The sequence below is a fragment of the Mytilus edulis genome, chromosome 5, assembly GCF_963676685.1.
Source record: "Mytilus edulis chromosome 5, xbMytEdul2.2, whole genome shotgun sequence".
In the NCBI taxonomy this organism is placed as follows: domain Eukaryota; kingdom Metazoa; phylum Mollusca; class Bivalvia; order Mytilida; family Mytilidae; genus Mytilus; species Mytilus edulis.
The window spans coordinates 33,803,510-33,871,453 of record NC_092348.1 but is presented as its reverse complement, the minus strand read 5'-3'; the positions used below and the strand labels follow the sequence as shown (position 1 = coordinate 33,871,453).

The following is a 67,944-nucleotide window of genomic DNA, read 5'->3' as shown; positions in this document are numbered from 1 at the left end:
TTGTAACATACATTGGATGTGGGATGTTGTAACATACATTGGATGTGGGATGTTGTAACATACATTGGATGTGGGATGTTGTAACATGGATGTTGTAACATACATTTTACGGGGATGTTGTAACATACATTGGATGTGGGATGTTGTAACATACATTGAATGTGGGATGTTGTAACATACATTGATGTGGGATGTTGTAACATACATTGGGTGTGGGATGTTGTAACATACATTGGATGTGGGATGTTGTAACATACATTGGGTGTGGGATGTTGTAACATACATTGGATGTGGGATGTTGTAACATACATTGGATGTGGGATATTGTAACATACATTGGATGTGGGATGTTGTAACATACATTTGATGTGGGATGTTGTAACATACATTGGATGTGGGATGTTGTAACATACATTGGATGTGGGATGTTGTAACATATATTGGATGTGGGATGTTGTAACATACATTGTATGTTGGATGTTGTAACATACATTGGATGTGGGATGTTGTAACATACATTGGATGTGGGATGTTGTAACATACATTTGATGTGGGATGTTGTAACATACATTGGATGTGGGATGTTGTAACATACATTGGATGTGGGATGTTGTAACATATATTGGATGTGGGATGTTGTAACATACATTGGATGTGGGATATTGTAACATACATTGGATGTGGGATGTTGTAACATACATTTGATGTGGGATGTTGTAACATACATTGGATGTGGGATGTTGTAACATACATTGGATGTGGGATGTTGTAACATATATTGGATGTGGGATGTTGTAACATACATTGTATGTGGGATGTTGTAACATACATTGGATGTGGGATATTGTAACATACATTGGATGTGGGATGTTGTAACATACATTGGATGTGGGATGTTGTAACATACATTGGATGTGGGATGTTGTAACATACATTGGATGTGGGATGTTGTAACATATATTGGATGTGGGATGTTGTAACATACATTGTATGTTGGATGTTGTAACATACATTGGATGTGGGATGTTGTAACATACATTGATGTGGGATGTTGTAACATACATTGGATGTGGGATGTTGTAACATACATTGAATGTGGGATATTGTAACATACATTGGATGTGGGATGTTGTAACATACATTGATGTGGGATGTTGTAACATACATTGGATGTGGGATGTTGTAACATACATTGGATATGGGATGTTGTAACATACATTGGATGTGGGATGTTGTAACATACATTGGATGTGGGATGTGTACTGATTGTTATTTCAGTCTTAGATACATTTTTTTCATTAGTTGTTATTGGCTTTGATCTCGCCGACAGTAACTGCGAGTACTCTTAGATCTGTACTGTGTCTTTTGGTTTTGGGATGTATAAGTACCCGTCCACGACCACGTTTTTGATAGATGGATTTCTATGTGTATCCATCTGATGAGCTACATTTTGTAAGTTATAAACAACATTTTTTTATGTGGCTGCCCCAAGCCCGGGGCCTGTAGTTCGGTGGTTGTCGTTGGTTCATGTCATATTTGTTTTCCGTAAATGTTTTTGTTTTATAAACTATGCTGTTAGTTTTCTGATTTTAATTGTTTCATTCTTTTTATGTCGGGGCCTTTTATAACCGACCATATGGTATGTTTTTCCCCACGTTGAAGGCCGATGGGTAGCCTATAACTTCTTACATCCACTTCATTTGAACTTTGGTGGATAGTCGTCTCATTGGCAAACACGCCACATCTTCATATGTTCATATTGCAATATTTTATCAAGACCATATTTTTTGCTAAATATTGAGCATTCCTGCTTTACTTTTTACAACCCGAAATTGTATAGCTTAACTACTATATATATTCAGGAAATCGAAGTATTGCTTATGCACTAGAATATGGTAAATACAATTCCTGATATAATTCTATCTTTCCAGCTTTGATTCATGCTGCTCCAAACAAAGAGACCGAATGATGCAGTGTAGTATGACAGCATGCAAAGGCGGACAAAGAAAAAATATTTTCGAAACACAAATTTCAGAAAAAAACAACTAAACCACATCTCCTTTTTATTCATCAAGATTATTGATTTGACGCTTTTGAAATTCTATTGCTTTTAATATTCCATTGTGACAGTGATTTCTGATAATGTTTTAATGAATTGATTTATGTTTGAATAATAGATCCACATGTGTTCGTGTCACTTTACCGAATTCGTATGACTTTTCTAATTCTCTTTCACTATTTTCAATTGTTATATAAAGGAATGCGATTAGCAGAAAATGCCAACATGGAATTCGATTTCAAACAGATGAAAATGTCATTATAAACATGGAACTGTTAGTTTTATAAATTCAGTGCATTCATTTTAAAGTTTGTAGGATCTTGTTATTTTCAATTCAAATTCATTTGAATAATTAAGGACTTGCGAAGTACAAGTTAAAAGGCCTAAAAAAAGTTAATGGAAAACTACGTCAAAATTGAATTAATCAAAATCATAATACTTATATATTTTAACTATCATTCCAAATTGGCAGACACAGTGTGTATTTCTTGAAAAATAAGTTAAGCAAATACTATCCGTGATCAAATTTTTAATAATTTGGTTAACGATTAAATAGCGGCAATGGGCATTTGAGTGAAATGGCAGGAAATTTGAGAGAGAGAATAGGGACGTTTGAGCGCCAAAGTATAGAACATTTGAGCACTGATATTTTAGGACATTTGAACGAAAATAAAAATAGCATAACATTATTTGCATGGACACTGATTTATAGTGGAATTGAATAGAAAATAGAGATCCACTATCCTAACATTAATAAGAAAGAACTGGGGACGAATACTAGAGTCTAAAACAAATAAAAGGTGCTAATTTAAAAAAACATCTTCCTTCTTTTTTTCTTTCTTGTTTAAATGTTTTTATATCAATATAAAAGTATCAGTAAAAGGAAATTTCGCACAGAGTACGATCTTAAAAATCCAGATAAGGTTAAAATAATGGCGCTTATATGTTCTGTGCGGTCGAAAAATTTACCAAAGTCGCCAAAACACTGACAATGTTATATAAATTCATCCTATGAACTTTGAAAATCCTCAAATGTCCGGTTAGCATTACTCAATTTCCCCTCGTTTTGGAATTTCATTGTCGAAGGCCGTTTTTACCTTTTATTGCTTACATCTGCGTCAGTTGGTCTCTGGTTGTCCCTTTCAGCAATCATACCATATTATTTTTAATTGAATCTTAATGTTTGCTACCTTTATTAGATTCAGCATCAATTTCAAGAAAAAGAGTTCTCTGTATGGCAATTTCATATACACAATAGGATTTAAAATCTAAATTTTAAATCAGTTATCGGTAGTGCTCATACCACTGTCCGTCGTTATACTACTTCGTCAAGTAATAGTATTTGGTTTCTAGTTGGATTATCGATCTTTGCAAGTGATTGATTTACCCATAATCCTCCTTTTGACGTCGACATTTAGGAAAAACAGACGCATTTTTAGCCATAGATTTATCTTCTAAAAAATCGACACCAATCTGACACATAAGTTGTTAAAAACCTTAATTTTTTAAAAACTGTTTCAAATAATATTTATCAAGGATTTAATTGTCGTTTATTTTGACTCGATGGATACAATTGTTGAAGGGTCATGGCAAAATTATGATTCTTAGCAGACGGCATGGTCAGGTTTTGTCGTCATTCCGAGAAGAAAATAGATTACTTTTCATCGAATTATTTCTAAATTCTATTTCCGATATGCAATTTTGACAATTTGAATTTAGTTTAAATTTAGAGCAAACTTCTAAATCTAAATTTAGCAATATTTTTGGTTGATTAGAGACGCACGTTAAAATATTAAGATGGCTGGATTATTGAATACTAAATAAAAAATAGGGTTTGTTTTACGATGGATAGGCCATTTGCAAATCTTATATTCATTTTTTCCTCGTGCTTTGAGACTCGATCGGCCACAGCAGAATCAGCAGATGTAATGGGTTTTTTTAACGTTTTTTCGTTGTTTTTGTTTGTTTCTTTTGCATTGTTTTAATTCTTACATAATTTATCATAGCATGTCTTTTTCAGTTTAAACTGCTTAGGGTATCTGGTAGGAAGAGGCGACAATGTGGTCTACATCGGCTAGGAAAACTTTTTTGCGTTCAAACATTGATTGAGATTCCGGTGTCAACAGATCTATAGAGGGTCTAGTAGCAACAACTTTACACAGTTCAGAGGTTATGTCTATGACTATGGCTCCGGTATTCACGACCGCTAATTCTACTTCAGCTGATGATAATCAGGTAATTTTCCAGTTTTTCAAAACTCATCTCCGTGTAGTATTAAGGACAATGATGAGCTTTAAAAAGAATTGTCGATAATTTAAATCAATTCAGGAGAATATGTTGATCTGACCTTACCACTAGTTTATTCACAGGCCTCTTGTGGGGATAATTAGAAAGTAGTTATTTCACATGAACTTTTGATACCCCAGAAAGGAGGGGGGGGGGGGGGGGGGGGGGTTCTCCCTATATTTTTGTATGTACGATTGTGACGCAAAAACAGGGTCCCTTATTTTCATGTCTTGCTGATAAGAACAGGGTTGTTTTTTCATGCCCTGCTGTCGGGAACAGGTTTATTTTTAAACAATCGATTTAAAAAGGACAGATTGGATACTGGATATTGACACAAGTATGTTTTTGCTTACTTAATAAACTGTTTGGTGACAGGTTTTATATTTCTGAACTAGTCTAGAAAATATAGGTCTCTGTCCAGAACAAGGTATACAGTTTCCGAGTGTGTCTAGAACAGGGTATACATTTTCGAATTCTAAGCATGTCTAGATCGAACAAGTGATTTTTGTTCAATTTTTTTTTTCTGGTTAGATCAGGGTATGATTTAGAAAGTGCTGTCGGCACAGTTATACCCGAAAAGATAGACAGTTACTTCCCCCTCCCCCGGAATATACACTTGTGTAACTGGACAGATGCGTTTTTTAGTCTATATTAGTATATTTTGTACTACTGCTCACTCGACTGTTTTTCAAGATTTACTCAAGTACATGCATAGTATACGGCTAGGCGCTAAGCGGTGCGCACTAGGATGGAAGTCGTACGATGAACAATATTGTCTCAGAATGTCACAGGATCCAGCTGGTTCCTGGGCTTTCGTTGACCCTGACTTATGGCTGCTCAATATGTATCCTCCGTCTAGTATTGGTATTGGCAATAAGTATGGGGTGCTTAAAATGTCACGCATTCAATTAACAAAGTTCATGCGTGAATCAATCAGGTGCTTATACTCATTCTTGTTTAAGATGCTTTGATCAGCACCCACTTATGATTCAGTGCCCCAGACAAGACTGTTGTCCTGAAGGCAGGCAAATATAAGATTGAAGCAAATTAGACCTCAGTTTAGACCGAGATTTAAGGCTCGTGTATGAAACTCGTTGCAGTATCCCATCAATACGAACTCGTATACTGGGCAAAATATGAAGTGAATTTTTAGCAAACGCAATTACAATTGATCTTAAAGAGATATCAAATTGAGAATGTTTGTGACACTTATCTTATGTTTAATTTTGTATAGAATTTGGATTGTATTGATTTCGAATCCAAACTGATGTATCATCTATTGGATAAAGGGTGGACTCCATTAAACACAACTGAATTAAAAGAATGCAACTTGGGGGTTATACAAAAGTGTAGATTCCTAGCTCCGGCTGAGGGGTTTACTTTTGGCTTAAGGTTATCATATGAACTACCGCAAATAAATTTAATGTCTTAAGCACGGAAATTCGTATTATTATGTGAAAATCAATCAAGAGCTGGGATCGGATACTTTTAATCGTATTAAATTGTTAAATGTTAATTTGATCCTCTCAATTTAGCAACATTTTTTTTTTTATTATTTATTAAGAATATATTAAAATCAAGCACTATATTTGATAATTAACAGCAAATATCAAAACAAAGTTAGTAAGGATGTTGATTCGTCCTCTAGTATTGTTATTAAAGAGTAAATATATTCAGATTCGAGCGTTATATATTCCAGGCTCAAGTAATGCAGGTGCAGATTCTCTGTCTCCTTTTCGGGTGATCCGTTCCCGTTCATTGGGACCGGAAGCATTTATTATACCAGACATTCCTAATATGAACTTTCATATGGTCATTTCGAAACTGGAATAGGCTTTCAAATAAACAATTCGGTAGTGATAGTACAGAAAAGTTTACCCGGTCTTTAAATTTGTTAAACAGTTTCAGGAAAGATTTCGGTCTTGCCAAAGTATGGCTCCTTGCTGGACATTGTTGCTCTTACTGCATATATGTTAAATTAGGTTTGCTTATTCAACAATACGTACACATCGATCAGGCTTGTTCGGGCTTAGCACTTACAATAAGCTAAATGATCATGAAGACTTTAGTAAAAATTAATAGTAAGCAATGGTTTTTAGCGTTCAAGGTTGCTTCAGAGGGACACTAGGCTGACTTTTTAAGAGAAATATTGCATCGTATTTTGTCAATATTAACAGGTATACGAAGTTCTGCATACAAAGCTAGGCTATTCCAGGCGGTTTTTTCCTGGCTTGACGTGGTATTTTTATCATGGTTCGGGAGTTAACAGTTCAAAATATGAGCAATGCATGTTCTACATATCATGCTTTAAACAAGAATGATGTCAAAATTTACAAGAAATATGTAGAAATTCATTTGGTTTCATCTAAGACCGATCAGTTTGGTAGAAGGTTAACTATACACATTCCTGCGCACTTAGACAATTTGTCCAGTGGCTTTTCTTGCTTTACTATTTGCCAGATAGACTTGTAGTAGGTGGACCGCTATTTTGTCTTTTGATGGTTAGCTAGTTTGACTAAATACCAATTTTCTGCAATACTCAAAATATCTATACATGCTTTAGGTATTAAATATTCTCGTTGTTCGTCGAACTCATTCAACATAGGTATGGACCTATAATGGTTTTCTTCTATAAATTGTGACTTGGATGGAGATTTGTCTCTTGGCACTCATACCACATCTTCCTATATATATATATGGAGATAGCATGTGTCGTTGATGGATTATCCAATAAAAATATTTAGGTCGTTTGAAAGCGGGTGCATATTTGCGTTACATAATTATACGAATTCCCATTTAATTGTGTGTATGTTGCTGTTTCTCCTATAAGGGTTTGGATTGTTTGGTCGTCAATTATTAAGAATGTGTTTTTGGAAGCAAGACAACGACCGGGAAGAGCGAACATTTGATGGTAGGTTTGTTTTTACTGATGGATTAACTATCTCTAAGGTGAAGAATCGCATTGATATAATGCGAAGATTTGAAGATCCTCTCAGCTATATTATAGTGCACAGTGGGAAATGATATATATAAAATATCAAACTAGGTTACTTTCATTATCAGTTTGTTCAATTTATGTCAAGGTTATATATTGATTTGCCTGATACAACTTGATTTGGTCTCAAGTTTTATTGCCCAGACTGCAATGACGGTCTTCAAACAATGGGAATTGTAATGTATGGACAAGTGCAGGCGTCGGTTAAACAGCTCCATTGTTGTCCACATGACAAAGCATGGATTTTACATTCGATATCCCTACATAAAAGCTAAACACGAGTCTCTAGCAGAAGATGTGGTGTATTTTATAAAGAGAAGAACATTTTTTTCTGAACTTAATACAGGGAGCCCTAGAAACAATAATTTCTAGTAAGACGGGTAGCATTACTTTTCCAGACGACTATTCCATGCTTTGACTCGTTGTCAGTAACAAATGCCTATATATGATCTTAGTGAACAGTTAAACGAAACATCGGCGTTATTGGGCTGTTTTATAAATAATACAAATAGTTGCTTGTTAATTTACAATTTATTTTAATTTACAATTTATTCCATGGCATATTCATTTATCAGAAATTATTTTAATCAAATTTTGCTGGAAATGGCACAGCTATGCGCAGCTCCCCCCAATTTTATTGGCGGTTGACGGTTCTGTGTAAATTTTAACTGTAGGCTAAAATTGTCGCAGCACCGCCAATTTGGCAGATTTCGCTGCGCTTAGATAACATATTTGCAGTTTACAGACTTATTGTAATCGTATGATAGCATTAGCCTCTGATTTCCAGGGTTAATAGCTTATCTTGAACTTCCCCTTTTCATATATGGTCTGCCACCTCAAACATATTCGGCGATCATCATATAACATTTTCAAAGACACATATGCATTTTTATCAGTTAATTTTAGTTCAAAGATCTACATGTATCACAAATTGCATTTCATATAATAGTACATATATCATATCACAAATTGCATTTCATATAATAGTGCATATATCATATCACAAATTGTATTTCATATAATAGTACATATCATATCTGTTAATAAATGCTGTGGCCATTTCCTGCCAATAACAATCTTGTTATTTTTTATGATAAAATTGAGAAAGGAAATGGTGAATATGTCAAAGCGACAACCATCTAAGATAATTACACTTATTCTTACTTATATAAGGTAATTAAATGCTCCATGTTGAAGGCTGTACTTTGACCTGTAGGCCCAATTGATAACTTTTTATGTATTGTGCCCTTGATTGGCAGTTATCTCTTTGGCACTCGTACCTCATCTTCTTATTTATATACAGGCCATGGCATGATAGAAATGAATTCGATTCTGATATCATAGGAATATATACTACGTTTGTACTATAAAGCGGACTAGTAAGACACGTGTAAAGGTAACCAGTTCGATATGATGAAACACAAACGTTATATACTCTTCATAAGTGTTGTCTCAATGATGTACACTCTCAATTCAATGTATTCATACTTTCAAATAAAACTTTGCGGAGATATAATTCTTGAAAGTTTTATTTGACCCGATAAAAAAGTTTTAAAAAACTTTCATTAAATCAAATTCTGGTATCTTAAAAAATCTTGTTAAATAATCACCTTAATTTTACAGTTGTATAAACCTTTCGTGAATATTTTCGTGCAACAGAAGTGTTCTTATAATTACCGCGGAATTTTTTACAAATCAATTTACGTTGCCGTTGATGAAAATTGTTTTTGAATAGAAAGATGATGAAAAAGCCGTTCGCTATTTACAAAACTGTAATAGAAATTGACAAAACTATGGCTTGAAACCGTTACTCTGTATTTCTTCAATTATGGATAGACGAAACAATTATGGAAATCACTGACTATTTACATAATTGTCTGAAGCACTATATCCTAATTTAATTACATCTGTAAAATACATTAAGTCACAGAAAGCTCCTTGTGGTTGATATGATGGCAAATCTATTCATTATATTTCTCTTATTTCTCTTAACCATACATCTCCATTTCTTACTTACTTAATATTAGTTTAGGGAGAGTTTCCGTCACATGGGACGCTTAACATTTTGATTGCATGGTTAAATAAAATGACTTCCAGTGCTTGAATATGTACATTGTATGTAATTAGGCTTAGACTTGAAATCTATCTTAAGAAGAAGTTTTTATAAAGTGAAACAAACCACCAGAACACGGACTGTAATATTGTATAATATAACTGCCAGGATCTCTTTCAGGGTTGTACTGTCTAAATGAGTTTTAGTTTTGAACTGTTTAAAGCAAGTTTTAGAGAAAAACCATTAAAATTCGTTCTTTTATATAAATGTTCAATTTTGTTCTACGGTAAAACTTTAACCTTGTAATAATCGTAATCACTATAAAACAAACAAATATATCAACAAAGAAAAACAAAAAGGCATATAATAGACAAAGTACATTGGTTATTAAAACGAAAGATAAGAATATAAAAATTAACCTTGGCATAACCACGTCTACTTGTATTTTTGTCCATCTGATGAGTTAAGCCTATTTCAACTGATTTTTATAGTTCGTTCTTATGTTGTACTGTTATACCACTGTCCCAGGTTAGACGGAGGGTTGGGATTCCGCCAACATGTTTAACCCCGCCACATTATTTATGTATGTGCCTGTTCCAAGTCAGGAGCCTGTAATTCAGTGGTTGTCGTTTGTTTATGTGTGACATATTTGTTTTTCGTTCATTCTTTTATATAAATAAGACCGTTAGTTTTCTCGTTTGAATTTTTTTACATTGTCATATCGGGGCCTTTTATAGCTGACTATGCGGTGTGGGCTTTGCTCATTGTTGAAGGCCGTGAGGTGACCTATAGTTGTTAATGTCTGTGTCATTTTGGTCTCTTGTGGACAGTTGTCTCATTGGCAATCATACCACATCTTCTTTTTTATATAATAACTCAATGACGGGATGTATAAGTACCGATCCACGTCAAATGGATATTACCAAAATTAGACCGACTAGTAAAAGTAATAATTTACAAAGACAAACAAAAGAACACTATTACACGTTACTTAGATGAACATCAACGTCAGAACATATAACTTGAATCTATACCGCAAGACCATCGTGTATTATTTGATACGGAATATTTATCAACAACAACTTGGTGTCTTTCGATGAACCCTTTTAATTAATCTGAACTTATTGTTCAGGAACGACTGTCAGAAAGGTAAGGGTTGAAACAAAGAGTTCAACATTGTTCATAAAATTCTGTTATCGAAGAATGTGATATAGTGTCTCAGTATCCGTTGCACTTAAACATCCTCCAATCTAATCTTCCATAACTATTGCATGACTCAAGCTTGAACATTTAATTAAACTGATTGTACTGCATCATTACAGAACTTCGTTCTTTTATTGTTATATGTTTTCATTTTTCTTTGATCTTTTCTATATAATGGAGAAATAATTCTTGTTCGAATACATGTTATAACTATGATCATAAGTATCTTGGAAAAAATTATGTGTTTATTTCAATTAAGAACTTTTATTTATGTTGTTGTAATTATCTTTTCATATAAATATTTTTTTATCGCTGTTATTGACTATAAAGAAATATCATAAACAAAGCGATTGTTGAACATGCCAACATATCGATGATTTTTATTTTCTCAAAATGAAATAATTGGAAATTTAAAGGTATGTATTCTAAAAGAAAGTTTTAGGAAACATTGCATATCTTTATGATTTGAAATATCAAGAATTTGAATACTAGCGATTAAAGTACACTAACCTTTTGATTTGATTGAAATTGTTAATTTGTTACATGTATTTCATTTCAGCGTAAAAAGCGTTATCCAAAACATAATTTGCATTCTGAGCTTCCTTAAAAAATGTGTTCGTACGACGACTTTTCAACCCAATAAATTACATGAAGTCTTCCATTCGCATAACTATATCGTAATGGAAGAAAGCACGAAGTCATTGATGTTGATTTTTTGTGGAAAATAAAATCTCTTGGTTGAACAAAATCTACTATGTAATGTAACTTGTATACATACATGCATATATATATGTCACAATATATATTGTATCTATTCGATATCCAAGTTTTACGTGAACATTTGTAATACATTAGACAGACATTTACTATTGAAAATACTGTACTGGGAACATAGACGAAGAACACATCTTTAAATTACGAATACAAGGTTTTTGTCTTACTATGTTCGCTGTTCGGGGCGACGTGTTTCGGTATTTATATGTCTGGCATTCGTGCATTTGGTTGTTACTTTCTTATCGCTTTGTCTATACTTGTTGTTTCTTATTGCATTATGGTTCGTCATCTTTGTAATAAGAATTTATACAAAATGTTTGCCTCGGGCATCACTGAAAAGACATGTATTGTCGAAATGCGCATCTGGTACGGAAAAAGGGTTACCGTTAAAGTGATTATACACGTGGGTTCGGTGGGTCATTGTGTGCAGAGTTGTGACGCGAGTCCATTCATGTAAAGCTCAGTTAACATTTCGTTTGTGGTGTCCTAGTGTGCTGTCATTACTTCTTATGAGGTGTCCGTTGTTTCATTTGCGGATTACATGTTGTACTGTACAGTCTGTAATAATATTATATTATTTATTCAATATGTAATCCTCTGTGCTGAGTGGTCTTGCATTAATTTGTTTTAATCGTATTCTTCTCACGAAGTGTTGTCCTTTTAGCCGGTATCTTTAACAAAAAAAAACTAGATTTGGCTAGACATGAGGACAGGTTCAAGCAACCATCTTTTCTTAAAATGTCCTGTACCAAGTCAGGCATGTGAATGTTGTTATAAACAGTCCGTTTCTGTGTATGTTGGAGATAGCAGTTTTTGTAGGTCAGTGTTAATTTCTGCTGATTCGTTGTTTTCCTCTTTTAATTGATGTTTTCCCTCGGTTTTAGTTTGTTATACGGATTTGTTGTTGCTTTATCGATTTATGACTGTTTTAACAGTGGTATACTACAGTTGTCTTTATTTAAAATGCATTCTATTTTTTATATACTGTACTTAGTATAATATGATAAGTTCTAGCCTCACTACTTTTATATCGGGAGTGGAAAGCACGATTTACTCCCCCCCCCCCCCTTTTTTTGTCATCATTGGTTCTTCATAACAAATATCAGTACTACCAGTTGAATAGCAGTTAATCCTACTTTTTTCCTGAAAAGAACAACAAAACTTCACAAGAAAAACACGTTCCTCGTATGGATAGTCATAAAATCTAAATAATTTCACAGATTTTAGTTATGAAAAATACAATGAAGGAAAATTGGAAACGTTCCACCCAGAATAAAGAATAGCTATCACCTATACATACAATCCATAAATGATGCTGCTACAATCGTTTATTGGCAGTTTCGTTGACATTCGTTGCTCCCCTAGAGAGGTCAGGCCTGTTTCTCAATTTATTCCAAAATTAAATTTTATATCATCTGAATTGTTTTATGTAATTTAGTTTTGATCATTTTGATACATTTTGAATTAATGAAGGCATTGCTACATGTACGAGTTTGCGCTCATTCTGATAGAAAATAAATTTTTAGTTTACCAAACGTCATATTACATGTAAGAAAGTGAATTTAGGACGTTTACATCTAGCCATAATAAGTATCAGGAATTTTAGTATCACGTCACTTTCATACTAAATATTGATTCTACAGACTTGTAATTTCGTCACTTAAGTAATGAATATGTTGTCTGGTGGAATAAGAAATACCCCGCAGGTTTGTTTTAAGTGATAGCTTAAATAATAGGATGACATTTAATACTTGAATAGCCATTCAATATGTTACTGGCTAATTGAATGAAGGAATAAGTAAGTGGTAAAAGTGCTTCCAATTAAAATTTTGAAATATTGTTTTAACAGTCTTGATAATATTAGAAATTTGCAGTCATTTTGATCATTCCTGTTCTGTTCTGACAACTTTATATTAATAATAATTAGTTGATTTTCACACAACGCCTTTTCCCGATAGTTTTTGCATTCTTGTCTTTCATTTTGCTATTGTGCTTTGTCCATATGCCTTTTTGTGTTTCTTTGATACATATGACGTGGCTCTGTACTTATACATCCCGTCATTGTGTTATTGTACTATAATAATTGTAAATTTGTTTTTTTGTCTTTCATTTTTACTAAATTAACTGTACTTTGTCTATATGCCTCTTTGTGCTTCTTTGTAGACATATTGGTTTGTTGTTATAGTGATTAATAAAATTGAGAATGGAAATGGGGAATGTGCTAAAGAGACAACAACCCGACCATAGAAAAAACAACAGCAGAAGGTCACCAACAGGTCTTCAATGTAGCGGGAAGTGTATAACACAATGTTGACTGTTGAATCCCTATTTATGACATTTTTGCCTACTATACCTTCTATGTTTAATTCGCCATTTTTTACATAAGAAAATGCCTGTATCAAGTCAGGAATATGACAGTTGTTATTCATTCGTTTGATGTGTTTGAACTTTTGATTTTGCTCTTTGAATTTTGAATTTTTCTCGGTATTCAGTTCAGTATTTTTGTGATTTTATTTTGTTCTTAAATGTACAGAATGATGTAGAGTGATCTTATTTTAACAGAGTATTTCGTTCAGACTTGCAGTGAATCGGCAGCGTTTGAAAAAGACTACATGCAACACATGTATCTTTCATATGTGTGGCATCAGTGTAAATACAGCTGCTATCGTTTTTCAATATAGAGCTGACAGTATCCCAGAATTCCTATTACCACTTTGCCCAATAGTTTGTATTCCTGTTACGCTATGTAAATTTAGATGTGAAGTATTCGAAAGCACCACCAGATGACAAAAACAAACCCAAGATATAACAGAGGGGCGAAAGATACCAGAGGAACAGTCAAACTCATAAATCGAAAATAAACTGACAACTCCATTGCTAAAAAAAACCACAAACAGTAACACTATAATTGAGAGGTGATCTCAGGTGCTTCGGAATTTTATTAAAGGGTTCAAGAAAGGTCGTAAACAAATGACAAGCGCTTGTACAATATACGTGTATGTATATCTTTAAATTGCCTCAGATCTAAAAAAAAATAAAAAAAAATAAAGAAATGAAATAAAATAAGATTACCAGCGACTATTCAAGACCTACCATCAACATCAAATTTCTGTAAATGACACAAACATATTTAGATATGACGAAATACACACATTTAGTTTTTTTTACTAGTAGGAGGATTCACAAGAACACCGGTACCTGTACATATACCTGTATAAGGGGATAATCTCGCTTAAATCTCAACCAACTAATTTTCATCATAAACTAAGAACAGAAAAGAAAACATCCTTTCTTTTTCTCAGATTACTTGAACTTTAATGTTATAGTGTACATATTAATGTTTGCATTGCAATGTCGCATTTAAATCAGAATGTGATAAAATCTTTTTCAAAGGACTTTGGGACCAAACTGCGAACCGATATGAGACATATTAATCCTTTGTGTTTGTCAGATTATTTTCTAAAATTGATATTTCTATCAAGTTTGAGTATTTTAGATGAATTGAATTATCTGTTTGGTAAATTATTCCCGCTTATTTGCAGAAAATTAAATACTGAAAATGATTTAATCCCAATCAAGTTATCTCTTCTCTTGAGATTCCGTTTCAAAATGAAATTAATTTACATAAGGTTTCAGAACGATACTGCTGATTGTTTGTTTTTTTGTAATGTTTCACATCATAATTTAATAAATAATTTGACTGAGATAAGCGTCCACAGCAAATCATATTTTATTATTTATAGATCCTTTTAGTGATCATATAATTCTTTATCTTTTCAAACACCACAAAACTTCAATAACACACCGTTTGTTGATTCAGTTTGTGGACATTTGTGCGAAAAGTGTCTATTTGAAAAAAAGGGTATTTTTCTGTGAATACCTTAAAGAATAGAAAATTTTTAAAAGAGATGGGTTGTTATAAAAAAGAAAAATAACAAAAATACAGAACTCCAAGGAAAATTAAAAACGGAAATTCCCTTATCAAATGGCAAAATCAAAAGCTCTTACACATCAAACGAATGGAAATATATGAGTTTTTACGATTTTAAATTTCGATAGATCCGAAATTATTCTCGTCCGTATAATAGTTTTATCCTACTTATTTTTCGTTAAAAAAAATTGAGTTGTCATAAATAAAAAGGGTCTAATCATTTATCTCGGATGAAAAACGTTTGTCTTTTTCAAACTTTTCACATTAATAATAAAAAGGGTAGGAGAATGTTTTGATGTATGAAGTTGACTCATGAAATAAAAATATGTGACTGTCCGAAAGAAGTACAAAGGTCTTTCCTGACAGACTAATTGAAATCGACGTAAAAAGCCAACAATTAAGAAAATAGATTCGTCAATCTTAGAAAATTAATAGTTCATATAGAAAGGGGAAAACGCTCCAAGGAAGTCTAATGTGTCGTTTTCCAATTAATATCCAATAAAGAAACTATTTTGTATTACAACCAAAGATTTAAGATGATTTAAGGACAAGCAAACCTGTTACGCTTGAAGGGAAGACCTCTGAAATACTTAAATACTTAATATCGTACTAAAGAGGATTATTTATATATTTTTTCTCAAGTTGCATTGTTCTTGAAACAAATAACCTAATATTGTCACATTTCATTTCATAACGTTCTAATATAAAGGTACATGTAAATGACTGTATGTATTGCGGCATGCATTCATTACAGCATTTAAGTTGCGATTGATATAAATGCATTTTGTTTGCTGCACTTTCTATTGAGTTACGAAGTGTCTAGTAGTGTCAATTAGTGGTTACAAGTATAAATTATATATACAAGTAAAATGTACATGTGATACTAGTACATATAATCCATGAAAGAATTTTCATTATTTCTTAAAAGACAGTTGTTTGTGTGTTAGGTTGTTTGCTACTCTATTTCAACAAGCTTTTTATAAGACTGTTATACGTTGATAGTATATTCAAACCAGAACTGAAAAATATGGAAGCGCATATGGTACACCCATTGTAAAGTTATTTTGTTGCTAATAAGTCGGAATTATAAGTTATTCTGTGTGTTATATGTGTCATTTTCAAAAAATGTCGAATTTTGAAATTGAAAAATATTACAAGTTACTTATTCAAACAACCCTCTACATAAGCAAATCAAAACAAACAGTACTTTAAGAACAACATATTAAAAGATGCAATCTTAATGATGTCATACAAGAATGTCTTGAAACATTTATTGTTCGGTGGTACAATATTTTGTCTATCCTGTTACCATTTTCAAAAGAAATTTTAGGTTATAAAGAAAAGGTTTAGATAAAATATTAAGCTTGTTTTACGTTACCAACTAGATGGTTTTCAAGATAACAAACGTCTATATATATTCATTCTGTAAAATAATAGATTATTTGCCAATTTTCTAGGTTGTACTGAAAAATGGCTCTAAAAATTGGTTTTCAAAGGTTGTAAAAATTACCACCAGTAATGCAAGTCTAAGATAGCAATTTATATTGTTCGGCCTTTTTTCACCCTTTCAAATAAGCCCAACATCAAGTAAATCCCTCATAAGTTAATTTACTTTTCTCTTTATTTCGTTGGTAACAGGAACGTACGTTTCTGATATATCACTATATAAAAGTCTATCCTGTTACCTTTTTGTCTATCCTGTTACCGATATCAGTATTGCACCTGCAAATGCTTAATTGGGAAGATTAAGACGTTTTAACTTTAAGATGAGTTCAAACAATGAAATATTTCATTCGTTTTCCACCTACATGTTAAGATAAAAAAAATTAACGACGTTTTTGTCTATAATTGTCTATCCTGTTACTGTAACCATAGCAACCATAGTAACAGGATAGACATAACAGGATAGACAAATTTCTTCGTTTTTGATTGCTGTTGTGAAATAACTACTCCCTTTGGTGAAGTGATTATGGTTTTCTATTGTGAATTTGGTTTCCAACACGTTATTGCACTTTTTACAACCATACTGTTAGTGTAATTAATCAAAATGGTTGGTAACAGCATAGACATGAAAAAAAGTACGCTCTATTTTTTTCACTAAATGTCTTTCAAGAAACGAGGCGTTTTAAATGTAAAGATTACTTTGCATTTTTGAAATCAACACCGACTGATTCGATATTCATAGGGAGAATAATTTAACGACTGATTGAAGAAGCGGTAACAGGATAGACATGAACCTCCTGTACGCTGATTGAATTTAGTTTTTAGATAATCTGTTACATACAATGATAAAGAAGCTACCTTTTTTTCGTTAGAATTATAGTTAACGTTCTTAAAAAGTCCCTTTTGCAGATATCAAGACGATCAGAAAATCGGAAAAAAATCATTTGAAATGTGTTTTTCTGACAATGTACGCACACAAATACCCCCAAAATTTTTTGAGACAGAATTTTTTTATAATTTGCCAAAATGAAGATTTTACTATGCTCTTTTCAAAATTTTAACAAAAAGTATGGGTCACCGTGCTATTTTTCAAGCTATGAGTCGTTGAAAATTGCCAAAATTTGGTTAGTTTGCTCATGAAAAAACACATTAGTGTGCATAAAAAAATTTCTATGAGATAGAATTTTGAAATAAATTGTGAATAGAAAGGTTTCATAATATGTTTTAAGAAAATGAAAAGAAAACATGGTGTCACCAAACTTGTTTTCTTGCTACAAGTAAAGATAAAAAATTTCCCTATTAGCCCAGTATAAATTTTGTACTAAAAGAATTATCTCCCCTTAAATGGCTAATTTGAAAAAAAATGATTTTAAAACAAAAAAAAAAATATATTTGTTCAAATATTTGTATAATACGATTAAATAACAAGTTTTCTTCAAATAGAAAAAACCGTCGAACCATTGAATTGCAAATCTGTCTCCAAATATGCAGATTTAAGCAAATAACTAGACCGATTTTGTACTGTGATTGTACAATTCAAGATGGCGGTATACCATGAATCTACCTTAATCTTATCAAAATAGATGTAAGGTGTGTTTATTATTAATGTTCTGAATCACAAATCTGACAAGCTTTCATTTAAACCATTACAACTGAAATTTCCATTAGAAATAAAAAATTTAGCATGGGTGTACTGAAAATTCGACATTTTTTGAAAATGACCAATATATGGAAGCGCATATGGTACACCCCTTGTAAAGTTATTTTGTTGCTTATAAGTCGGAATTATTAGTTATGTTGTGTGTTATAAGCTGGAATCTAATCAACATGTGGAGTCAAATTGTCGGAATGATGAAGAAATAATTGTATACATATTACAATGTCGACTTGCTAATATAAATGTAATGACATAGTAATAAGAAGTCGACATGATAGTTCAACTTGTTAATTGATTAAGTCGACAACTTGTTTTTTTAAAGATGAGGTAAAAACACGTGACTATTTTGGAAAAACATAGGTCTATTTTTACATTGATTTCCATATTTCGTTTGTTTAATGTGCTTCGGTTGTGTGAGTTATTTTGTATGAAAAGGGGGAACGGTAGTCAAATATCAGAAAAAAGTACAAAAAAATAACAATATTTCGGACATAAGGGAGATATACCCCCACCATTTAGTCAGGCCGTTTATTTTCCATAGTTCTCAAATGGAATCAGTACTATACTAAATTCGTGAAAGATTCCCAGGAACCCTCTCTCTTTGCCTGAGATTGCTGTTGACTCTAAAAAATTCAAGATTTAAAATAAAGATTTTTTCTGTGGATGCTTTATCTTGGTCTTGAGTCTATATGTATGTGCCTGCCCAATGTCAGGAGCCTGTTATTTAGTGGTTGTCGTTTGTTCATGTGTTACATATTTGTTTTTCGTTCACTTTTTGAATTGTTTTACATTTATCATTTCGGGGTCTTTTACAGTGGACTAGCTAGTATAGGCTTTGCTCATTATTGAAGGCCGTACGGTAACCTATAATTGTAAATTTCTGTGTCATTTGGTCTCTTATGGAGAGTTGTCTCATTGGCAATTATACCACGTCTTCTTTCTTTTTACTTATATGAAAATAAGAAGATGTGGTATGATAGCCAATAAGACATCTCTCCAAAACATACCAAATCACTGAGAAGTATGCAGCTATATGTCACTATATGGTCTTTAACAATGAGCAAAACCCCTACCGCATAGTAAGATCCCGAAATGATAAATTTGAACCAAAAAAATGAGAAACATAACAATCTAAAAGACGAAGACGCCGACGCCATTAATACCGACGACTGAATAAAGATTTGCTTGTCTCACTTCCGCGACATTAATGTCGCAGGCTCGACACAAATCAAATGACTAGTACTTTATTGTCAACAAATGGAACACTTTTAATCATCTCACACTCAATTTCAGGGAAACAACAGATACTATATGTTCCAATTGTCGTAACCATAATTCCTTTCGCTTTTCCTCAAGGATGACCTATCGCGTTCGACTAAATCACTGGGTTTGTAATTTCACGAATAACAAGTCAGGTGACTCACTTTGAGCAGGATCAGCTCACTCTTCGAGATCTTCGCCGGATTTTGCTGAATTTATATTGGCCAGTAATACCGATCTATTGAGTTATCTAGCTACAGCTTATTTTTTTATGGTTTTTGTTGTGCTGTGACACGGCGGTCCCAGGTTTGGGTTAGGGTGAGCGCTCACATAAATGTTTAACTCCGCCACATTCTTCATATGCCTGTCACAAGTCAAGAGCCTGTACTTCAATGGTTGCCGTTGGTTCACGTGTTTCATATTTTGTTTTTTGTAAATTGTTTTGTTATAAATAAGGCCGATACATTTTTAGTTTGAATTGTTTCACATTTCCACGTGGTGATCTTTTATAGCCGACTATACGATTTGTTAAAGGCCGTACGACTGCCTGTGATTGCTAACATCCTCTTCATTTAAACTCTGGTAGCTAGTTGTCACATCACATCTCACAACTTTATCGAGTAGTGGCGTCGGCGTCTTCGTCATTTAGATTGTTAGGTTTCCCGCCGATGTAGTTTTACATGTCATTTCGGATTCTTTCATATCTTACTATACGGTAAAGGTTTTGCTGATCTCCTTATTTTTTTTAGCTAGCGGATCCCTCACCGTGCTCTTCCTTCGATATAATTTACTGCGATGTGGAGTCAACTTGTCGGAATGATGAAGAAATAATTGCATTACAATGTAGACTTTCTAATATAAATGTAATGACATAGTAATAAGAAGTCGACATGATTAATTCAACTTGTTTAAGAAATAATTCATGGAAGCCATATATTGTTGGAAATTTACACATGGCCTGGGCCGTGATATTCGAATTTTATCCTGAGCGTTAGCGAGGGATAAAATTAACGAATATCACGGCCCAGGCCATGTGTAAATTTCCAACAATATATATATTGTTGGAAATTTACACATGGCCTGGGCCGTGATATTCGAATTTTATCCTGAGCGTTAGCGAGGGATAAAATTAACGAATATCACGGCCCAGGCCATGTGTAAATTTCCAACAATATATGGCTTCCATGAATTATTTCGATTCTAATAGGACAAATACGGTCATTAAAAAACTGAAGCGAGGGTGGGTATGCTGTGTATGTGGCTGTTCTTTTTTTACTCCCTGCTAGATAAAGCTCAGATATCTTTATACATATGTAGCTTGCGTAGGTTAGTTCGTGAATAACTGCTAGAAAAAAAACTTTTTAATTTTTTAAATTCTCAAATCCAACATATGCCAGTTTAATTTACATGTTTTTCTCGTAAGCTTCCGTTAAATCCAAAGTTGACATTTTGTAACTAAGGAGCCGCCATGTTGACTTGCTGAAACGAGTAAATATGCGAATAATGCAATTGAATAGAAAATAAAACAAAACCTACCTCAAAAATCAGTTTTAATACAATATCATACGAATTCCGATGGTTCACGCAACAGAAAACTTTCAACTTTAGCGGTTTCATTTGTATGACGTCATGTTTTGAAATGACTTAAATGCGCCAAAAAGATTAATAGACTTTCGCGGAATTTTAATTAATTTTTATTTTGTTGATTTCTCCGAGCTCTTGTGCATTACTTCTTTTTATTATGCATAAGAATAAGAAAAAAAGTTATTTTGTCTTTTTTCAATTGCCCTTTTTTAAACAATAAAATCGGCAGAGGGTCTGAAAATAGGTTCCAGTACATGTAGATTTACGTGGGAAGTATATTGTAACAGCCATTATTATGTATATCTCTGAGTCTGCGCTAAGTATATTTTATCGAGAATTTTATCACAGTGTTGTTTACAAGGCTAAAGAAGCACGTCATATTAGAATAATTGATAAAGTCGACAACTTGTTTATTTGAAAATGAGGTAAACCACGTGACTACTTTGGAAATACATAGGTCTATTTTTAAATCGATTTCCATATTTCGTTTGTTTAATGTGCTTCGGTTGTGCGAGTTATTTTGTATGAAAAGAGGGTATGACAGTCAAATATCAGAAAAAACTAAATAAAGGCAACAGTAGTATACTGCTATTCAAAACACATAAATCCATGAACAAAAAACAATTAAAATCGGGGTAACAAACTAAAACTGATGGAAACATATATTAAATATAAAAAGAGAATACCGACATAACATTAAAATGTAACACATACAGAAACGGACTAAGCATTAGACAAAATCCTATGAGAATAACAAATATAACATTAAAACCAAATACATGAATTTATGATAGATAAGTACCGTGACACGTCTTATATTAATGTGAATTCACACTCAAAAATAAGAGAACACAAACGACTCAACGGAACACAACGTTAAAATGTAACACACACAGAAACGAACTATAATATAACAATGGCCATATTCCTTACTTGGTACAGGACTTTTTAAAGGAAAAAATGGTGGGTTCAACCTGGTTTTGTGGCATACCAAACCCTCTCTTTTATGGCCATGTGAAATATAACATTAAAATGACAACACAACATTAAAGGACTACGTATACAATATAAATAAATAGGAGAACACAATTGACAAAGAAACACACGAATAATAGCTAACAAAAGGCAACAAGTTTAAAACTTTAATACGCCAAAAGTGCATTTTGTCCACACAAGACTTACTAGTGAGGCCCAGATACAAAAGTTTGAAAGCCGAAACAAGTACAGAGTTGAACAGCATCGAGGACCAGAAGTTCAAAAAAGTTGTGCCAAAAACGGCCAGCGTTTTCTGTTAGGTACCAAAACATCCCTAATATTTAGAATAATTTATACTTTTGCAAACAGTAAATTTTATAAAATGACTATACAAAAGATATACATGATAAAACTGAAGTATCAACTAATTACAGGAAACAACCGAAATACATTACATAACCCGACAAAATTCAACACCAAAAATAGACACATCCGAATAAGTTAAAACCTCAACGCCGTGTGACGTCATATTTGAAATTGTAAAAAAATGACAAAAAAATGACGTCACATTTGAATTTGTAAAACAGATCATAAAAAAATGAAAAATGACGTCACATTTGAATGAATAAGATAGAATTAAGATTGATTTAAAATTATATAAATAATATGTAATGTTGACTATAAAAAGTGAAATTTTCTTTTTTAAAAATTAATATTTTAGATCATACAAGATTTAAAAAACAGGTTTTTTTTCTGTAGATGCTATATTTTGATCTTTTAGATCAAAGCATCTACAAAAAACAACATTTTTTAAAATCTTGTATGATCTAAAATATTAACTCCTATAACAATTCATGGAGATTTACAAAACGGTATTACTTACTGTCCTTTTCCCTAGTATCTATGTCGAATCGCAGTGAATTATATCGAAGGAAGCGCAAGGGTAGGGATCCGCTAGCTAAATAAAAATAAGAAGATCAGCAAAACCTTTACCGCATACTAAGCTACATTGTATGAAAGCATTCGAAATGACATGTAAAACTACACAGGCGGGAAACCTAACAATCTATATGACGAAGACGCCGACACATAAGTTGAGAGATGTGTTGTGATTGCCAATGAGGCAACTAGCGACCAGAATTTAAATAAAGAGGATGTAAGCAATCATAGGCAGTCGTACGACCTTTAAAAAATCGTATTGTCGGCTATAAAAGACCACCACATGGAAATATGAAACAATTCAAACGAAAAATGTATTGGCCTTATTTATAACAAAACAATTTACAAAAAACAAATATGAGCCAACGGCAACTTTTGAACTACAGGCTCTTGATTTGTGACAGGCATATGAAGATTGTGGCGGAGTTAAACATGTCTGTGAGCGCTCAACCCTAAACAAAACCTGGGACCGTCGTGTCACAGCACAACAAAATCCATAAAACATCAGTTGTAGCTAGATAACTCAATATATCGGTATTACTGGCCAATATAAATTCATCAAAAGATCTCGAAAAGTTTGCTGATCCTGCACAACGTAAGTCACCTGTCGTCATGATATTAGTGAAATTACAAACCCAGTGATTTTGTCGAATATGGTAGGTTATCCTCGAGGAAAAGCGGAAGAAATTATGGTTTCGACAATTGGAACATATATTATCCTTTGTTTCCATGTAATTGAGTGTGAGATGATTAAAAGTGCCCCATTTGTTGACAATAAAGTACTAGTCATTTGATTTGTGTCGAGCCTGCGACATTAACATCGCGGAAGTGAGACAAAGCATATAGTTATGCAGTCGTCAATATAATCGCGTTGGCGTCTTCGTCTTTTAGATTGTAATGTTTCTCAATTTTTTTCACATTTATCATTTCGGGACCTTTCATAGCTTACTATGCAGTAGCTTTTTTTTCTCATTGTTAAAGACCATATCATATAGTGACATATAGCTGTTTACTTCTCATTGATTTGGTATGTTTTGGAGATATATCTTATTGGCTATCATACCACATCTTCTTAGTTTTATATAAGTATAAAGAAAGAAGACGTGGTATAATTGCCAATCAGATAAACAGTTCAAACGAGAAAACTAACGAACTTATTAATGAACAAAAAATCAACAAACGACAACCACTGAATAATAGGCTCCTGACAGTGGGCAGGCACATACATACAGAATGCGGCGGAGTTAAACATGTTAGCGGAATCCTGACCTAACCCTCCCCTTATCTGGGACAGTGGTGTAAAATTACAACATAAAAGTGAACTATAAAAATCAATTGAAAAAGGCTTAACTTGTCAGATGGATACAAATAAAAATGATACACAGAGTGCACATGGCCGGGAACTTGTATATCCCAACAACAATCAGACACGAAGTCTGAGCGTTTTGTTTTGCAGTTCATAAAACTGTTTAATCCTGATAAAGTAAATCTCCATTTATGTTATAAACCGTGTATCGTTGTATATGAGTTAATCTTTTAGATCAAGATAAAGCATCTACAGAAAAAATATTTGTTAAATCTTGTATGTTACAGAAACAAAATGGACTTTTTAGAGTCAATATCAATTTCAGGCGAGATAGAGGGTTGTATGGAATCCTTCACGAATTTTGTATAGTACTAATTCTATTTGAGAACTATGGAAAATAAACGGCCTGACTAAATGGTGGGGGTATATCCCACTTACGTCCGAAACATTGTAATTTTTTAGTACTTTTTTCTGATATTTGACTGCCGTTCCCCCTTTCATTCAAAATAACTCACACAACCGAAGCACATTAAACACATAAAATATGGAAATCGATTTAAAAATAGACCTATGTTTTTCTTAAATAGTCACTGGTTTTACCTCATTTTCTTTCAACATGTCGACATCTTATTATTTTGGCATTACATTATTCTATCAAGTCGTCTATTGTAATGCAACTTTTTCATTATTATTCCGACAAGTTGACTCCTCATATTGATTTGATTCCAGTTTGTTACACACAACTTAACTAATAATTCTGACTTATTTGCGACAAAATAACTTTACAAGGGGTGTACCATATGCGCTTCCATAGAAAAAGAAAAAAAATGCGAGGTCCATGTTCTTGTTTATGACATATGTGCCGGATTGAAATGCGGGAAATGCTTGTAGGACGACATTATAATTGAATGATCGATTGGTGCTTGTAGGACGACATTGATATTGAATGATTGGTTGGTGCTTGTTGGACGACATTTATATTGAATGATTGATTGGTGCCTGTTGGACGACATTGATATTGAATGATTGATTGGTGCTTGTAGGATGACATTAATATTGAATGATTGACTGGTGCTTGTTGGACGACATTGATATTGAATTATTGGTTGGTGCTTGTTGGACGACATTTATATTGAATGATTGATTGGTGCTTATTGGACGACATTGATATTGAATGATTGATTGGTGCTTGTAGGACGACATTGATATTGAATGATTGATTGGTACTTGTAGGACGACATTGATATTAAGATATTAAATGATTGCTCGGTGATTGTAGGATGACATTGATATTGAAGGATTGATTGGTGCTTGTAGGACGACATTGATATTGAATGATTGGTTGGTGCTTGTTGGACGACATTGATATTGAATGATTGATTTGTGGTTGTAGGACGACATTAATATTGATTGATTGGTTGGTGCTTGTTGGACGACATTGATATTGAATTATTGGTTGGTGCTTGTTGGACGACATTGATATTGAATGATTGATTGGTGATTGTTGGACGACATTGATATTGTATGATTGATTGGTGCTTGTTGGACGTCATTGATATTGAATGATTAGTTGGTGCTTGTTGGACAACATTGATATTGAATTATTGATTGGTGCTTGTTGGACGACATTAATATTGTATGATTGTTTGGTGCTATTTGGACGACATTGATATTGAATGATTGGTTGGTGCTTGTTGGACGACATAAATATTGAATGATTGGTTGTTGCTTCTTGGACGACATAAATATTGAATGATTGGTTGGTGCTTGTTGGACGACATTGATATTGAATTATTGATTGGTGCTTGTTACATTGATATTGAAAATTATTGATTGGTGCTTGTAGGACGACATTGATATTGAATAATGGGTTGGTGCTTGTTGGACGACATAAATATTGAATGATTGGTTGTTGCTTGTTGGACGACATCACTATTGAATGATTGGTTGGTGCTTGTTGGACCACATTGATATTGAATGATTGGTTGGTGCTTGTTGGACCACATTGATATTGTATGATTGGTTGATGCTTGTTGGACGACATTGATATTGAATGATTGATTGGTGCTTGTTGGACCACATTGATATTGAATGATTGATTGGTGCTTGTTGGACCACATTGATATTGTATGATTGGTTGGTGCTTGTAGGACGACATTTATATTGAATGATTTGTTGTTGCTTGTAGGACGACATTAATATTGAATGATTGGTTGGTGCTTGTTGGACGACATTGATATTGTATGATTAATTAATGCTTGTAGGACGACATTGATATTGAAATATTGATTGGTGCTTGTTGGACGACATTGATATTGAATGATTGGTTGGTCGACATTGATATTGAATTATTGATTGGTGCTTGTAGAACGACATTAATATTGAATGATTTGTTGGTGCTTGTTGGACGACATTGATATTGAATGATTGATTGGTGCTTATTGGACGACATTGATATTGAATGATTGATTGGTGCTTGTAGGACGACATTGATATTGAATGATTGGTTGGTGCTTGTTGGACGACATTTATATTGAATGATTGGTTGGTCCTTGTTATACTGATATTGAATGACTGATTAGTTGGTGTTGGACGACATTAATATTGAATAATTGGTTGGTGCTTGCTGGACGACATTGATATTGAATGATTGATTTGGGCTTGTTTGACGACATTGATATTGAATGATTAATTGGTGCTTGTTGGACCACATTGATATTAAATTATTGGATGGTCCTTTTTGGACCACATTTATATTAAATCATTGGTTGGTGCCTGTAGGACGACATTTATATGGAATGATTGGTCGGTGCTTGTTGGAAGACATTGATATTGAATGATTGGTTGGTGCCTGTTGTACGACATTTATATTGAATGATTGATTGGTGATTGTTGGACGACATTGATATTGAATGATTGATTGGTACTTGTAGGACGACATTGATATTGAATTATTGGTTGGTGTTTGTAGGACGACATTGATATCGATTGATTGATTGGTGCTTGTTGGACGACATTTATATTGAATGATTAGTTGGTGCTTGTAGGACGACATTGATATTGAATGATTGGTTGGTGCTTGTTGGACATCATTGATATTGAATGATTGGTTGGAGCTTGTAGGACGACATTGATATTGAATGATTGGTTGGTGGTTGTTGGACGACATTGATATTGAATGATTGATTGGTGCTTGTAGGACGACATTGATATTGAATTATTGGTTGGTGCTTGTAGGACGACATTTATATTGAATGATTGGTTGGTGCTTGTAGGACGACATTTATATTGAATGATTGGTTGGTGCTTGTTGGACGACATTGATATTGAATGATTGTTTGGAGCTTGTAGGACGACATTGATATTAAATGATTGGTTGGTGGTTGTTGGACGACATTGATATTGAATGATTGGTTGGTACTTGTTGGATGACATTAATATTGAATGATTGATTGGTGCATGTTTGATGACATTAATATTGAATGATTGGTTGGTGCTTGTTGGACGACATTGATATTGAATGATTAGTTGGTGCTTGTTGGACGACATTGATATTGAATGATTGGTTTGTGCATGTTGGATGACATTAATATTTAATGCTTAGTTGGTGCTTGTTGGACGACATTGATATAGAATGATTGGTTGGTGCTTGTTGGACGACATTGATATTGAATGATTGGTTTGAGCATGTTGGATGACATTAATATTGAATGATTGGTTGGTGCCTGTTGGACCACATTTTTATTGAATGATTGGTTGATGCTTGTTGGACCACATTTATATTGAATGATTGGTTGGTGCTTGTTGGATCACATTAATATTGAATGATTGGTTGATACTTGTTACATTGATATTGAATAACTGATTGGTGCTTGTAGGACGACATTGATATTGTATGATTGATAAGTGCTAGTAGGACCACATTTATATTGAATGATTGGTTGGTGCTTGATTGACGACATTGATATTGAATGATTGATTGGTGCTTGTTGGACGACATTGATATTGAATGATTGGTTGGTGCTTGTAGGACCACATTTATATTGAATGATTGGTTGGTGCTTGTAGGACGACATTTATATTGAATGATTGGTTGGTGCTTGTTGGACCACATTTATGTTGCATTATTGATTGGTGCTGGTATGACGACATTAAAATTTAATGATTGTTTGGTGCTTGTTGGACGACATTGATATTGAATGATTGGTTTGGGCTCGTTGGACGACATTGATATTGAATAATTGGTTGGTGCTTGCTGGACGACATTAATATTGAATGATTGGTTTGGGCTCGTTGGACGACATTGATATTGAATAATTGGTTGGTGCTTGCTGGACGACATTGATATTGAATGATTGATTTTGACTTGTTTGACGACATTCATATTGAATGGACCACATATTGAATGATTGATTAGTGCTTGTAGGACCACATTTATATTGAATGATTGGTTGATGCTTGTAGGACGACATTTATATTGAATGATTGGTTGGTGCTTGTTGGACCACATTAATATTAAATGATTGGTTGGTCCTTGTAGGACCACATTTATATTGAATGATTGGTTGGTGCTTGTAGGACGACATTTATATGGAATGATTGGTCGGTGCTTGTTGGACGACATTGATATTGAATGATTGGTTGGTGCTTGTTGGACGACATATATATTGAATTATTGGTTGGTGCCTGTTGTACGACATTTATATTGAATGATTGATTGGTGATTGTTGGACGACATTGATATTGAATGATTGATTGATTGGTACTTGTAGGACAACATTGATATTGAATTAGTGGTTGGTGCTTGTAGGACGACATTGATATTGATTGATTGGTTGGTGCTTGTTGGACGACATTGATATTGAATGATTGGTTGGTGCTTGTAGGACGACATTGATATTGAATGATTGGTTGGTGTTTGTTGGACGACATTGATAATGAATGATTGATTGGTGCTTGTAGGACGACATTGATACTGAATTATTGGTTGGTGCTAGTAGGACGACATTTATATTGAATGATTGATTGGTGCTTGTAGGACGACATTTATATTGAATGATTGGTTGGTGCTTGTTGGACGACATTAATATTGAATGATTGTTTGGAGCTTGTAGGACGACATTGATATTGAATGATTGGTTGGTGCTTGTTGGACGACATTGATACTGAATGATTGGTTTGTGCATGTTGGATGATATTAATATTTAATGATTAGTTGGTGCTTGTTGGACGACATTGATATAGAATGATTGGTTGGTGCTTGTTGGACGACATTGATATTGAATGATTGGTTTGAGCATGTTGGATGACATTAGTATTGAATGATTGGTCGGTGCTTGTTGGACCACATTTTTATTGAATGATTGGTTGGTGCTTGTTGGACCACATTTATATTGAATGATTGGTTGGTGCTTGTTGGACCACATTAATATTGAATGATTGGTTGATGCTTGTTACATTGATATTGAATAATTGATTGGTGCTTGTAGGACGACATTGATATTGAATGATTGATAAGTGCTTGTAGGACCACATTTATATTGAATGATTGGTTGGTGCTTATTGGACGACATTGATATTAAATGATTGATTGGTGCTTGTTGGACGACATTGATATTGAATGATTGATTAGTGCTTGTAGGACCACATTTATATTGAATGATTGGTTGGTGCTTGTAGGACGACATTTATATTGAATGATTGGTTAGTGCTTGTTGGACGACATTGGTATTAAATGATTGGTTGGTCCTTGTTGGACCACATTGATGTTGCATTATTGATTTGTGCTTGTATGACGACATTAAAACTGAATGATTGTTTGGTGCTTGTTGGACGACATTGATATTGAATGATAGGTTTGGGCTCGTTGGACGACATTGATATTGAATAATTGGTTGGTGCTTGCTGGACGACATTGATATTGAATGATTGATTTGGGCTTGTTTGACGACATTGATATTGAATGATTAATTGGTGCTTGTTGGACCACATTGATATTAAATGATTGGTTGGTCCTTGTTGGACCACATTTATATTGAATGATTGGTTGGTGCTTGTAGGACGACATTTATATGGAATGATTGGTCGGTGCTTGTTGGACGACATTGATATTGAATGATTGGTTGATGCCTGTTGTACGACATTTATATTGAATGATTGATTGGTGATTGTTGGACGACATTGATATTGAATGATTGATTGGTACTTGTAGAGCGACATTGCTATTGAATTGTTGGTTGGTGCTTGTAGGACGACATTGATATTGATTGATTGATTTGTGCTTGTAGGACGACATTTATATTGAATGATTGGTTGGTGCTTGTAGGACGACATTTATATTGAATGAATTGTTGGTGCTTGTTGGACGACATTGATGTTGAATGATTGGTTGGAGCTTGTAGGACGACATTGATATTGAATGATTGGTTGGTGGTTGTTTGACGACATTGATATTGAATGATTGATTGGTGCTTGTAGGACGACATTGATATTGAATAATGGGTTGGTGCTTGTAGGACGACATTTATATTGAATGATTGATTGGTGCTTGTAGGACGACATTTATATTGAATGATTGGTTGGTGCTTGTTGGACGACATTGGTATTGAATGATTGGTTGGAGCTTGTACGACGACATTGATATTAAATGATTGGTTGGTGGTTGTTTGACGACATTGATATTGAATGATTGGTTGGTGCTTGTTGGATGACATTAATATTGAATGATTGATTGGTGCATGTTGGATGACATTAATATTGAATGATTGGTTGGTGCTGGTTGGACGACATTGATATTGAATGATTGGTTGGTGCTTAATGGACGACATTGATATTGAATGATTGATTGGTGCTTGTTGGACGACATTGATATAGAATGATTGGTTGGTGCTTGTTGGACGACATTGATATTGAATGATTGGTTGGAGCATGTTGAATGACATTAATATTGAATGATTGGTTGGTGCTTGTTGGACGACATTGACATTGTTAAGAATTAAGAAACTGAATGGGTACATCAATGCCCATGCTACGTCAATCTTTAAAGACCCAAATGTTGCAAAACACCTATCCGACCTCCATGACAAATATGTTGTTGTCCCTGCAGATAAAGCCCCAAATAACATCGTTTTTGTGTGTAAAAGTCACTACATCAACTGCTTGATAAAAGAATTAGGTATTGACAATTCACTTGGTAACTCACATATACCCTCACGACACTTACCAAAGAGGAAATCCTGGATAATCATAGGTCTGTTCTATGTTCCTTTGGAATTTCAACCAAAGATGAAGAACTGGATCTTCCATCACTGTATTGGATACCTAAACTACATAAGTGTCCTTACAAACAACGGTATATTGCTGGGTCTTCCAAGTGCTCCACGAAACCTCTTTCTAAATTATTAACATCTATTTTATCAGCAATCAAAGACGGGCTTCAAAGTTATTGTGAAACTGCCTATTCTAGAGGTGGCGTGAATCAGATGTGGATACTTAAAAATTCAAAAGATCTTTTAGAGTACATACAATCTAACTCTCTTTCATCTTGTAACAGTATTAAAACATTTGACTTTTCTACCCTGTACACAAGTATTCCACATTCCAAACTAAAAGACAAATTGAAAGAGTTGATATTACTTTGCTTCATAAAAAAGAATGGTCAACGTAGATACAAGTATCTTGTCTTAGGGAGGGATAAATCCTACTTTGTAAAGAATCACTCTGATTCAAACAAAAAATTCTCTGAAACTGATATTATCAAGATGCTTGATTTCTTGATTGACAACATATTTGTTACGTTCGGAGGACGTGTTTTTCAACAGACTGTCGGCATTCCAATGGGAACAAACTGTGCCCCTCTACTCGCCGACTTGTTTCTTTATTATTATGAGGCTGACTTCATGCAGGAACTTCTTAGGAAGAAAGATAAGAAGTTAGCAATATTCTTTAACTCTACTTTCCGCTATATAGATGATGTTCTTTCACTAAACAATTCAAAATTTGGTGACTATGTGGAACGCATCTATCCAATCGAACTAGAGATAAAGGATACTACAGATACAGTTAAGTCGGCTTCATATCTTGACTTACATCTAGAAATTGACAATGAGGGTCGGTTGAAAACAAAACTTTACGACAAAAGAGATGATTTCAGCTTTCCAATTGTGAACTTTCCATTTCTAAGTAGCAACATTCCAGCAGCACCTGCATACGGGGTATATATCTCCCAATTGATACGATATTCCCGTGCTTGCATTTCCTATCATGATTTTCTTGATAGAGGTTTGCTGCTCACAAGGAAGCTATTAAACCAAGAGTTCCAAATGGTGAAGTTGAAATCATCCCTTCGTAAATTTTACGGACGCCATCACGAGTTGGTTGACCGTTATGGAATAACCGTTTCACAAATGATATCGGATATGTTCCTTACGTCGTAACTACAATCCCCTTCCCTTTCATGAATATGACCTACCGAATTAGACTATTTACCGGATTTGTAATCACTTAAGCAACACGACGGGTGCCACATGTGGAGCAGGATCTGCTTACCCTTCCGGAGCACCTGAGATCACCCCTAGTTTTTGGTGGGGTTCGTGTTGTTTATTCTTTAGTTTTCTATGTTGTGTCGTGTGTACTATTGTTTTTCTGTTTGTCTTTTTTATTTTTAGCCATGGCGTTGTCAGTTTGTTTTAGATTTATGAGTTTGACTGTCCCTTTGGTATCTTTCGTCCCTCTTTTATTACCACTGGGTCGATGTCTCTGCTGGTGGACATTTTGTCCCCGAGGACATCATCCGCCCAGTAGCAAAACTACAATTGCATGAACTTACGAAGATTAAACAGGAAACTGGCTCGGACGTCGCCCAGTATAAAAAGGTCAGAAACAGACGTCACCATGGACACGGTGTCGTCTGATACGGCAGGTGTCCCCTCATCACCAGACATGACAAATATCTCAAACACGACTCATTCAGATCATCGTCCTAGTGACAATAGCAATATTACACATATACAGCCATGTTCAGTTCTCCTTAAAGACATTTTGGTGTTTGATGACACAGTACAACACTGTCGCATTTCAAAATGTGAGACCAAAGGCTGCAAAACTTGTGCTATTTTAATTACAGATGCTGAATTCACTAGCAATTTGACCAAGAAGTCATATTTTACCAGAAGTTACGATGATCTGAATTGTAAATCGATAAATGTCGTCTACGGATTAGAGTGCAACCTTTGCGGATTGGTATACGTCGGTGAAACGAAAGGAAGGCTTAACAAACGTATGTGCGGTCATACATCAGACATTAACCTTAATGCTAACGACATTCTATACCAGCATTTCAATCAGCCCGATCATTCCATCGTTTCTATGACAGTTCGCATTATCGAAAAGATATACCATAGCTCTAACAATCCTAATCTTTCAACAACTCTCCGCAGACAAAAAGAAGACTACTGGATTAGACAATTGGGAACTGCAACACCTTATGGCTGCAATGACAAAATTGATGGTATAAGTATTCTATCTAGTCCTTCGTGTAACTCGGTGAATGTGATGAATATTTTCAACTCGACTCCTCGACGTAGACGCAGTCATGGTCATCGTCATTATACATCACCTTCTCTGCATGATGTCTCTATTAATGACTTGCTGCCATTCATACAAAAGCCGTTAGGTATTCATCACATTCGCACGAAACTTTATTCATTACCCCTTTCGAAACTTCATTCTCTGTTCAATTTATGTTTGGAATCCACTGTTACAAACCCTCATTCAAACCAATACAAACTTGAAGCTATAATTTCGGATATTGCAAGTCACAGACTTTTCAAGCCAATTCGCATTGGAAAAGATGAAAAAGAGAAAAGATCTTTTCTTAATCTTTCCTTTGCCAACAAAGGTCTCGATGGCGTCAACCTAGGCAATATCCTTCATCATAAATTAGTGCAATCGAAAATACCTCCTTATTTCAAAGACCAGTCTGTACCAATAATTTCTTATACCTATACCAAACCTATTGCAACTAAAATTTTCAATTACAAACGCGTTTTGCAGGATCTCGATATTGACGACTTCAAGTCTAAACCTCCTGATTGCACTTGTGCTAGTTTCAAATTCACATATAATCCTGCTGGCCACGTTATTACCGGTGACCTTAACATTGTAAATAACACTTCTCTACGAAATGTGTTATCAAAAGGTCCCAAATATCGTGAGCCTAAATCCATCAATTGGAAATACAACTTTAAAATTTTGATGGATTCAGTCGAGGATTATGCCAGGCAATGGGCTAAGCGCGAGAAGGAAGACGTAGACACTCTTTCCGAATGGATTAGGGCAGTGAGGTCGTTGATACAAAACAGAATTAACAAATTGAATGGGTACATCAATGCCCATGCTACGTCAATCTTTAAAGACCCAAATGTTGCAAAACACCTATCCGACCTCCATGACAAATATGTTGTTGTCCCTGCAGATAAAGCCCCAAATAACATCGTTTTTGTGTGTAAAAGTCACTACATCAACTGCTTGATAAAAGAATTAGGTATTGACAATTCACTTGGTAACTCAACATATACCCTCACGACACTTACCAAAGAGGAAATCCTGGATAATCATAGGTCTGTTCTATGTTCCTTTGGAATTTCAACCAAAGATGAAGAACTGGATCTTCCATCACTGTATTGGATACCTAAACTACATAAGTGTCCTTACAAACAACGGTATATTGCTGGGTCTTCCAAGTGCTCCACGAAACCTCTTTCTAAATTATTAACATCTATTTTATCAGCAATCAAAGACGGGCTTCAAAGTTATTGTGAAACTGCCTATTCTAGAGGTGGCGTGAATCAGATGTGGATACTTAAAAATTCAAAAGATCTTTTAGAGTACATACAATCTAACTCTCTTTCATCTTGTAACAGTATTAAAACATTTGACTTTTCTACCCTGTACACAAGTATTCCACATTCCAAACTAAAAGACAAATTGAAAGAGTTGATATTACTTTGCTTCATAAAAAAGAATGGTCAACGTAGATACAAGTATCTTGTCTTAGGGAGGGATAAATCCTACTTTGTAAAGAATCACTCTGATTCAAACAAAAAATTCTCTGAAACTGATATTATCAAGATGCTTGATTTCTTGATTGACAACATATTTATTACGTTCGGAGGACGTGTTTTTCAACAGACTGTCGGCATTCCAATGGGAACAAACTGTGCCCCTCTACTCGCCGACTTGTTTCTTTATTATTATGAGGCTGACTTCATGCAGGAACTTCTTAGGAAGAAAGATAAGAAGTTAGCAATATCCTTTAACTCTACTTTCCGCTATATAGATGATGTTCTTTCACTAAACAATTCAAAATTTGGTGACTATGTGGAACGCATCTATCCAATCGAACTAGAGATAAAGGATACTACAGATACAGTTAAGTCGGCTTCATATCTTGACTTACATCTAGAAATTGACAATGAGGGTCGGTTGAAAACAAAACTTTAGGACAAAAGAGATGATTTCAGCTTTCCAATTGTGAACTTTCCATTTCTAAGTAGCAACATTCCAGCAGCACCTGCATACGGGGTATATATCTCCCAATTGATACGATATTCCCGTGCTTGCATTTCCTATCATGATTTTCTTGATAGAGGTTTGCTGCTCACAAGGAAGCTATTAAACCAAGAGTTCCAAATGGTGAAGTTGAAATCATCCCTTCGTAAATTTTACGGACGCCATCACGAGTTGGTTGACCGTTATGGAATAACCGTTTCACAAATAATATCGGATATGTTCCTTACGTCGTAACTACAATCCCCTTCCCTTTCATGAATATGACCTACCGAATTAGACTATTTACCGGATTTGTAATCACTTAAGCAACACGACGGGTGCCACATGTGGAGCAGGATCTGCTTACCCTTCCGGAGCACCTGAGATCACCCCTAGTTTTTGGTGGGGTTCGTGTTGTTTATTCTTTAGTTTTCTATGTTGTGTCGTGTGTACTATTGTTTTTTCTGTTTGTCTTTTTTATTTTTAGCCATGGCGTTGTCAGTTTGTTTTAGATTTATGAGTTTGACTGTCCCTTTGGTATCTTTCGTCCCTCTCTTGGACCACATTTTTATTGAATGATTGGTTGGTGCTTGTTGGACCACATTTATATTGAATGATTGGTTGGTGCTTGTTGGACGATATTGATATTGAATGATTGGTTGGTGCTTGTTGGACCACATTTTTATTGAATGATTGGTTGGTGCTTGTTGGACCACATTTATATTGAATGATTGGTTGGTGCTTGTTGGACGACATTGATATTGAATGATTGGTTGATGCTTGTTACATTGATATTGAATGACTGATTGGTGCTTGTTGGACGACATTAATATTGAATGATTGGTTGGTGCTTGTTGGAAGACATTTATCTTGAATGATTGATTGGTACCTGTTGGACGACATTGATATTGAATGATTGGTTGGTGCTTGTTGGACGACATTGATATTGAATGATTGATTGGTACCTGTTGGACGACATTGATATTGAATGATTGGATGGTGCTTGTTGGACGACATTGATATTTAATGATTGGTTGGTGCTTGTAACATTGATATTAAATGACTGATTGGTGCTTGTTGGACGACATTAATATTGAATGATTGGTTGGTGCTCTCTATATTAAAATATTGAATGACTGATTGGTGCTTGCTGGACGACGTTGATATTGAATGATTGGTTGGTGCTTGTTGGACGACATTGATATTGAATGGTTGGTTGGTGCCTGTTGGACGACATTCATATTGAATGATTGGTTTGTGCTTGCATGACGACATTGATATATATTGAATGATTGGTTAGTGCTTGTTGGACGACATTGATATTGTATGATTGGTTGGTGCTTGTTGGACGACATTTATATTGAATGATTGATTGGGGCTTGTTGGACGACATTTATATTGAATAATTGGTTGGTGCTTGCTAGACGACATTGATTTTGAATGATTAGTTAGGGCTTGTTGGACGATATTGATATTGAATGATTGGTTAGGGCTTGTTGGACGACATTGATATTGAATGATTGGTTGGTGCTTGTTGGACGACATTAATATTGAATGATTGGTTGGAGCTTGTTGGACGACATTGCTATTGAATGATTGGTCGGTGCCTGTTGGACGACATTGATATTGAATGATTGGCTGGTGCTTGTTGGACGACATTGATATTGAATGATTGGTTGGTGCTTGTTGGACGACATTGATATTGAATGATTGGTTGGTGCTTGTTGGATTGGACGACATTGATATTGATATTGAATGATTAGTTGGTGCTTGTTGGACGACATTGCTATTGAATGATCGGTTAGTGTTTGTAGGACGACAATGCTATTGAATGATCGGTTGGTGCTTGTTGGACGTCATTGATAATGAATGATTGGTTGGTGCTTGATGGACGACATTGATATTGATTGATTAGTTGGTGCTTGTAGGACGACATTGATATTGAATGATTGGTTGGTGCTTGTTGTACGACATTGATATTGAATGATTTGTTGGTGCTTGTAGGACGACATTGATATTGAATGATTGTTTGCTGCTTGTTGGACGACATTGATATTGAATGATAGATTGGTGCTTGTTGAACGACATTGATATTGAAGGATTGGTTGGTGCTTGTTGGACGACATTGATATTGAATGATTGGTTAGTGCTTGTTGGACGACATTTATATTGAATGATTGGTTAGTGCTTGTTGGACGACATTTATATTGAATGATTGGTTGGTGCTTGTTGGACGACATTGATATTGAATGATTGATTAGTGCTTGTTGGACGACATTTATATTGAATGATTGGTTAGTTCTTGTTGGAAGACATTTATATTGAATGATTGGTTAGTGCTTGTTGGACGACATTTATATTGAATGATTGATTAGTGCTTGTTGGACGACATTGATATTGAATGATTGGTTAGTGCTTGTTGGACGACATTTATATTGAATGATTGGTTAGTGCTTGTTGGACGACATTTATATTGAATGATTGATTAGTGCTTGTTGGACGACATTGATATTGAATGATTGGTTAGTGCTTGTTGGACGACATTTATATTGAATGATTGGTTGGTGCTTGTTGGACGACATTTATATTGAATGATTGATTAGTGCTTGTTGGACGACGTTTACATTGAATGATTGGTTAGTGCTTGTTGGACGAGATTGATATTGAATGATTGGTTGGTGCTTGTAGGACGACATTTATATTGAATGATTGATTGTTGCTTGTTGGACGACATTAATATTGAATGATTGTTTGGTGCTTGTTGGACTACATTGATATTGAATGATTGTTTGGTGCTTGCTGGACGACATTGATATTAAATGATTGTTGAGTGCTTGTAGGACGACATTGATATTGAATGATTGTTTGGTGCTTGTTGGACGACATTGATATTGAATGATTGTTTGGTGTTTGTTGGGTGCTTGTTGGACGACATTGATATTGAATGATTGGTTGGTGTTTGTTGAACAACTTTGATATTGAATTGTCGGTTGGTGGTTGTTGAACAACTTTGATATTGCATGATTGATTGGTGCTTGTTGAAAACGACTGTGATATACCACTCAGTACGTAATTATTCACAAGTTTATATTGTAGATTTCTATATGTTGTAAAGTAAAATTTCCTCAGCCTTTGACATGATTCGGATTTCTTGGTTGCTTTAGAGCACATCTGATAAAACAACAAGAACAGTACACCAGCATACATTATCAAACACATTGTTTACTATACTATGCTTTAACAAATAAAACAAATCGACCAAAATAGTTGCCGTAAGCAATATTTGTCGTTCTGTTTTTCCGCTGAGCTGTCACTCTGGGTTTCGCCATAATTAATATGATTATTCTTTGCCACAGATGATTGTTAATAGAACTCTAACGGAAGAAAGAAAAGTCAAACAGCGTATTCTGTAAGTGTAACTACAACTTTGAGTGATTTAAATTATCGTCAGTACAAATAGGCCAGGGTTAAGTCATACAGTGCTGTTATCTAAAAAAAATATGGATTAACTATTTGTCTCATTCAATAGAAAGAGACTTAATCCGTTACAGTTGTACTGATTTAAGAGTTCACATTGGGTTTTAAAGTTGCTTTCAGTAGATGCCTGTACTCTTACTTAGATCGGTTATACATTGTATGCTTTTTTTGTCAGTTTTTTGTTTGTTTGTACTGATATGATGAGCTCGGCCTTTTCCAACCGGTTTTGGCAGTTTGTTCTGATTGTTGTCTTTCAACATAATAGTTTCAAGTTAGGGGGATGTTTGGTCGTTATCGAAAATAATAACCCCATCCGTATCAGTGCCAACAATGGACTACCCATCAGGAACGAAGAAAACTGAATTGCTTAATTATATTGAATATGAATGTTAAATTGAAAATAGATATATACATTTAGGAAGCTTAAACTAAATGAATGCCCTTCCAGTATTATAGTAACGAAATAGCATTCAGTGCCTACTGAGGTTAAGTTGCGATGACCTCGATTTCTATCCGGGATTAAAGCATTACCACAGAGGGGCGTTTGTTTTGCTTTGCATGATGTTTAAATACACAGCCACGTCCGGTTTGAATGTGTAACCCAATGCATCGTGTAGGAAGATATCCACTGTCTCTTCATGTTAACATTCTTTGAAAATGTTTTTGAGGGTCAGTGGATGGCCCGTTCCTGTCCAATCTACCCTCTTTTATCAGCGGCAGTATTAAGGTGGAGAAATGATGAGGCTTTATCTTTCCCCTTAACAAGTCAATCAGTGGCTCTTTTCGACAAAAAATCTCAAGAGTAAAAATACATTTCAGTACGATCAATTTTAATCTAATTTAATTTTTGACCCTTTGGACCTTAATGTAGACTAATTTGAAAACGGGACCAAAAATTAAGAATCTACATTTGATAGATTTCTATTTACTAGTACTAAAGTTATTGTGCAAAAACCAAGAATAATGCTTATTTGGGCCCTTTTTTGGCCCCTTATTCCTAAACAGTTGGGACCAAAACTCCCAAAATCAATCCCAACCTTTCTTTTGTGGTCATAAACCTTTTGTCAAAATTTCATAGATTTCTTGTTCTGATTTGTCACTGCACGTTACGAATTATGGTTAATGTAGTACCATAATAAAGCTGCAAGATTGATTTTTGTTTGCTGGACGTCCAGTTGCAAATATTTCTTGCGTATCCAGGACGAGACTTAATTAACCAATCATCTTATAGAAAGGTTTTGCGAAACGGGCGACGCAGTTGAAGCGTTATAAATTCACGATAAGAGCTTTTGCCTTGCAACTGGCCACCTACGAACAAAAGACGTTACTTCAAAGGTTTATATGTTTGCAGAGAGCGTTGCACCCGATTTAACTTCTCAGTGGCTGCTTGTTTATATGCCTAACGTCCAATGACCAATACTGCTTGCATATTCAGAAATCGAACACATTAAATCTGATGTAAAGGCTTTGCAAAGTATGCTCCACCAGAATTAAATGCAGGAATATTTGGCATTTTTACTTTTTTAATTCGAGCGTCACTAATGAGTCTTTTGTTGCCGTTGCTGTCATCTGGCTTACACAATTTTAATCCTGGTATCTATCGTGAATTTATTTACAACTTCTGGCTCAATGCTACTGCTTGAGGAGGTTTTCTCCCCTAGGGTATCACTAGCCAAAATGTCAGTACTTTTGTGTTGACATGACTTATTATTGATATGGTCACAATTTTAAATTAACTGTTTACAAAACCTGTATTTTTCGAAACACTAAGGATTGTCTACCCCAGGAATAGATTACCTTAAAGCTATATTTGGCAATACTTTTTGGAATTTTGAGTCCCTAATGCTCTTCAACGTTGTACTTTATTTGGCGCGTCAGTGACTTTTATGTTCAAAACATTAAAACAGTCACTTCAATTTTCGTTATTGTCGTAGGTCAACAAATTGTTCAAAATATATTTCTTTATACAAAGATAACCTTTTCAGAGTAGTGTATTACTTCAAGATTACTTTGAATTCATTGAAAAATTAGAAACTCTGTTGAATGCATCCAAAATATTGTCACCATAAAAAATAGTTATTAGTATCTTCTTATCATCATGCGTGCAAACTTTAGATAATGATGTTTCGTTCCTCTTGCATTTTTAGACCAGGATACAGCAGTCCATTCATTTAATAATCCTTTTTTCAAGATACCGTTTAGATTTGATTGATGACAAGTTTTATACCACCATCCACCTTTGGCCTTTTTTGCACAGTCACGTTTATCGTAATCATTATCTTGGTCCATTGTCGAGAACTTACAGCCATTATGATACGTCATACGATCCTCTGTCAAAGAAAAAAATATGTTATAGTAAGTTTAGGCGCAAAATAGAGCTCTTCCTAACTTGATTGTACTTTAGTCGTAATAATGTTTAAATTTAAAACGATTTGGTTGGTCCTCAGAAAAAACAAGAATATAGTTACGGTAGTTTAGACTCCATTTCTAATTACAGTCCAATTTTTAATTAAGTAAAGCAATCAATATAATAGTGTAGGACGGAATGATTTCATACATTTGTATATTAAAAGGGTTAAGGACTTTCAGCATGCTTTCAATAACTGCTAGCATTCTTTCATATGGTATGATATTGATAATTGCTTGTCTGTACTTGTGTTTTATGTAATTTATTTATCATTATATTGCGTTTAGGATTTTTATGGAGGGCCTCGGTGGCCGAGTGGTCTAAATAGTTCAACTACAGCAATCATAAGCCTGTCAAAAGTAAGATTGTGAGTTCGAACCCCGCTCGTGGCAAGGTGCGTACGTTCGACTCCGATCTTAATTACAAGGATTACCAGTTTGCCTGCCGAAGGTCTGTGGTTCTCTCTGGCTTCCTCTACCTATACAAACTGGAGGCCACGATATTGCCAAGAGTGTTGAAAGTGGCGTTAAACACTAACAATCAATAATGTTTACTGAATTTTTTATACGTGTTCTTTTATGTTCCTTTTGTTAGTCCGTTCATCAAGATTACATAGGGATAGGGTTTAAGTAAATCAAAAATAATTTACCCCCTGTTCAAAGTAAGAAGTATAACCAGTAATGGTTTTGTGGCATACACAGTATCTTATATATGTTTTTTTTATTTGGATCCTTTACTGTTGGTAGTTTCAATTGATTCACAACTTTGTCTATTTGATATTTGTGTCGTGGAGTTGCTGTCTCGTCAACGTACTATATAAATCCCATATGTTTTACTCATAATCCTTATTTACTTACGATTGTCCCCTTTATTTGCCATAGAAAGAGTTCATATCTTATATCATGACATTGTTGCGGTAGGCATTTTCCCACGAAACGTCAACATTTCACTTTTTATTTCAATACTAATGCATTGTACAGGACCTTGAGACGCAAACACATAACACAAGGGTGATATTAGCCATATTAAGTTTTTGTTTTTTGTTGAAGTATTAATACAGCCGTTGGATTTTTGTTCTTCTATTTAATTGTTTCACAATTTGTCACCCCGACGTTTTGTTATAGCTACCGTTATATATGGGTGTTGCTCATTGATGAAGGTCGTACTGTGACCAGTCATACTTAATATATATTTGTCTTTGTGGTCTTATTTGATAATTGTCTCATTAGCAATCCCATATTTTTGTTTAAAAAAAAAACATTTAACTGCCCCCTTCTAAGCCGAGAACTGCGAACAAAACCCGACGATCATATAACTAAAGATACTGTAAATATCTCCATTGTAAGCAAACTTTAGTTCGGGAGGACTGGGTTAATCTATAATTTTCAATTGGACTAAATTTCAGTAATTGTGAGTACTCTAATATAGGTTAGTTTGTGAACGTTTTTTTTTTTGGAGGGGGAGGGGGTTATCTATTTTTATGCTTTTTATCGATCTGATGGGTCAAGCCCTTTCCTACCGATGTTTACAATCTGTTCCTATGTTGTGTTGTTATAACATCACTGTACCAGTATTACTTTTCACTTCTGCTAGTAACATATTTGGTGTTTTGAAACTTTAACCTAGTTTATCAATGACTATAAATACACTTTGATGACGTGAGATTTGCTCTTTTTCTACTATCAATAGTACGGTCAATAAATCTTAATAAATGCGTAAGGTATTATAGTCCTTAACAGTTCATATAGACGTTGAATCATTGTCACTACTTAATACAGTAACTAATATCTTTTTTTAAATCTGAGTTAAAGGTGATTTTTGTTCACATGCATAATTTAGCAGTTATCAATTTATAAGCTATAATTTTTACCAGAGAGGATTTCTGTCCTCTCTCTATCGAATTTTTGGGGGAGATAGGGGGATGAGTCAAATAAACAAAGTTTTGTAGCCAATATTACGTATTATACGAACCACATTATACAAGATATTAAATGTCGTCTCATAATTTTATCCACAACTCTATCAAAATATCAAAGAGAAAGTAAAAGGGACACATTTTTATTAAGTTAAATAACACTTTATTAACATTAGACATTTGGTGTTAATTGTAGAAATTAAGTAAACGGACAAAATAAGATTTTTTTCATATCATAGGAATCATTTCAATAATATGGGGACGAAGTCCACAATAACGGTAGAAAAAGAAAAACAAAAAAGAAAAACAAAAAAAAATCGGGAAATTTTCCGAATTTTTCATTCTACTAATGAACTCAAAATCGTTAACTCTTTTTTTCAGACTTTTTTAAATCCCCGCATTTGCGCAGAATCCTACTTCCTTTTACCGGTCTTGTTTGCGTGAGACGTAAGGTGCTTGAGGACAGGATCCTGTAATGAGCCCCCCATAGTCCCTCCACCTTATTATCATAAATCTCAGATTTTTTAATATATATCACTTATTTGTACCATAGATTGCCTAACAATGTAATTTTAACACACTATTTAGTATGTAAATATAAGAATGTTTAAAATATTTACAAAATGATGAAAATAAACGCAATATTTCGCTAGACCAACTAGCTTTATCAAGCGTGCATCTATCCAGGTGAAATCGGATGTAGATGATAAGAAACTTTTGCAGCTCAACGTCTATGTTGCATTGAACTGCCTTTGAAATAAGAAAATTTTGCAGCTCAATGTCTATGACCTCTTGCATTTAGCTGCTTTGAAAATAAGAAAATTTTGCAGCTCAATGTACATGTTGCACTTGGATTTAGCTACCTTAAAAATACATAATTGGTATTATTATCTCCAGTAGCACTTATTTGTACCATATATATATACTAATATACCATATTTTTACTTTAAATATGCATGTTTACTCTCAACGTACAGCCATTTCACAAACCACGCCTCTATATAATATTCATAGATATTTCATTTTGTTTACGTACTGGTTCCCACATATGATCTCTATAATTCATCTTTTAGAGACATACCTTGTGAATGTTACCAGTATAAATAAACATAAATAGCGGCCACCTTGAATTTCGAGGAAGACCCAAAGTGAAGGGATGGGTAGCACATAATTTTAGTAAAAGTTCAAACACTTAGAACTTCGGGGCATATAAATGTTGAAAATATGCCGGACAGCCCTACATTTTGACCTTGAAAAAAATAGTAGTGCATATGAGCTTTCGATTCTAGGGTATAATTTTTTTTACCAAAACTTCATAGTAATAGTGGTACAGTTTTAGACGTAAAAGGAGTTCCTATGGGAAATTGCATTGCCTAAATTTACAGAAAGGCAACCTTAAAAGGAGCATCTGTTTGACTGCACAGGCTACATAAATAGATGTGAAATCTACGACTAGTCAACATTTGTTAAATCCGATGCCTGACGTTTGATGATTGCCAGGCTGTGTGCACGTTATAAAACTTGTTTGGGAAATTGTATCCAGGTGCACTGACAGTCTCGTTAATCTATTAGATAGAGACACACCAAGGTAACAAACAAAACCCGAGAGAATCGCATGAACTCCCGCGGGAACGAGACTATGTGAGTCGACAGTGTAAGCTGTATTTTCAAAGTCCAACCTATACTAACATGTATTCAAATAGAAAAGTCTTGAAAAACACTTTTTCTCACAACAATAGTTATTTATCAGAATCATAGCCTAAAAGAAATCACTGCATTTGCTCTAACTGTTCTTTTACAGAACATTTTATACACCCACCCGTATTTCATTGTTTTTAGAATTTGAAAACAAGACTTAGATTAATGTTAGCTTATCCTATACGTGCATGTTTTCTGACATGAAAGGCCTAGAACCTGCATGAAACTATTCTGATAACAAACTGAAAGCGTTACAGAATACTATAAATGTAAAGTTTAGCAGTTAATCATTTCAACATTCTAGATTATATAAAATATCCAATCCTGCTTCTGTCTTCAGTCAACATCTTACTGTATGCCTGTTTATCTTTAAAAGTTCATAATCTCTGCCTATAATGGTCAGTGAAGAATTTTTGTCACAATAATATTATCTCTTACTATATATCTAACATAATTTGACTAAAATGTGACTAGAAGTGTTTATACAAAGCCATTTTTGCAAAAATTATATGTATGAAGTGACCAGTCTGATATATGAATTCACTTAAAGTTTTATAGAACTGACTGCTAGAATCTGTTTTTGCATAAATTCAAAGCACAGTTATTGTTTACAATACAGAAGACCTTTATAATAATAAAATCATAGCCTTTACAGGCTATTTTATCTGTTTTATGACAAATGGATTAGGGAATTTTCTCTGTTATTTGACCCTTGGGCCTCCAATTTTGCAAAATAATTCACCTATTTCTGTGAATATAATATTTAGTATATTTTTAGGATAGAACACACTACTGTTAGCTTTATTGAGGTATTTTTTTCTTAGGTCAAACATTTGTATGTCCCGAACTTTAAAAAGTTTAAACTTATACTAAAATTCTATACTACCCATCCCTTCACTTTGTGTCTTCCTCGGAATTCAAGGTGGCCGCCTCTATTTTTGTTTATTTATTCTGGTAACATTCCCAAGGTATCATGTCTCTATGAGATGAATTATAGAGATCATGTCTGGGAACCAGTACGTAGACAAAATAAAATATCTATGAATATTATACAATAGAGGAGCGGTTTGTGAAACAGCTGTATTTACAACATGAGTTTTATTGCGGGATTGAAGAAGTCTAGGTCACCATATAGTTCTACCCAGAGCAATCATTTTAACTCCCCTAACTTGTATTCGCACTGAAATCTATCAAATCATTCCTATATGTGAAAAATTTCTGCCTTAAATATAGATGTTCTAAATGTTGTTTTTTTTCGGTGATGTATTGAAGCCAGTAAAGCTAGTTCAGTCGATTTAGACGATCACAAGTATTCAAGAACATTACATATTTTTTTACTAAAATGCATTATGAAAGAAATGTCTAAAGTGTGACCAGGTGAAGGTTAATCCAGAAAAGAAGCTTAGGACGCATGAAATTTATAAAGTGTTATGTTCTTTGTATAATAGCAAAACAAGAGCTATTTTCTGCTATAATTGATGCTTAATTGTTGAAAACTAATCCTTGTTCTTGAGAACGACGACTCGTCCTGCATCGAATTTATGTTTACGGCGAGAGAAAAAAATAAGGGAGCATCTAGTACTGCCCAGTAAACAATGCCCTGACGTCATTTCTATCGGTGTTTTATATTATACTCTAAATCCTTAATTTGTATTGAAACTTCCTTAAACATATTTTATACGACAATACTCAAATATCATACGAGTCTAAATACATTTATCAGTATGTTTTATATTTCCTTAACGTTGGCGAACATGTTTCTTGAGCGCGGTCAAATGGTTAATGAGTCCGGGAGACTATTGCATTAATTTCTATGAAAACATCTACTCCTACTCCGTACGCTATTATGTTTACTAGTACCCTGGATATTTGAAAAACATTTTTTTTTATAGGAAACTGTCTTTTGTCTTGAATGGTATTTGTTCAAAGTACAGGAATGAAAGAACGTGTTGAGTTTATGCCAATTTGGCAGTAAAATCGTAAGCTGATTGATAATATTAATTCCACAACATGGCAAAAGTCGGTTTGACAACACGTTATTATAACCAGTAAAAATAAGTGTAATAATATTCACGTTACCATTTTTATTCCAACATAATAATTATTATAATTTCAATGTCCGTATAAAACAGATCGTATACATAGATGAGAAAAAAATGAAATAAAATTTAGGCTACATTTCAATGAGAGATCATAACCAAATATAAAGAATTGGCCAATAAACATATGCAAGTAGTTAAAACAATATAACCATATATCGGGAAATGGTACTTAACCTTATCCATAGTAATTTATGAATCCTATAATTGTTGAAATACTATACCTGTTGTGCCACTGTAACCCCCTATGGTCAACTCATACTTTAATGATTCGTTTTTTACTTTGAACGTCTTGTAGACAGCGTACCATGTATCTCCGTCCCAGTCACTTATATCCACTCGTAATTTATACCGTCCACTAGAAGTTAGTTTGTGAATATTGTCGTTTCCTTTATAAAACCAAACAAAAAGGAAAATTAAGCATGGACTACCCGACACTCCTATTGGATTATAAAAGCTGATTCATCTAGTTAGTTACATTAAGAGACAAAAGTTTTTATAGTGTTGTATCTCCACTATTTTTCAGGTATTTTTGCTGTAAAAAAATGTTATAAAAATTATCTTAGTTGTACTATGCTTAATTTGTTTGCACGATGAGTTGAATTCAATCTTTGAGCAATTTTTAGCAGAACCAGCAATTTAGAATTAGGGATATTGCACAGATAAAACTATATAGTCTATCTCCTATAGAAATATAAAGAATAATGTTTAAAACAACATTGTTTTGTGGTGAACTGTTCTATGTCCAGAAAAGAGGATGCTTTACTTATTTAAGTTGTTTACCTATTAAAAGGAAATCGAATTTCCAAGCTGTCAGAAAAATGGGAAATACATCATTTATAAGATTCACACGACGAAATATATACAATGAGTATTTTTTAAGCACAAATATTCATATATTATATTTATAAAAAAAAAGTTTGTAAAACTATAATTGTAAGTGAACGTGTTTCAGGGTGTACTTGCATGTAAATAATTTTTACAAAAATGTAATTACAAGAACATCAAAATCGCAGAAAACTTACTGGTTTAGATTAAAGTACGTCGTCTTGTGAAAAATTGAGTCGACTGCCACATCTCAATCTTATTAAAATATCTTCTTATATTGCCATCCACAGTGCTGCCGATAGCTACATTTGTAGGTGAATAGCAAAGTAAGATACCACTTTACCTAGATTGGCACCTGCAGCACTGTAAACGGTAAGCTCACATGTTATTTAAAAGAGTTTGGCCATAACTATTTATAAAAAAAACACGCCAATGCGACACATGAAAGAAACCAATGTTTTGACAATGGAAACCTTCTAAAATAGATTTCGTGCAATTACTTTGATAAGAAATTTATAGATACGGACCATATGAGTATTTGGACCATACGCGTATTATCATGACCAGATGAATATATACTCGTTCGATGTTTAAAAGGCCGGACCATATGAGTAGTAATAGTAACTACATATAGGTTTTTTCCAATAAATTTTGTAGTCATTTGCAGGAACACAGAGCTCGTTCTCCGAACCAAAATCGGCACATGTGATTTACTGTAATTCTTTATCTTAAGCATGCTGTCTGAATTTTCGTGTATCTTTTATCTTGCCTTCGCTAGAGTCAATTTAAAGGTGCTGTCATCTTGTCGACATGTTTCGTCCGTAAGTGAAACCACTTACTTCTGTTAGATGAATGGATTTTTTTTCTCCTTTCACCGGTGTTAAGATTATTTAACTTTTCTACTAACTTTCACTTAAGGTTACAATACACCATTAGATTTTATGGGCGCAGCCATTTTATGAGCATAACATGGTATTCAGAATTAAGAGTATGGCTACTCCTGATTGGTCGATATATGCGCCCGTTATTTTTAATTTTTAAAGACTTCGTGCATTCTGCTTTATACAAAAGGCAAAATAAAAATTATTCCGTAGCCCTAAAGGCACTGAGATGACTTTTTAACGCTAGGACAAGACACGTATTTTTAAGGGCAAAATTGATAGGCATGGGAGATAAGTACAAAATACGCTAAGAAAAGCAACGCGAACCTATATTTTTGGGACCAAAAAATACTGTCCTAATAACTTTTCTTTGATTCTAGCAAGGTTTCGTTAAAAAAATCAACTTTCTAAAGTCTGTATCTCGAAAAAGGCTACCATTGTCGCCTATGGGGAAATTAATTGTTTATTTCAATCTATAAATTGCTGTGTTATTGCTCCAATTCATACGATCTTAAAATAACTGCAGTTTATACGTGCTGCCCCTCTTTTCTTATATTCAACATGAGAATAGAAGCATGAATAAATTAAATACCGAAAAATAATTTGAAGTATTTAAGAAATCTTAATTTACCAAAAACAAATTAAACACTAAAATAAATCACAAATGAGATAAAAAAAAAAAAAAAAAGAGGGTCCTATACCCAAAATGCGTAAGAGTTAAAAATTGACTTCTTGTGTATTGGTTCATCTAGATATTTCTTTAATTTGTATTCCAAAATTCGTAAATGACCATGTAAAAAGGTTTTTACTATAATGTTAACCTGTGAGTAAAATTCATGTTATTTAATTAATCACTTAAGACATTACATGATTACTTTTTGATTAAATAAGACACAATTTCATTCAAGGAACTATTAATTTATGACACCTTAAAGTGTCATACCTTATTAACGTTTATCGTATTAAATACCCGAACCATGCACTTATGGTCGACCCATATGAGTATATATACGCATATGGTCATGACCCTACACTACGCGTCGGGTTAAAATACCAATTTAGTTCGGAACATATAAAACATTAAAAGAATAACACAAATATTTAAAAAATATTACCTAACCAAAAACTGCCATTCAGACTTCCAAATCCATTTTTATAGTCTGACCAAGTTCTATAAAAATCAGTAAAGTCATCTTGTCGTCTTTGTATGACCTGAAAAAAAAAGACAACAACATTGCTTAATCAATAACCTTAATATACATTACATTTGATAGGGACTTTTACATGTATCTTATCAGATTTACCAGCGTCATCATAATTTCTGTACGAATGTTATTTTTCGGTTTATCAATATCAATTTTTCCAACCAGAAACAACAACATATTTTGTGTGGCTGTATTGAAATATATATTCCAACATTAATGTATGTGTGTATCTGAGTTACAAGAAAACAATTATTTAGCCTTGGTTTATTAAAGGTGCATTGTCGTTTCCATTTTCGTATCTTTAGTGATGACTATATACTATACATTTAAATTTTATCTATCAATCATCTATATGGTCCGAGACCACAATTATTTCGTAGTGCATTTCTTTTATAACATAAATGAAAATAAAAAAAATCCCACCTGCGCTTTCTCAAAGAAATTTTTACAGTGTGTTGTACTACTTTTTGGACAAATTATATCAAAATTATAGAAAACTTCATCGGCTCTAACACAAAATATGGACAATTTTTTGTTTGGGGTGTCTTGAAATCTTTTGACAGCTTCCGCAGTGCTAATTTTAAACCTTTTTCAGCTGCACCAAATTACTACTTTTCTTTAAAATTCTGGACCCAAATGTTTTTACAGTGTAATTTCACCCCCCTACTTACAATTTGAGGCATTACACATGGAGAAATAAATTTGGAAGGGTGTAAAAAATTAATGGCAAGTAACTCACTGTCAGACGACAGTTGTGGTCTCGGACCATATACTCCGTCGTGAAATACCGTCACATCAATTACATTATTGTAAATAAACGTTATTATTTGGCAATTCATACAATAAAACCTCTTATAATTAATGTTACTCAATGTTAGCACTAACATTTATAAAGACGATTATTTACTGTTTTTAAACCTTTTGATAGTTGAATTAAAATGTAAGACAAATGAAAATACAACTTATAAATTTCTTTCATCCGAAATACTTGTGGGTTTATACCGTCATTAGGAAAGCCAGGAATGTGAAGAAGTATAGCAGTGGTACAATGTATAAGCCATATTATCAATAGTGGCATGCAGAATATTCAAATTCTGAGCACAAAGTTTGCACGAAGGAGGTGGAACCTTAGTTTCTTAAGAATGTTTTATTTTTTCAACAGATAAATTTTTACAAATGTTCAAAATTATGTCGGCACCGAAGCACCGATTACAAAGCTGGTTATATCCTTGGTGACTATTATAGCAGTCCACCAAGAACGTTCAAACCAAAACATTTAAAGGCCAGGGATGCAGAAATATGTAATAACGGTGAAAGTTATCCCGTCAAAAGTGACATAAAAAGAAAATACAAAAATACCAAACTCCAAGGTAATTTCAAAATGGAGAATAAAAATGAGAATGGAAATGGGTCATGTGTCAAAGAGACAACAACCCGACTAAAGAGCAAAAAACATTCCAAGGCCACAAATGGGTCTTCAACACAGCTGTCCACAAAAAACTGACAAAATCGAACATTGGACTTTATCAACCATCGGAACGAATGGAAAAAAAAACTGTCATAAACCTGACTTGGTACAGCCATTTTCTGAACAAACAATGGTTAGTTAAACAGTGAGTTAAGTCTTCCCCATGTATGACAGTTGTTTACAGTTCTGTTATATTGAATAAATTGGACGAGCAACTCAAACAGACATAGTAGGTTAGAAAAAAGAGACGATCTTCGAAGGTTCAAAGGGACATTCACACTCATAAGTCGAAAACAATCCGACAACTTCATGGCAAAAAAACGAAAAACGACGAAAAGGCAAACAACAGTACAAAGAACACAACATGGAAAACTTGACACTGAGCAACTCGAACCCGGCAAAAACCGTGCATAACTTTCCTGCTGCGAATGTGGTACCTGTCGTGTTGCTCAGATAAGTAGACATCCGGTGATAAGTCTAGTTTGATAGGTCAAATTCGAGGAAAAGAGGACGAGATTGATGTATTGACAATTTGATTATGTTAAACTTTGTCTTCATCTGTGAAACCGATATTCCATAACCGTCAACCGACTCGTCCGTAAAAGCTTCAATGTGACATTAATTGGGATCCACCAGTCCAAACTGTGTGAACATACATATCAGACATGCAGCACAAGTAATATTTAAATTTTGAAGATGGCCTTTAATCTAAATCCTAAATATATATTCAATTGAAAAAAGCACTTATATTTGATTTTTCACATGTCGTAAACCATCTGAAAATTGCAATCGTGTACTAGAGGTAGTTCAGCGGTAGATTAATTCAATCAATGATTGATTTATTGCTGTTTGTCAATCAGCCAGTAATATGCTAAGCGAAGAGACATTACTCCTGTACACATAATACATACATGTATGCTGATTTTCGTTCTCGTCCCCGAATTTGCTAATTTTTTGCTGATTTTCCAACTTATCCGAGACATTGATGATGTAAGTCTTTGAAATAAATATCATAAATATTTTGCAAGATTTGTAAACATGAGACCGCTCAAAATGCAATTTGGTATATAATTTATATTTCCGAGGGGCACAATTCCTTTAAAAATAGTTGCTTGGCACAAATTTTCGGACTTCAGGACTTTGCTATATAATTTATATAATAATAATACTAAAATAACGAAATCCAATTTGTCAGCCGCCATGGGGTAAAAACGACAAATCAAAGAATTCAACTTTATATATAGCTAATATAGGACAATGGTGTAGATTTAATATTACACCACCACAGACACTTTTGTTTTCCACATAATTAATATTGCCAATAATATCGGGTCGAATCCGATACCGATACCAATAGTATATTCACCTGTTACCTATTACCTTATCTGTACTTCCGCATCTGACAGGCTCACCACCAAACGGTGTATTTAGGATTTTGCTGTATTCACGGGTCATAATCACAGGGTTGACACTACTAAATTCAATCATTGTCACATTGTTCCCTATTGTAGTATTTTAATCAGTATCTATGGAACGCCATGACTGCCTTATGTTAATGATCAGCATTATATGCAGTGCTCACACCATTATATTAAGTGCTCACAACATTATATTAAGTGCTCACAACATTATATTAAGTGCTCACACCATTATATGCAGTGCTCACACCATTATATTAAGTGCTCACAACATTATATTAAGTGCTCACAACATTATATGCAGTGCTCACACCATTATATTAAGTGCTCACAACATTATATTAAGGGCTCACAACATTATATTAAGTGCTCACACCATTATATGAAGTGCTCACAACATTATACGTTTTTTGTTGTATGATGAGATTGGTGTATGATGAGATTGATGTATGATGAGATCATTCGGTAAACATCGTTTTTTTGCGGAAATTACCGAATCCATAATTTGTAAATTACGGTAATTCCCAGCATACAAATTTAAACAGTTATTAATGTTTGGTGCAAAATAACTAGTTTGTGAATTTAAATTCTTTTAAGAATATAATTCGGACTACGCCGCATTTTTGCGCCTGTCCCAAGTCAGGAGCCTCTGGTCTTTGTTTATCTTAATATTATTATAATTTTAGTTTCTTGTGTACAATTTGGAAATTAGTATGGCGTTCATTATCACTGAACTAATATATATTCGTTGATGGGCCAGCTGAAGGACGCCTCCTGGTTCGGGAATTTCTCTTTACATTGAAGAACTGTTGGTGACCTTCTGCCGTTGTTTTTTCTATGGAGTCGGGTTGTGATCTCTTTGATACATTCTCCATTTCCATTCTCGATTTTATGCTATACATAAAAGTCAAATTAGTTTCGACAATTTTCCATTTTTTCCCCCGTGAGTGATCCCTATCCATGAGAAAGAAGCCCCACAGAAACAATCAAGATCCGCCGTCAAAAGTAACTTTCCAGATAACGAAAAAAATATTCAGATATGAAATTTTCAACCTTTGAGATTGATCCTAACATGGGATATGGAAAAAAATTGGTAGCAAAAATAACAGAAATCCTCAGACTATAGACAAGCTTGTATGTGAGAAGAATTAGAACGCCAATCACAACAACGAGAAGAATTCACAGTAAAACAATACTAGAAGTTCTCCATTTATATAATTATATTACAATTATATATTGACATAATAATGAGTATCTTTTTTTGTGCTTCCGTTACAAAACAAATTGTGTGGACTTTAAATAAAATCAAAGAAGTGCTCAGCAACAAATAGCATTCCTATTTTTGTGTTGTTGCTATCATCTGGACCTAAACACAAATTTGAATCTTTTTTCGAGGTCCATTGTTATCAAAGAAGTGCGATCTAAAAGATATTATTCTTCTATGACTTGTAGTTGATTATATTTTGTATCTTAATGTACCTTAACCAGAATTAATTTAGGTCAAGTAGTTATCAAAGGTACCAGGATTATAATTTAGTACGCCAAATGCTTGTTTCGTCTACATAAGACTCACCAGTGACGCTCATATCAAAATATTTATACATCCAAACAAGTACAAAGTTGAAGAAAATTGAAAATGACTCCTTTTTCATGGACAATCGTTACTATCCAATAATAGTAAATCATTCTATTTTACTCACAGTTTGTTTCAATCTTTACCTAAATGCAAAACTTAGATGCATGTTTTTTTATTAGTTGTTAGTGGCTTTGAACTAGCTGTCAGTAATTGCGAGTACTCTCAGATCAGTACTTATAGTGTCTTTTTGTTGTTGGGATATAGAAGTACCCGCCCATGTCTACTCTATTTTCTGGTAGATGGATTTATATGTGTACCCATCTGATGAGTTAAGCCTTTTACAACTGATTTTCATAGTTCGTTCTTATGTTGTTCTGTTACGCCACTGTCCCAGGTTAGACGGAGGGTTGGTATCCCGCTAACATGTTAAAACCCGCCGCACATTCTGTATATGTGGCTGTCCCAAGTCAGGAGGTGCCTTTATTTCAGTGGTTGTCGTTTGTTAATGTGTTATATACATGTTAGTTTTTCGATCGTTTGTTTGTACATAAATTAGGAATGTTTTACGTTTATCATTTCGGGGCCTTCTATAGCTGCATGACTATGCAGTACGGGCTTTGCTCATTGTTGAAGGCCGTACTGTGGCCGTTTAGTTGTTAATTTCTGTGATGTCATTTTGTCTCTTGTGGAAAGTTGTTTCATTATCAAGCATACCACTTTTTTTATATATATTAACCGTGCAAAATGACGAACAAACGTAGTAAACGTTTTTCATCCCCACAAACTCAGTTTTCATAAGAGATGATAACTTTAAATGAAAATAATGTTAAACTGGGTCTTGAAAGGGTAAAATTTATGGATTTTTTTGAAAAAAAGTGTGTTTCCAGTTTTTGGAGAAAAAAAAAATTTGTTTTTTCTGAGAAAAAAAAATTTGGTTGATTCACCCCTAGCTGCCAATATATGCAATGCTAAAATTGAATTAAAAAAAATATTTTCCACTTGTCGCGAGAAAAATAAAAATCAATAGCCCCCCCTGACTGTTTTATTTAAAATGTAATTCAGCTTTTTTTAAAGAGGCACTAGCTACGATATATATAAAAAAATTTTTTTTTTAGATCAATCATTAATCAAATTGGAATAATGAAATAATAATTTGCTTTTAGCAATCAATTTCTTTTAATTTTGTTGAAATAAGCGATTAAACATAATTTTTGACTGATTCACTTGCAAGTGAAAACGTCATCATCATTCTAACCGGTATTCATGTGAACTTCGAGTTAACCCCTAGCTAGAGATTGACAACGCATGCATTGTACGTGTACTGGTTATTTAAAGAAAAAGAATGTCAACAATGAAAGTAAAACTACGGTGAATCATTTGATTACTAATTCGATGCACATAAAATCATTGGTTAAAAACAATGAGAAACATCTATTTTTAATCTATAAAATAAAATCAAACAGACCTATAAAAATGAAATTGCACGTGTTGGTTTAATCTATTCGTATCTTTATTTTTGTTTACATCGCTTATATGGTCATCTGAGGTCAAATCGATAGTTAATTAGATGGTGTCTGGACTAAAATACACACGAAACGAACCTATATATTATCTACCCCATGCTCTGTAAACTGTTTATTTTAGACTTTTGATAGTTTGGATAAATGTTTTACATTGTTATAAACCAAATATGAGAATTTGAGTCAAATCGGTTACAATGAATTTGACAGCTAGTGCCCCTTTAAACTGAGTACGGACTATAAAGTGGCACCTTGCTAAAGTTCTTCAGTAGGAAATGAGCTCGAGGAATATGTCATACAAATTTCCCTTCGATATTTCATTAAATAAGCTTTTTATTATTTCACTTACATTTTGCCATTCGTATTTCTTACGACGAACAGAACTACTTTAATCATTCACTTCTTAGTTTCATCTTTTCCTTACTTATTTCAATCAGTTTTAAATATTGTATACTGCCTTATGATCACATGACTTTAATAACTGTTTAAATTTGTTTGCTGGGCATTACCGTAATTTACAAATTATGGATTCGGTAATTTCCGCTAAAAAAACGATGTTTACCGAATGATCTCATCATACATCAATCTCATCATACAACAATCTCATCATACAACAAAAAACGTATAATGTTGTGACCACTTCATATAATGTTGTGATCACTTCATATAATGTTGTGATCACTTCATATAATGTTGTGACCACTGCATATAATATTTTGACCACTTCATATAATGCTTTGACCACTGCATATAATGTTGGGAGCACTTAATATAATGTTGTGAGCACATAATATAATGTTGTGAGCACTTAATATAATGTTGTGAGCACTTAATATAATGATGTGAGCACTGCATATAATGGTGTGAGCACTTAATATAATGTTGTGAGCCCTTAATATAATGTTGTGAGCACTTAATATAATGGTGTGAGCACTGCATATAATGTTGTGAGCACTTAATATAATGTTGTGAGCACTTAATATAATGGTGTGAGCACTGCATATAATAGTGTGAGCACTTAATATAATGTTGTGAGCACTTAATATAATGGTGTGAGCACTGCATATAATGGTGTGAGCACTTAATATAATGTTGTGAGCACTTAATATAATGTTGTGAGCACTTAATATAATGGTGTGAGCACTGCATATAATGCTGATCATTAACATAAGGCAGTCATGGCGTTCCATAAGTATGACTTTTTAAGATGACAAATTATGGACTTAATATAAGGCGTATAGGTACAGTTTTCCATTTGTTAGCCGGCATGACGTAAAACAGCGAATCAAATAATTCAACTGTATTTATAACTAATTTAGAACAATGCTGTTGATTACTTAAATACTCCATTACAGGCCCTTTTGTTTTCCAAATAATTAATATTACCAATAATTGATAGGTTCCAGGTCGACGGGTTCAAACAGAAAGATTTTGAAAGCAGGGAAAACTGTGCATCTTATAATCGGCATGACAATACCAATACTAAAATAAGGCATACGCATAGTTATATACTTTAATTCAGTCACGGGCCCGCTATATCACGGGTGTGTTCTAGTATGATATAAATTTCAGTATGAAAGAGTTGAATACAAGAGAAAAAGCGCTTCCAAGACCAGGTGATGCATGTAGATTTGAGAAAATATATCTGAAAACAAATTATCAGTTCGTATCATAAAAAAAAAGATGTATTTACAAGTAAATGAAAAAGTAACAACTTGTAATAATTGTTTTGTTTTCATATTATATTTCCTCGAATTTAATACAACGTCACCGAACTCTGATATGACGTTTAATCTGTTTTCGTATCAATTTTGTCTCAATATTTGCAAAAGTATTAATTGTACTTTACACGGACTTAATATTCTTTTATTATTCTGATTTCTCTAAATGTTTGTTGCCTACTAAATTTTATTGAACATATTCTGAACAGTATTACGTGTAACACGATCTGGAGTTGTCTCAGCATATTGCGAACAATTTTAATTCTATTAATTATATGATAATGTTGATTTTAACATTGACTATGCGAAAATAGTAGACAGGGTGAGAGACAATAGTGCACGACCCGAAGTTTGACATTTGTGTTACTATTAAAAGAGCTATCATTTTATTGATTTTACTTGCAATTTAAAAACCATTCTCATATCATGGAACTTAATAACTTACAAAAAAACATTGATATTGGATCATACCTATTTATCTGTAATTAAACGACTTCTAAAGTATTCAAACAATTTTGGCTTCAACGGCAGTAAGCAGAAGTAAACAAAGAACAAAAACGTTCTCACAGAAACTACAGTATTTTAAAGTCTTTCAAAATGTCAGAAAAATTCATAGGCGGATCCAGGGGGGGGGGGGCCTGGGGGACCTGCCCCCCCCCTTTTTGTGGGAAAAATTTGGTTGATTATATAGGGAATCACTAAAGCATGACTGGAGTGGGCCCCCCCTTAGGTCAGTCAGCGGGCCCCCCCTTATGAAAAGTTCTGGATCCGCCACTGAAATTTAAATGAATATATCTACTAATAGTCATGCTTATAAATCCAAACCACGTGTCTATCGAAGCAGCTTAGCTCCGCCTTTGCACGTCAAATTGACAATGATTGACATGAAAATCAATAGTCTGTTGCAACAGCAAGGCATACTATTTTCACATAGTGCAGTTAACGCTATATATTTCTTTAAAAAAAAATATGCGGAAATAGAGAAATTTTCCTACAGAAGGACATTCTTACAGGTAGTATAATAATTGATATTCAATTTAAATTGATAACAGTCTAAACAGTCATTACTATGACTCAAAAAGTCAGAACACTTAGTACTGCACTGTCGACATGTATACCCTATTACAAAATGTATGATTTTATCTCCCGGGAACTTTCAAAATATACTTGCAGTTCAATTTAAAAGATACCAGGGATTGTAAGACGTTACACGCGATGTTTGTACCTCACTGGAAAATACGGTGTAGTTGGCAAGATGCAAGTCCAAAAATATAATTTTGTAATATTATATTCATTGCTGTACTGTGTACGTATTTTAAAAAATAATGTTTTTTTAAATAAAAATGAAAAAAAAAATTGTTGAAACTATGTTTTATGCTACATGCGACATGCTTCATGTAAAAAAACGGCAATTTTTAGGCTGTCCAGCGTAACATATTTCATTTATTGTAACCACTAAACTAGGATTTTCGTCTAAACTATTTAATATTTTGAAAAACAGGTTTTTCCTTTATTTAACAGAAAGGTTCCTTCTGTCTTTTATGCATTTTTATGACGTTATGATGACGTCTTAGAAGAAAAAAGGCGTTCCATACTACAAGGGCAAGTCTGTTCAACGGGAAACAAAATTGGGATTACAGATTTGATTTATCTAAAATGGAAAAAGGTTAGTATTTGTATTTACTACATCAATATTAGTTTGCTTAATTTGATGAATTTTAAAGACACATATCCTGGAAAATAATATATGGTAATTTATGACCGATTTTTCAAAGGCTTACAAGGTTGTCGCACCGCCATTTTTTGACGTAAAAACGAACTCAACTTAAATTTTCATCAATTGTTTGCTTATCAGTGCTCTTATAATGGTAGAATTTTATGATTTTTTAAAATGCAATTTTTAAAAAATTTTCAAAAATCTAAAATACAGCAATTTTCAATAAGTTGTTAAAAAGAACCGTCAATTTCGCGGAGTATAACAAGAATGTCGCACTTGCTTAAAAACAACGTTTCAGTCAAAGTTTGGGTTTGAACAACTTACGAAATATTTGTTTAATAATTCCAGTAATTATGAAAACGGTTATGATATGAATATTTGTCATATTTGAATACTTTCAGTTGATATTTGTATTAATAGATGTAACTTTTATCCGAGACCTTATAAACTTTTATTTACAGAAGTAAAGATTTCTGCCGCAGATAGAATAAAACTCTGGAAAGCAAAGACATTTGAGAGAATGAAAGAAAAAAACAAAAATTATTATTTGAAAAAGTAACTAAGTAATGAAACAAAACAGCCAAAAACAAACACTTTCAATGAAATACTCTGCAATAAAAAGGAGAAAAGAGAGAAAAGGCAAACAAGAGAAAAGAGAAAAAGCAAAAAAGAGAAAAGAGAAAACAAAACAAAAAGAAAACAATCCTATCGCAAATCTGCGAAGGAAATTGCCGTAATTGAGCAAATATCCCTATATCGGAAAACTTTCGCAAATAGAACAGAAAAACGTCTCGCATTAAAAGAATTAAAACAATCTTTACCATTAATCACCGATAGTTTCCAATTTGGCAAAATGAATGTTGTTGTAACGCGAGAAGATAAAAACGACATACACCTAGGAAAGACGGTTATCCACGATTTACGAGAAATTGTCGACAAAACCAAGTTATTAAGAACAGATAGTACAAGAACTGCAATCAGCATCATAACGGCGTCTACATATGGATCAAATGTTCAAAATGAAGTTTTTGTATGTTTAGAGCAGAATACATATAAAATCAAACTAAGGACAGACAACTATGAAAATAAATAACAAATCTGCAATTGGAAGTATCTTAACTATAATAACTTACTGTCCATCTACCGCCATCGACGTCCATATTACAATAGGCTTTCACAGAATGAACATTTTCTGGGTATATTGTATAGACTCCACTTTTCGTATTACCAGCGTTTATATCAGAACAGTCTCTTGACAACTTAACAGGTCTCCCAGTTTCTGTTGAAATAAGGAATTAAACCTTTAAATTTACACAAATCAGAATAATTCAACAATAAAATAATGAAAAAGCAGTTATTTGCCAATAACGAGCACGACTTTAGAAAAACGTCCAAATTAAAAATACATGTAAGTACAATTTCAGGAAGATAATAATTAAATAAAAAATAAAGGCAATGAATACCAGGCACTCATTATACAAAAGCAATGAAAGTTGTATTCAAGAAAATCGAAACAAAACTACAGCATTCAATTCACTTTTTGTTGACAATTTTTTTTCTTCAGATATATATCTTGGTAATGTTCAAACCAGCAACGTATAGCTAACCTTGAATCAATCGAGACTGTTGTCTCATAAATAACGAAAACAATAATTTGCTCGCTTATGAAGTTCTTATTACGTTTCCATTCAATTAGCAATTCTAGTTATTCGTTTAATTCATTCGCATTGTAAGAGCCTTAAAAATATAGTTTTTGTTTTTGCCATAGGTTTGAAATTCCTTTTGAGGGACATTAAAAATACTCTATTATAACCTAATCGCAATGTCGGAGCCTAAAGAAAAGCCTCAGCCTAAAGTAAAATTCGACACCAATCAAAATCACTAGAACAGATGGGCCAATTTTCTATGTTACACCTAATTTACAATAACCGTGACTAGCCTTTTTGTAAGTTTTCCTATTTAAGTTTGTTTCTTAGATAGACACTATTCGACATAATTGGTCCGAGACCACAATGGTCGTCCCTTGATTTTCGTTGTTGAATATAGTCCCTAGTGTTGACAGTGGGTTACTTGCCATTAATTTTTATACCCCTTCCAAATTTATTTCAATGTTTAATTCCTCAAATTGCAAGTAGGGGGTGAAATTACACTGTAAAAAAATTTGGGTCCAGAATTTAAAAGGAAAGTAGTGATTTGGTCCAGGTGAAAAAGATTGAAAATTAGCACTTCGGAAGCTGTCAAAAGATTTCAAGACGCCCTAAACATAAAATTGTCCATATTTTGAGTTAGAGCCGATGAAGTTTTCTATAATTTTGATATAGTTTGTTCCAAAAGTAGTACATTTTTGTACAACACACAGTAAAAGTTTCTTTGAGAAAGCGCAGGTGGGATTTTTTTAATTTTCATTTATGTTCTAAAAGAAATGCACTACGAAATAATTGTGGTCTCGGACCAATTGATGAATGGAATGATTATAAGGTGTACAAGTCCGTCTAGCAGGGTTTATCTGACCTTGGCCTCATTTGTATGGTTCAATGATTAATATTACGTTTTAATTGTTTGTCTGTTTCTTGTATCTTTAAGCAATAAATGACCTTATGTATGTGCCTGTCCCAAGTCAGAAGCCTGTTATTCACTGGTTGTCGTTTGTTGATGTGTTACATATTGGATTTTCGTCCATTTTTTTTATATATATATAAATAAGGCCGTTTTCTCGTTTGAATTGTCTTACATTGTCATTTCGGGGCCCTTTATAGCTGAATATGCGGTATGAGCTTTGCTCATTGTCGAAGACCGTACGATGACCTACAGTTGTTAATTTCTGTGTCATTTCGGTCTCTTGTGGAGACTTGTTTCACTGGCAATCATACTATGTCTTCTTTTTTATATTTATTCTGTATATGGAATATTTGTAGGGTATGCATTTATTTCTGGCTTGGTTCATCTGACCATGACCTCATATTTTTTTATCATGTTAATTTTATTTGATACTTGTTGTAAAACTTTATATTTATATTTAGGACTATCAACCTACATAAATGGTCAGTCCATCATGCAGGTGAGATTATTCAGTGTGTGCACTCTTGTTAATGAATCCTTCTGTTAACATACCATTTCTTTTATTTTTTGTTGGCATAACGTCGGAAGATTCCGATGATTTCCCCCAGACTCTTAATTAATTCTGCAATAAGCGAAAGCAAACTATGCCTAGATATATATTAAACCTAAACATTATTTGCAACTATACTTTTATTTTAATTTCTGAATTATTTCCATCATCATTTTATGACTACCCAACACATATGGATAAATAAATTAGAACTCGCTATTTTACAAATACATATGAAAATTTAAAAAAAAAAGATAAACTTTACCTGAAACTGATCCAGTATAGCTTCTATTCGAATTTTCCAATTTTTCTATTAACTCTGTTACATTTTCTGTCAAATCTCTGAACATTCTTTCGAAACGAGATACTGTAGTTTTAAGTTCATCTTGACTATGTTCAGCAATCTCCTTAACTTTGTCCGTATATGCAGTAGATATAGCTTTATCTATATAGTGCTTAAGTTGTTTATTCAAAGACGAAACGTCAAGGCTAGCCACCAGTGGTGCGTTTATGTTATCTGTTGCCAAAGGCATCTCCACCACAGCATCATCAGAAGTATTTAATGATATTGTCCAAACAACATGATTAGTTGTTAATTGCAAAAACTGACAAATTAATAACCACAAAGTCTTCATTCTCATTTCGAAATCAACGTTTGGTCGGATTAGAATTTATAAACGATATTCTTTTTCATCGACAATTTTTACATCTTCATCTTGCAGCATTAACAGTAAGATTTGCAAATCTGGGGATTTCAGATGACGCACAATATATTGGCATCTCTCTTTTTCTAAATATTTTAATAAACCGAAATACATTCTAATGTTTTTATAGTTTCAACTTTCTTCCTTGTGTCGTAATCTATAGGAAATGTTTATTTCGTTTGAAGTAGACTTGGCAAAAGAGATTTGTTTATGTTCTGAGAAACCGATATTGTTAGGAAGAGAAATCAAAATAATTTGAGGAATAAAGAAAATAATCATTCGAATCTTTATTTACAACTCTTATAATATACAAGGATTATGAAACATTACAGAAGAGTGGCCGGCACGACTGTTCGTGTACTGTATGACCAAAGTAATACATACTATGGCAAGCCGTTCTCGTCAAAACTATGTTTAAACCATTTTTCGAAAAATTTACACACTGAGATTTAAAAACTTCAAAACGCACACTGAGAATTGAAAATTACACACTGAGAATTGAAAATAACACACTGAGAATTAAAATTACACACTGAGATTTCATAAAGACGCACTGAGATTACAAAAATGACAAACGCACACTGAGAATTGAAAATTACACACTGAGAATTGAAAATTACACACTGAGATTTCAAAAAGAAACACTGAGAATAAATAAACTGAAAACACACACTGAGAATTTGAAATTACACACTGGGAATTTAAAATTACACACTGAGATTTGTGCGTACTTTTTATGCGCACATATCTAATTAACATACTTTATCTGAATCTATTACAAGCTTAAGGAAAACAACAAGGGGACAGAACTCGTTAGTCCTTCGGTTTGGTTCCAAATTATTAATAAAAAAAATCTTTAGAAATACAAGAACAAGAAAAATACCCACTTACTCTTATTACAAAATATAACCAAATGGTGAAAAACTTTATTAAAATTATAAGAAAACATTGGAACAATCTGCAAACGAATGCAGTGAAATGTTTACGCAAGTGTCTATTATATCATATAAACGTAACAAAAATATAAAAGATTAACTAGCTAAATCAGGGAAACAGTTGGAAGACTTTTGAAAAGGGACCCCTATTTAATTACTGGTAGTAATGATCTGAATTATAGGCAACAAACTAACTTATGAATAAAAGCGATGTTAAGTCTTGAAATTTATTACGAATGTTGGTTGAAGGAATCGCATTTCATTATGACAAGAGTTCTTGAGATCAAGATATTAATCTGTTGAATTATTCATCTCATAAATATTCATTAGTAATTTGCATATTAATCTCTGTGTGTCTTTTTAAAATCTCAGTGTGTAATTTCGATTTCTCAGTGTGTTATTATAGGTTTTTAAATTTCGGTGTGTATTTTTTTTCGAAAAAAAGGGCTTAAACATAGTTTTGACGAGAACGGCTTGCCATAACATACTATACATCATCAATTGTTATCACTATTTTCAAATACTATCTGGATTACTCATATATAGTGTCTAAGCGCTTTAATTTGACGTCAACCAGTTAATGATTATACATGTAATATTAAAATAATAAAATCACTCACGAGAAAGCAAATAAACCATCCTCCAAATATTGTAACAATTTAAAAAACAAAATGCTGTCAGAAGGGTATCTCAACTATCTGGCAATATTTAAACAGTTACCCAAAACAAATGAACCTAGGAACACACTATATAAATTGCTTAATTGAAACAAGAAAATATGGGTTAAGACGAAGTACAACTGTATACCTATTTGCACGCCTCTAGGAGAATTCTAGATAAAAAAAATGCGTCGTTACTTCCGCGAGTTATCTCCCTTACTTCGAGGAGGTATATAAGCACAAACAAAAAGAACTGACTTCGTGAAGTCTATTACAAACCCATACAAGTATGCCTCTGTTGTCTCAAAACCTCTTAAGGATCTATAAGGATTACTCCTATCACAAATCTGAGTATCCTGTTGTTTGTTATAGCCTTCTGTCTAACCACAGCGACTGTTTTTTCTTTAAACCATGCAAACGAAGGAACAAAATACGACTCTTGTTTATATTAACAGAAAGCAAAAAACGCCAAACAACAATATCATAACCAAAAAAAACAACAAATAAACCAGTATCAATCCTGCGTCAACTCGTACAAAATTAAATAAGATCAAACCAGAATTGACCCTACAATATTTTGTTTAAAATCGTAGTTTTGAATGAAAAACATGCAGTGACGTAAATTTGTACACCAGATGAGTTATTGTTTGTGACAGATTACAACTGGCGGATATAAGACGCATCACAATCAGTTTAACTTTAAACACAATTTATATTTTGTGTAGGCTTTGTGACCCTTCTTTTATGTTCTATTATATCTGTTAAATACGTTTACAACACATTGACCATAACAGAGCAACCAACCAACACTGAAGACATCTTAAAAATCATTGTTTTAGAGATGCAAAACAAATATGTTCATACAGTCCAGGGGGACATAACCATGATAACTCGAAATGTTTCATTGATAATGAATAATTGATTGGTGATCGTTAATTCAATATCAATGTTTAATTGGTGCTTGTTACATTGATATTGAATGATTGATTGGTGCTTGTAACATTGATATTAAATGATTGGTTGGTACTTGTTACATTGATATTAAATGATTGGTTAGTGCTTGTTACATTGATATTAAATGATTGGTAAGTGCTTGTTACATTGATACTAAATGATTGGTTAGTGCTTGTTACAATGATATTAAATGATTGGGTCGTGCTTGTTACATTGATATTAAATGATTGATTGGTGCTTGTTACATTAATATTAAATGATTGGTAAGTGCTTGTTACATTGATACTAAATGATTGGTTAGTGCTTGTTACATTGATACTAAATGATTGGTTGGTGCTTGTTACATTAATATTAAATGATTGGTTAGTGCTTGTTACGTTGATATTAAATAATTGGTAAGTGCTTGTTACATTGATACTAAATGATTGGTTAGTGCTTGTTACATTGATATTAAATGATTGGTTAGTGCTTGTTACATTGATATTGAAGGATTGATTGGTACTTGTTACATTGATATTGAATGATTGATTGGTGCTTGTTACATTGATATTGAAGGATTGATTGGTGCTTGTTACATTGATATTAAATGATTAATTGGTACTTGTTACATTGATATTGAATGATTGATTGGTACTTGTTACATTGATATTGAATGATTGATTGGTGCTTGTTGCATTGATATTGAAGGATTGATTGGTACTTGTTACATTGATATTGATTGATTGATTGGTGCTTGTTACATTGATATTAAATGATTGATTGGTACTTGTTACATTAATATTAAATGATTGGTTATTGCTTGTTACATTGATACTAAATGATTGGTAAGTGCTTGTTACATTGATACTAAATGATTGGTTAGTGCTTGTTACAATGATATTAAATGATTGGTTAGTGCTTGTTACGTTGATATCGAATGATTGATTGGTACTTGTTACATTGATATTGAATGATTAATTGGTGCTTGTTACATTGATATTGAATGATTGATTGGTGCTTGTTACATTGAAATTGAATGATTGATTGGTGTTTGTAATATTGATATTGAATGATGGATTGGTGCTTGTTATATTGTTATTGAATGATTGATTGGTACTTGTTACATTGATATTGAATGATTGATTGGTGCTTGTGGCATTGATATTGAATGATTGATTGTTGATTGTTACATTAATATTAAATGATTGATTGGTACTTGTTACGTTGATATTGAATTATTGATTGGTACTTGTTACGTTGATATTGAATTATTGATTGGTGCTTGTAACATTGATATTGAATGATTGATTGGTGCTTACCTTGCTACTTTGATATTGAATGATTGATTGGTGCTTGTTACATTGATATTGAATGATTAATTGGTGCTTGTTACGTTGATATTGAATGATTGATTGGTGCTTGTGGCATTGATATTGAATCATTGATTGATGCTTGTAACATTGATATTGAATCATTGATTGGTGCTTGTTACATTGATATTGAATCATTGATTGGTGCTTGTTGCATTGATATTGAATGATTGATTGGTGCTTAACTTGCTACATTGATATTGAATGATTGATTGGTGCTTGTTACTTTGATATTGAATGATTGATTGGTGCTTGTTACATTGATATTGAATGATTGATTGGTGCTTAA

The 67,944-nt window shown here is 33.5% G+C and overlaps 1 protein-coding gene across 1 annotated transcript; it reads right to left on the bottom strand.

Annotated features, from left to right (window-relative positions):
• Positions 1 to 41,004: 41,004 nt before the first annotated feature.
• LOC139523515 (fibrinogen-like protein A) lies at positions 41,005 to 63,844 on the bottom strand. Its single transcript, XM_071317580.1, has 5 exons — positions 63,320 to 63,844; positions 61,079 to 61,224; positions 50,436 to 50,532; positions 47,836 to 48,000; positions 41,005 to 41,822 (listed from the first exon to the last, which is right to left on the bottom strand). Exons 1-5 carry the CDS (start codon positions 63,693 to 63,695, stop codon positions 41,572 to 41,574), a joined length of 1,035 nt encoding a protein of 344 aa, XP_071173681.1. The 5' UTR covers positions 63,696 to 63,844; the 3' UTR covers positions 41,005 to 41,571.
• Between the last annotated feature and the right edge of the window lie 4,100 nt (positions 63,845 to 67,944).

Excerpts from the sequence above, each read along its gene's own strand:
- LOC139523515 (XM_071317580.1), bottom strand. The coding sequence starts at position 63,695 with ATGAGAATGAAGACTTTGTGGTTATTAATTTGTCAGTTTTTGCAATTA. Across the intron at positions 61,225-63,319 it reads CTATACTGGATCAGTTTCAG|AAACTGGGAGACCTGTTAAG; the intron begins GTAAAGTTTATC and ends TTATTTCAACAG. Across the intron at positions 50,533-61,078 it reads TCGATGGCGGTAGATGGACA|GTCATACAAAGACGACAAGA; the intron begins GTAAGTTATTAT and ends TTTTTTTTTCAG.